This window comes from Pelodiscus sinensis, chromosome 13 (assembly GCF_052426305.1).
Source record: "Pelodiscus sinensis isolate ZL-2025 chromosome 13, ASM5242630v1, whole genome shotgun sequence".
In the NCBI taxonomy this organism is placed as follows: Eukaryota; Metazoa; Chordata; order Testudines; family Trionychidae; genus Pelodiscus; species Pelodiscus sinensis.
The window spans coordinates 27,375,987-27,448,075 of NC_143064.1; the positions used below are offsets into that span (position 1 = coordinate 27,375,987).

General features: G+C 45.3%; 1 protein-coding gene across 1 annotated transcript; it reads left to right on the forward strand.

Moving 5' to 3' along the window:
* Nucleotides 1–3,858: 3,858 nt before the first annotated feature.
* Nucleotides 3,859–42,038, forward strand: LOC102463958 (G protein-coupled receptor 83-like). Its single transcript, XM_089781626.1, has 7 exons — nt 3,859–4,076; nt 13,343–14,350; nt 17,142–17,267; nt 18,326–18,459; nt 24,802–25,410; nt 25,845–28,598; nt 41,236–42,038. Exons 2-5 carry the CDS (start codon nt 13,964–13,966, stop codon nt 25,394–25,396), a joined length of 1,242 nt encoding a protein of 413 aa, XP_089637752.1. The 5' UTR covers nt 3,859–4,076; nt 13,343–13,963; the 3' UTR covers nt 25,397–25,410; nt 25,845–28,598; nt 41,236–42,038.
* Nucleotides 42,039–72,089: the final 30,051 nt, after the last annotated feature.

Genomic DNA, 72,089 nt, shown 5'->3' on the forward strand with positions numbered 1-72,089 from the left:
CCCACAACACGCCGAGCCCTCAGGGGCCTTTCCGGCTCCCTGCCCTGGGTCGCTTCCTTCCCCCTTCCCCTGGTCGGCAGCGTCCCACCTGTCGGCACGAGTCGGGTGGTTGTAGCGGCAGCTCCCAAGACAGCATCGGGGTTTGCGGCAGCCGGTCTGGCGCCTGGGTTGCAGGGGGCTGGCTGGTGGCTCCGTCGTTGGGGTCGAGCGGCAGCGGCGGGTCCAGCGGGCCTGGCGACTCCCTCTCTGGCGGTCGGGTCTGCGACTCTGTAGGTTGGGCCCTAGCTCCAGCTCCGACGGTGGTCTGCCCCTTCTGAGCAGGCCTGCAGCCCTTTATACTCCCCTGGGAGTATGCCCAGTAGGGCTGTGTGGGTGGGGCCCTCTCCACCCCCTCCACCAGGTGGTTCCGCTGGCCTTGAGTGCGTGGCGGAGCCTCCCCGTCACAGGGTCAGTGGTCCCCAACCCAAAAAAGGTTTCCCATTCCTGCCATAAATAAAGAAAACATTGAAACTTTTTGTGTTGGACATAATATTTTACTTGATTTAAAATGAAGTTTGATAAACCAACATGAGAAAGTTAAAACACTTAGTCTGTTTAATAATTTAAATCACACCATTCTCCCTATCTGCATCTGGGTCAGAAAATGTAGTCAGCGTACTCAGCCTGCCTCTGCCCCCTTCTCTCTCTTCCTCCCCCCGGCACGCAGATCTGTAAATAGAAGTGAATACGTTCAATCTTGGCACGCTGCTTCTGAAAGGTTGTCGACCCCGGTGTAAGGAATTATACTAAGATTTCTTGTGCGACTTCTTGCTAGTCAGTGTGGCAAACAAAAGTTTGCTTTGTGACTGGTTTGGTGTGCTTTATAGTGAAGGACCTCCAGTCTTGCACTGTAAGTAGTGCTTTAAGCAATTCACTCTGATTTGATCCTCCCAATGATGCCCCCAGAAACTTATTATATTATAGTTCCTCAGAAGGTTGCATGGCAGGATGGACAAGATGGTCTGTAGTGCCTTGCCTGGAATCAAATTCTTGTCTGTCAGCACTTTAATGGCACCTTTCCATATTTTGGCTATTTGTGTGGGAGAGGGATGGGGATACTTACCTTTCAATTTCCTTTGTGATACCAGAAAGCCTTGGGGATCAGATTTGCAGAGAAATCAAGAGAATCACATAGTACTAAATAAGAAAGGAAAGGCAATACGATTGTCAGCCATAAATTTATGCCCTTGTAAAAAAATAATGAACTGGGCTATAATCTAGAACATTGACATTTAACAAAACATCAAGGTAAGATAAATGCACAGAGTAGGCAGGAAAACATGAAATGCAATACTGTTTTCAAATTGCCTCTTGAAATCCTTATCGAGACCATATTTTATTCAGATACCAGAATCAGTTAACAGAACCCGCAGAAACAAGAAAAAATTTCCTAAGAATAATCAGCCACTAAAAAATAAAAATACTCACTAAAAATATTAAACCAAACTGTTTAGGCCAAATTTGGCAGGTTTTTCGCCTATTGCGTTTCCAAGATTTCTATATAACACAAATACTTCACACCAACCATCACAAAACACACTATGCTAACAGCCCACTCAATCTGACCTTGAAGTGTGTTGCCTAAATCTTTGCTGCTGGCAATTTTCAACACAATGTTTATAATTCAGACTCTTAGCTGGGTAACTAAATTTTTCACATCTCTGAATTTTCTTGCTTTAGTTCTCAATCCAAATACTAGTGAAGTCAATGGAAAGATTCGCACCCCTGAGTTCTCCGGGCTTTGAATGAGGCTCTTAGAGAATTTCTTTTCAAATAAGAACACAGCTGCCTATATTTCAGATTAGCTGGGCTTGGAGAACTGTGACTTTTAAATTGATCTGCGAGATGGATCAAGCCTTTGTCATGAGGATGAGGGGGTATCTGATCTGGCACCTCTTGTCAGAAGAGCACCAAGGTATTACTTGCTTCATCATGTGGCTTCATTGACTTTTGTAGTGATTAAAACTCTTGTTTAAAATGAGCACTCAATTCTTGTTCCTCTGCTACTTAGTACTCCACAATCCCCCACACACAATAAATTCAAATTCTAAAAAGGAATTACCGTCTTGTATTTGTTACCAGGTGCATCTAATTTGCCATTTTCTAGTGGCATAACACAGAGCATGTAGATAGTATCCTGCATTGGCAAATTGCTGCACAAGTCTTAAAGGAACACTTGGATCATTACTCTAGTGAAATTGCTAGTGAAGACAAAGCCTGTACTGTAAATTCTTTGGCACGTGACTGTGTCTTTATTTGTCTATAAAGCACTATGCTGACATCTGGCACTGAAACAAAACAAAACAAACAAAAGAATAATTAAACTACTGTGGTGGTTTAAGTTAAATACATAAATTGTATTATTCAACTAAACAGCAAAGATACCAGTCATATGAGGGTATGTGTGTCTAGGCAGGGTCTAAGTACACAAGTAATATAATGGTACCAGCAAAAATTAATAAAGTCAGCATTAAAATCATCTCTCCCCTGTGTATATCACAAGTACAGTGAGTTTCATTTTGGATTTGCTTATTATCTCTGTTTAAACACTGCAGAACATCTCATGGTGGCTTGTCTTCCAATCCACTTCCCTGTGGTTGGAGGGGGTGCTATCACTAGTCTGAAAGCCATAGTGTAAGGCAATCCAACTAGCAGTCTCTTCCTTCTGCCCTGATTCTGGCACCCCCCCCCCCCCAGAATGGGGGTATAATGGGGTTGCCTGGCTGTGTTCTCTTCTTCTCCATGCCCAGCACCAGACAAATTGGAATGGAGCCATTCACTTTAGGGGAGTTGGAGGTGGGGAGGGGAAGCAGGGCCCCCTAACTGTCTGTTCTCTCAAGGGTGTGATTGTATGATGAATTTTGCAAACTAATAATCATGACTCACTCTTAGGCAGCTCATGGAACTCATAGACCTCAAAGCACTTTACCAAGGAACACAAGTAGAACCATAGAATCCCAGGGCTGGAAGAGACCTCAGGAGATCATCAAGTCCAACTCCCTACCCAAAGAAGGACCAACTCCAACTAAATCATCTCAGCCAGGGCTTTGTCAAGCTAGGACTTAAAAACCTCTAGAGATGGAGGTTCCACAATCTCTCTAGGGAACCCATTCCAGTGCTTCATCACCCTCCTGGTGAAATAGTTTTTCCTACTATCCAACCTAGACCTTCTCCGCTGTAACTTGAGACCATTGCTCCTTGTTCTGCCAGCCCTCACTACTGAGAACAGCCTCTCTCCATCCTCTCTGGAACCTCCCTTCAGGAAGCAGAAGGCTGCTATCAAATCCCCCCTCACTCTTCTCTTCTGCAGACTAAATAAGCCCAAATCCCTCAGCCTCGCCTCCTAGGTCATGTGCGCCAGCCTTCTGATCATTTTGGTTGCCCTCCGCTGGACCCTCTCCAGTGCATCCACACCCTTTCTGTAGTGGGGAGAGGAGGGGGCCAGAACTGGACACAGTACTCCAGACGTGGCCTCACCAGTGCTGAATAAAGGGGAATAATCACTTCTCTGGATCTGCTGGCAAAGCTCCTCCGAATGCAACCTAATGCGCCATGAATTTAAGTATTAAGTATTAATACAGAGGAGGAAACTGAGGCACGGAGCATCAAAGTGACTCACCCCCCTGAATCCCTGCTGCCTCCCACCTTCGCACTCCGCTGCCCCTCTCCCTCGCTCTCTCTGCGTGGGCAGTGCAGCCGCGGAGCGCAAGCCCCCTTCGCTCTGCTCTTCCACCCCGCGGGCCGGACCAGCCCGGGGCTTTGTGAATGAGAGCAGCCCCCCTCCCCTCTTGCTAGTTGTCTGCTGCCTCTGATTGGCCGGGCAGCGTGCTGCACGTGGCGCCGGGCGGCAGGCACCTTGCGGGAGTGCAACAGGCTGGTCCCTCCAGCCGGCTGCTGCGGGAGAGCGGGGCGAGGAGGGCAGAGGGGGATCCGCTTGCAAACGAGCAGGGCCAGCGGAGAGCCGCCCCTCCTGGCCAGGCGGCTGGTTGCTGAAGGAGTTGCTGGCTGGCTGCGAGACCTCTCTCCGTAGCAAGCAGGTGGGTAAAGACGCGAAGTTCTCAGGCAAGGGGAGACCGCTATTTGGCCGGCTGCAGGGGCCGCTCTGTGAACTTAGCTTCTCCTGGAGACAGTCGGCATTTTTATCGTACACTCGTAAAGATGTCCAGAGTGTGTGCGATCGCCGAGGGATTTGTGCCTGGCTCGCTGTTGCACTAGTTACACCGGCTTGTTGGCCTGCATTTTACTTGTAACGCTGTGTGCGCGAGAGGGAGTGTGACCGGACTGCAAAATATCCAGCGTTTTGTGTGCCACAGAGTGTCTGTCTCACTAGATGGCAATTCACTCCCAGGGAAGTATTTTTTATTCTCTCTGAAGAGACTTGATGAGTGGAAAGCGTTTTATATCACTGGTCGCTCAGATCCGGTTACAGTGTGAAGCTGGAATAATACTTCATTGCAGATCCCTCAATAAATTCCTAAATGGAAATAGGCATCCAGGAAAGATTGCTTTGATTGCTCGCTGATTTCTCTTTCTATTTTTTAAGTTAAATTGACACTTCTATGACAACACTTAAAGAAATTGCCTTTTAAAGCTGACATAGTAATTCTTGGAAATTTCTGTTCAAAACTAAGCACATGTGAGTGGAGGGCAGAATGAGAAATAAATTAGAGGCAGGGTAATTTGGTTTCCATCTTAATTGGATTTTGCCTGTAATCTGTGCCTCATTTGTACTTTTAATATCTGATTTTTTTAAAATAGCTTATTTGCTTTTATCCTGGGCTAACAAAGCTGTGGAAGAACAGCTTCAGTAAAACTGATAATGTTCAGCAGGAGATTTAACTGGCACGATGATTGTGATAGTGAAGATGTTTGTTAAATAGAAAAGATGTTTTTAAACAGCTAGACCTATGTTCAAAAGACATGGTGATGCTTCATTAGAGAAAATGTAGGTCAGCTGAAGTCCACTTCTGTTTTCGTCCAGATAATATATAAATCTATAGAAGTGTGAGCTAATATACAAAAAGCTGCCTGCCAAGCAAGCTCCCTTCAGATACAAAACCAGAATGTTTTAGATATGACAGAAGCACAATCTAGGTTTAGTTTAAACACACAAATAGATATTTCCATCCCAGATCCGGTCTGTAGTACATTTGAGCCAATCTCCTGTCTTCGTCAGTGACCAGAATAAAATGTTTCAAAGGAGGCTGAAAGAAACTCTAATGGCCTGTTAGGGGGGATTTTCCAGCCCATCTAAGTGACTTAAGCATCCAAGTGCTATTGGCTCTCAATGGGGCTCGTGGCATAATCACCTAGACCTTTTAAAACATCCATTCTTCTGGAAAAGTCATGTCAAACATGTAGCCTGTAGGCTGCATACGGCCCAATCAATTTTTTTTTGCAGCCTGCGACTACATCTTTATAAATTATCTGTGTGTGGCACACCTGGATACATTGTTTACTGGGGTGGCCAACCCGTGGCTCTCTTTGATTAAAGAAATGCGGCTCCTGTGCCACATGCCCAGACTGCTCATGGCCGGCCACTCTGTGCACACGCTCCAGCGCCTGGAAGGAGAATTGAGTGGCAGCGGTGGCTCTGGGACCCAGGCATTAGGTTAGAGCGGGGGGGAACTGGGGGTGCCTGGCTGTGGGAGAAGGGAGGGGGATTGGGTTGGAGGGGCCTGGGAGTGCCTGGATCTGGGGGAGCAAAGGGGGATTGGGCTAGAACGGGAGTGTGGGGGTTGTCTGCCTCTGGGGGAGAGGAAGGAGATTGGGTTAGAATGGGAGTAGGGAGGTGCCTGGCTCTGGGGGAGGGGAGGGCATTGGGTTAGAGCCGGGGGGGGGGGGGGGCGCTGAAGAACCTTAAACTCAAAGTCTTCATGGATGCAAATAACAACAATTTTACACATCAAATTATTGTATTACCTTCAAACGAGACCTGAAAAAATATTATAAAATATACCTAAAACATAATCTATAATAATAAATAATTATGACTTTCTGATAGAAGTACATTTTCTTTGGTGGCCGTGAAAGCTATCAGTTTTAATTTGCACAGCCCACAGTAGGCTTCAGGTTTGACATGCCTGTTCTAGAATAACCCTCCCTTGGGAGAAGTTTCCTCCTAACCTCCATTACTTTCAGGAGGGCTGCAAACACATGACCTGCAGACCAGATTTGGCCCACATAGTGTCTGTAGAAGTCATGTGGGCCACAGACACTCTCCAGAAATTCAACTTTTATGTAAAAAAAAAAAAGCAATAACTTTTTATCTTATGGTTGCAAATAAAACCTTCCAAAAGTGAAACCAGTGTAAACTGATAGCGGTGACACTTGAGTCTGCAGAGAGCCTGATAAGTAAAGCTCTGAAACATCTATCAAGCCCAGAAATGATACTTCAGTATCAGCATTAACCATTCCATTGCAGATCATTCTAGAAGAGGCGGGAGAGAGGAGGACTAAAAGAAATGCAAAGGAAGGAGTAATAGAGACTTTCAAAGATGAGAAGAGGGAGAGAGAGAGAAAGAAAGATTGAAGGATGGGGAAGGAAGGAGAGATAGTGGTGTCCTGAAAGGGGAGACAAAAAACAGGACTATGTAGCACTTTAAAGACTAACAAGATGGTTTATTAGGTGATGAGCTTTCGAGGGCCAGACCCACTTCCTCAGATCAAATAGTGGAAGAAAATTGTCACAACCATATATACCAAAGGATACAATTAAAAAAATGAACACATATGAAAAGGACAAATCAAATTTCAGAACAGGATGGGGAGGGGAGGTAAATGTCTGTGAGCTAATGATATTAGAGGTGATAATTGGGGAAGCTATCTTTGTAATGGGTCTTTATTCAAACTTAGGTGTAACGTGTCAAATTTAAGCATGAATGACAGTTCAGAGGATTCTCTTTCAAGTGTAGTCTTAAAAGGCCTTTGAAGCAGGATGATCACCTCTAATATCATTAGCTCACAGACATTTACCTCCCACCCTCCACCCCCCTTCTGTTCTGAAATTTGATTTGTCCTTTTCATATGTGTTCATTGTGGTATATATGGGTGTGACAATTTTCTTCCACTATTTGATCTGACGAAGTGGGTCTGGCCCACGAAATCTCACCACCTAATAAACCATCTTGTTAGTCTTTAAAGTGCTACATAGTCCTGATTTTTGTTTCAGCTACACCAGACTAACACGGCTACATTTCTATCACTGAAAGGGGAGCAGAGTGTTGCAGAATATAACAAGGAACTGACTACATTGACGTTACTGCTGGACTCATATCCTTTCCACACGCTCTTTTTACAATCTGTACTAAATGTAAATCTGAACACTCATCCATATAGATACCCAGTCCTTTTAGAATCCTGCTAAGTTCTTGGCCTCAAGGATATCTTGTTACACAAGTTTCGTGGGCTAATTATGTCTTTTGTAGAAAAAGGTTCTGCTTTTCTCAGCTTGACATCTACTGCCTTTCAGTTTCATTGAATGGGCTCTTACACCATGCAAAAGCACACCACCACCACATTCAAAGGCTAACCACACCCCCAGTATTATTTCAGTGTTCAGAAAATAGTCATATTTGGTGGACTTTTTTTTGCCATATTACAACAGCTAAAAGCTCTTGGCCATTTCCTATAGCCTGTCATTCTCTTGTGAACAATTTAGTGGGCAGGAAAGTGCGTTCAATGAACTGTTTTCAGGATTCATGCTTCCCTCAGTCTCTTGGATACTTCCTTGCAAGACCTGCTTTTGTAGTCATTGCTTTTTAGAGACCATCCTTAACACTGTCCCAAGAGATTTTCTAGAAACTCAGACAGACACTAAGGAAAGGGGGGGGCGGGAGGCTGATTCAGGAACAAGCTGCTGGTGGGTAAGTCTCCTCCACATTCCCTCTTAATCCCTAGGTGTTTCAGACATGCAGACAAAGCCACACCCTCATTTCAGTCAGCATTGTCCAATTTTGTCAGAACCAAACAGAGCTCCACTACATGCACATCTTCAGTGACAGAGGGGTGAAGCAGTTGTGCATCAGCCACAAGCAAAACCCTCCCCATCAGACACAACACTATCCCAACCCCTGATTCTGAAAGTTATACAAAGGGAAAGCTCTGGCTGAAACTAAGCACAGTTCCCACCACCTAGGTCCAAGATAGCCTGTATTTTGGTTCACCCAACGGAGCTGCTGCCTATAAAAGATGAAGTCCTGGGATAATGTACATGATTCACTGAAGCAATGTCTTAATGCTGCACCATGACACTCAAAGAGACTCATTTTAACTAGCCCGAAAGTAGTAGGCTTTCAGGAGCTAGGACATGACCATGAAAAATTAATACTATTCCCTTGTATTGCCTTGTAGCCTTCCTTTCTTCCCATTTTGACTTCCTGTCTCCAGCCTGTTCTCTCACATGCTAGAGCGGTGGAGGGCGATAATTTTTGACAGTAGGCCACTCCAAGATTTTGGAAAGTGATCAAGGGCTGCATTCTTCCATGATATTAATGGAGGAACTGCGGGGTCTGGGACAGAGGTTAGGTGTAGAAGGGAGCCTAGGGTAAGAGAGGGAATTTGAGTGATGAGTCACTTGTGACCTGGGGCAATGGACTGTGGTGCAGAAGGTTGGATTGTGACCTAGGGCAGGGAATTGGGGTAGAGGAGGAGGTGCAGGGGTTTGGGTTGTGAGTTAGGGCAGGCGAGGACTGTGATCTGAGGCAGGGGATTAGGATGCCAGATCTGGGAGGGGGTATGGGTGCAGAGGGGGACAGAGGATTTGGGTATGTGGAGTAAGGGGGCAGGAGTGGGGGGCAGAAGGTTGATGAAGGGCGGGGCTAGGATGCTAGAGGCAGGGTCTGGGCAGGAGACTTACCCACCAGCAGCTTGTTCCTGAATCAGCCTCCCTCCCTGCCCTGCCCCTGCATAGGCTTTAGCCATGTGCTCTGTGAATAACTAGGAGCCCCTTGTCCTTCATGGCTGCCTGTTATTGAAACAGGCAGCTCCAAATAGACAGTTTCTGGCCAGAAGCTAGACAATGAAATTGTGCTGTGGGTGGGAGTAGCTCCTAAAGCTTTCCCTCTTCCCCTCTGGGCTCAGTTTTTAAAGTAAAACCACCCCGCAACTGTGTTTCTAAGCTGTGCGCAGATGGTGTGAGGCAAGCAGAGAGCCTGCTTGGGGCTCCCCGCAGCATCCATGGGCTGGATCTGGTGGCTTGGTGCACGGACAGTATTTTATCCAGGCCTGTGCTAGAGATTCTTCCTCTTCTCATTAGTCATGCACCCTCTTGCTCTTCCTCCATATCCCTTCTAACTTACTCCTTACATCAGTCCTTTCATTCATCCATAAGCCTCACAACCACCTGCCCTCTGCTGTTATCCTGTGTCTTGTCTACTAGAAGGCATGTGTATTTTCAGAGCAGGGAATACCTGCTACTAGAATCCCAGTGCTGCATGGAGTTTGGTAGGTTTCACAGTCTGGGTGATTCCCTTGGAAAACAAGCCCCAGGTGTGGGTGATTCCCTATTAGTGGTTCCTCCTCTCAGCTAGCCTGGGGATGAGCTCTGGCCAGGTATTGAACCCTTCACTGGAGCTGTTTCTCCCAGCATTCTCTTGCCCTGTGGATGCTGGACATCTCTCACTCTAGGAACCAGTCTCCTCTTCAGGACTCCAGCAAGGCTACCATAAAATAGCCCCATGAGGGGGACATGTAAAAAAGTCTTTCCAGGACAAGCCATTCTAGGCAATCCACTGTCCCTTGCCTGGTTGGTGCCACATCCCCAGTGGTTGGCAGGAGAACCCATGCTCATCCTTTCTTCCAAGTTACAGGTCAGGGACCGTGTGGTCAGCAACCAAGGCCTGCACTCCTATTTCTTGCTGCAATTCTCCTAAGCCTTCACCTACCTTCCTGGCTAACTCCCTCCATTCAGAAAGTGACTATCTCCCAGCAGCCCCTTTTGACAGCTGACTGGCTTTATAGAAGACATGCCTGTTCCTGTCCAGCTGAGCCTGCTTCCAATTAGCTCCCTGGCTCATTCTTTAGATGAAGCCTGTGGAATTAATTGGCTTCCTTGCAACTTTAACCCCTTCCAGGCTGTGTGGGGTCTCCACTCCATCACAGTAGACATAGGATCAGCCCCTGTAGAGCTCCTGGCATCATTTGGGTCCATAGTTGTAGCACTCTAAGTAAATAAATGGTGCAATCACAGTGATTTCTATTACTGATAGCAAAAGCTTATTGGATAGTTGACACATTAGTCGATTAGTCACCTCCCTCCCTTGCTGCAAGGGGGGAAGAGGAGCAGGTACTGCGGGGAGTGGGATTAAAAGCCAGTTCCCCCCAGCTCCAGCTCCTTGGGACGGAAAAGGGGTGCAGTGGTGGTGCTTCCCCTTTGAAATGTACAAGAGCCCCAGCAGGGGATCTTGTGCATTTCAAAGACTGAAATGCTATGGAGCTTCTGCTTTGAAATGTACAAGAGTCCTAGTGGGGGCTATTGTACACTTCAAAGATTGAAACGCCATGTGGATCCCAGAGCCAGCAGAGACTCAGAGTCAGCTTGGTTTCCATGCAGGCACTTCCACTTTGAAATGTACAAGAGCCTCCATTGGTGTCCCTTGCCTCTGTTTGTCAGGGGCTGGAGAAGGATGGCAGGAGACAAATCGCTTGATCATTGTCTTTGGTCCACCCCCTCTGGGGCACCTGGTGTTGGCCACTGTCGGCAGACAGGCTACTGGGCTAGATGGATCTTTGGTCTGACCCCGTATGGCCATTCTTATGTTCTAACCACCCATGGAGTCTGGAGTCAATGGGGGACTCCCCAATGTCCTCGGGCGCCATGTGGCATTCCAACCTTGAAATTTACAAAAGCCCCCATTGGGGCTCTCGTACATTTCAAAGCAGAAGCTCCGCATGGAGCCTGGGGTCAGTAGGGGACTCCCTGCTGGCCCCAGGCTCCACGCAGCATTTCTATCTTTGAAATGCACAAGAGCCCCCGCTGGGGCTCTTGTACATTTCACAGGCAGAACGCGCACCAGTCCTTATCGACTAATCGAATAGTTGATGGAAATCCCATTAACTATTCAATTAGTTAATTAATTGACATTTAACATCCTTAGTGTATACAGTGAGCAAGAAATATCCTCTGGGAACAAACAGCTGTATCCCCCAGAACTGGCTGACAGCTGTAGAAATACAAGATGGTGGATTTGGTCAGTTTGGTGAAAGGGTCAGAAACACAGGGCAAGAAATTCCCCTCCTTCAACCCCACTATGGGCAACATTTATTGGAAACAACCAAAGGAACGCAAAGCTTTAGAATTCTTGCTTTCCACAAGCTTTTATTGACTGCATTTGAGATTTACAGTCGCTCTGTGTTCGCACATTTCTCCTTAACATTTATCACAGAGGTCAGTTGGTGGTGAAATATGCCAGATAGGCAGGCCTGCCTCAGACTGAGTGCTTATTTATCCTCCAAGCAGATACAGTGCAGTGTAAACTTCCCGCATGAACTGCTCTTACACGGTGCCTGAAGATGGAGCTAAAGTGACCACCTCAAAGGGAGAATTACCTATATGCAACCCACATACCTAGTGTGGGTCACTGTCCCATGTAGTGGCACTTTGACCACTTACAGCAAGCAATAAGAACAAGGGCGCTCTACAGCGTAAGCTGGGAGCCAACTGGCTTTATAACTCAAGCTGTAGAGGTCTCAGGTTCAAATCCACCTGGTGGCAGTTACAAGCTCTCAGGTGTGTGGTTACATACTTCCCTTAGCTGAGCAAGCACATCCTGAGCTCCAGAGAACCAGTTGAGATCCCAGATGAGTCCCTGTTTGTAGCCACCACTGGCCAGATTTGAACCTGAAACCTTTGTATAGCAGCCGCTAAAAGCCAGCTGCCTCTCAATTTAGGCTGCAGAACTCCCTTGTTCTTATCACTGTAGAGCTGTAAGTGCCACTACATGGGACAGTGAACCACACTAAGATTATGTCTATACTGCTTCCTTTTTGTGCAAAAACCCCCTCTTGCACAAGAGCCATTCTTCCTCATTTTTTCAAAAGCCTCTTGCGCAAAAATGGCCCAAATTAATTATGCAAATGAAGTGTGGCAATATGCTAATCCACACTTCATTTGCATAGGCTTTTGCTCAAGAAGGAAGCAGTATAGATGTAGCCTAAATATGCAGGTTACATATAGACACTAGCCATTTCATTTCACTAACCCACCATCCATTGTACCAGCATGTCTAATACGGTATACAGTACTGTGCCTGGGGAAGTGGACCATCAGTGAGTGTACAAATTATTCACTCTACTGCCTCTTACTAGACTGTCTGGAAAATATAGGGTTATAAGAAGTGTGTGAGTAGAGGCGAGTTCCATGTCATAAGTTACTTTTTTCTTAACTATTTGCTTCCTCCCCTGAACTCTGTGTACTATTCAAAACCTACTGAGAATATTTTCCCACTTACAAACATTTGAGCCACTTCAAACAGCTGCCACTTAAAAAAAAAAAAAAAATCCACACTCAGTGTGCCGATGAAGTGTTCCTTCTTTGCAGGTTACCCTGGCACAGTACTGGCAATAGATGGGTGATGTGTGAAGTACACAATCTTGTTCTTTGTACCATTAGAAAGCCAGAAACCTCTTTTGCCCAATGATTTACAGCTTAGTGTTTGAAGCATGTGAAGTACACAGTCCTTCAATGTGTGCTATTCAAATGTACTGAAAGCTATTTTGGGGAAATTTCAAAGTTTTCCAGAAGAATTGGTTATAATTTCCTTTCCTCTTAGGTCTCTTGATTTGCACTTACACTAGTGAAAGAGATCAAGTTTCACAGGCAGAGGGATATTCAAAATAACATTGATGCAACTTTTACTTTTAAGAAGTCAGTAACACTTTACAATTACTTGCTTTCTAATGTGTAGATATATAGCACATGAATAATTCATGGTAGTGAGACATTGTTAAGTAACTCCTGCCAACAACGGTCTTTATGCCCTGGCTCCACCCCTGTTAGTCAGCAGCATACAAAAAATTGTATAGCTTTCTGCTAATTGCAATCAATTGCCAGGAATATCGGGTAATATCGGGTTATACCTCTTAGAGGGGAGCTCAAAGATTTTAAGAGTTAAGATTTTGAGTATAGAGGAATGTTAAAGCCCTTCTACATTTATATAATTGTTTATTTGTATGTGATATCGGTTGGTCTTTAGCTGAAAAAATAATTTACCATAAAAAATGAAAGAGTGGAAGCAGAATGCACAGCTATTGTGTGGAAGAGAAAATTGCAAAATAGCTTATAACATTCTGATATAATTCACAGGTTTTGAATACTCTCTCCGGACAATTATCATGGTTAGCTGAAGAGAACAGCTATTTATGCACTTAAAGACAGTACTTGAAATGGCTGTGAATTTCATTTCAACAGAGAAGAGTAGGGTGGCTGGAAATAAAGAAATGAGGATGAACACAAAAGTGCCTCAGAAGAGAAGGGTGGAAGAACCATAAGTGCAGTTCAGAACAAGAAGAGAAGCTGAAGCAGGAGTAGGACAGTGCCAAATATGATCCAAGATTAGCATTACCCCCAGAATTTGTTATTGGTTTGCTTTATGTAGTTGGGGATTCCCCCCCCCTCCACCCTCCCCCACTGTCTTAGTGGCAAATACAATTTTTACCACGCAAAAGAGAATCTGCAGTCCCTCACAGTTCCCTTCCTCTCTGCATGTGAGAGTTAAACAAGACACTGCTGCATTTCTGACTGCACTGGAGAATTTATTGTGCTCTGTAGCCTCTCCCTAACTTTATATTTTCAAGGATGGCTTTTGCTAATGTTGACTGCATCCTCTCAGCCTCAGCATCTCCAAAGTCAAACAATCACTAACCATATTCCTGGAGCTGCAACTTACACGGTGTCTGTTCTTAGCTTAACTCATTGGAAACCACAATGACTCGCCCCCTGCAGTCGCTTCCCTATTTTCCCCAGGTCACAGGAGTTCTGGAGGAGTTTGACCATAGCTCTTCCTTGGCCAAGTTCATGTCAATCTACCAAGCAGCCAACAGGACAGCCTTCAACTGGACAGACAGCAGGATTGTTGAGTGGGAGAAGTTTGCTGAGTTGGCCAAGTATGAACCAGAATCTCAGAAACCCACAGTGAAAGCTCTTCTAATTGTGGCATACTCAGTTATTATCATCATGTCCCTCTTTGGCAACATGCTGGTCTGCCACGTGGTGATCAAGAACAAGAGGATGCACTCGGCCACCAGCCTCTTCATCATCAATCTGGCAGTGTCTGATATTATGATCACCCTGCTCAACACTCCTTTCACTCTGGTAAGTGCCACATGCTGTGCCACTGTGCCTCCCAAAAATGGAGCTAGGCATGGGCATGGCCATCTAGACCAGTGCTCCATTTGGTACCTGCACTCTGTGAATGCATCTGGGGCTGAGATTTGGACTGAGCACAGTCATGGCTGATAGACAGCAGCTCTGCCAAGTAAATAAACAGGTCTCTCTTGCCTCACACCTGCTTGGTCTTTCCAAATCCAAAATGAATGCCAATAACATCAACTTCTATTGCCATTGAACCACTAGAATGCGCTAGGGCTTCCATGAGACAGAAAGTACTTCCACTGGAGTTATTTTGGATGTAGACACAAGTGAGGTGCTATGATTTACAGGCTCAACCCGTTAGAAGGCTCTAAGGTAGGCGTGACGCTCCTAGAAGTTGCTCTTTGGCAAAATGACTGGAATTCCAATCTTAACCTTTAAAAACTATTACCTGGGGCTGTGTCTAGACTGCACCTATCTGTCGACAGAGAGATGTAGATTAGGCACGTCGAAATTGCTAATGAGCAGGGATTTAAATATCCCATGCTTCATTAGCATAAACATGGCCACCACTTTTTTTCAAACTTTTTCGAAAAAAATAGCAGTCTAGACACGGATCTGTCGAAAATAAACCCTTTTTCTACAGATCCCGTATTCCTCAAAAATGAGGTTTACAGGATCTGTCAAAAAAGGGGGGAGGGATAGCTCTGTGGTTTGAGCATTGGCCTGCTAAACCCAGGGTTATGATTTCAATCCTTGCAGAGGCCATGTAGGGATTTGGGGCAGAAATTTGTCAGGGATGATACTTGGTCCTACTGTGAAGGCAGAGGACTGAACTCAATGACCTTTCAAGGTCCCTTCCAGTTCTGGGAGATAGGCAATCTCCTTTTTAAAAAAATCTGCATCTAGACTGTCTTTTTTTTTTTTTTTCAAAAAAGCTTCGTTTAGAAAAAAAGCAGTGGCCATGTTTATGCTAATGTTGCATGGGATATTTAAATCCCTGCTTCATTAGCAATTTCGACATGCCTAATCTACATCTCTCTGTCAACAGAGAGGTGTAGTCTAGATGTATCCAAGGAGTTTCAGTTTCTGAAGTTGACCATAGGTTTTCTTGGGCTTCAAATGAAACCTGCCCCAAGTGATGGAAGGCACCGAAAAGTCATGTATGTTCTTGAACTCTCCTCAAGCAGTCTTAAGCAGGGTTTGCTGAAAGGTACACACTGGGTGTGCACCAAAAATTTCAGGCCCTCCTCCCCCTTGGCAGAGCCATGCAACTACAACCCCAGCTGCTCGTGGGGGTGGGGCTGTGCAGTGGGTGGCTGCCCTGCCCAAGGAACAGCTGAGCAGCCACCACGCAGCCCATGTGGTGGCTGCAGGACCTGGAGCCTGGGCCTCGGTACTAAAAATAGCATGGGACCCTGCATTGACCCTGTCCCTGACCCCATTTGCCATGCAATCCCATCCCCAGCGTGGGAGCAGCTGAGGCTGCGGCTGCATGGTAGCTACTGGGGCTGGGACCACAATCACTGTGGCCTTGGTCTGACTCCCAGCACACACAACGTGCATGTGCCAGGACTTGCGCCGGGGCCGTGGTGCTATTTGTAGTACTGCAGTCCTGGCTCCAGCAGCTGCCACACTGGGGGTGGGGCCGCATGGCAAACGGGGTCGAGGACAGGGTCAAGGCCCCATTGGAGGGTGGGGGACAGCTGCTCTAGCTGGTGCTGGAGCCAAGAACATGTTGGGAGGTGGATGCTTCCTCTGTCGCTAGGGATTGGGGGCAGGGCTAGTGGGTGGCTACTGCCTCGTGGGATTTTTTTTTTTTTTTTGCCTGACTTGGGGTGGTTTATTGACCTGGCCTCTGGCCAGAAAGACCTAAGCAGCAGAGAGGCAGGGGGAATGCAGTGATTATGTAGTCTCTGGAGGAGGCTGCAGGCCAGGCAGGGTGTTCCAACCCACTGGTCCATATCAGTGCCATCAATATTCCAGTGTATATTGGGCCTGGACTCTCAGACATCTTCCCCAGGCAGCACCCCCACAGCTCTGGCCAGGGGCTATCCTCTCCCTCCCCGCCATGTGGAAAACCAAAGAACTATTCCACACTGCAGCACAACCCCTCCCCCCACAAATACCCAGGACATTTGGTTCCAGGCAGCCAGTCAGGCTGGAGCATAAGTCACCAGGAGTGGCCAAGAAGCACCTTTGCCACAGCCCATTGCATTAGACTGGACAGGGATTCTCCCAGGGCTCTGGCTGCAGCCTCCCGGAAGAGACACAGGCCCAGTGCTGATGAGATGCTTGTTCCCAGGGTCTATCCCAAAGCCTGTCCAAGCCCCCTGCGGCCCAGCTGCAGGGTGGGAAGTGGCAGTAATGGAATCTAAGGGAGGTGGAGCTGCTGCTGGGCTCTTCTTGCTACTCGCATGAGAGCCTGCTCAGTGTTTGCTGGGGGCGGCTGAAGGCAGGGGGGAGCGGTGGGAGGGGAGGAGGAGATGGGAGCTAGCTGTGTGACAGGGCAGAAGATGAGGCAGGAGCTAATGCATCTGCACAGTAAGTGAGGCTTTCTTCCATAACAATTTAAATACATATTTTGTTAGTAACTGGTGGGTGCCATGGCAGTGCACATCCGAACAAGCTCATGTGACCTCATTATTGGTACACAAGACAAAACTCACTCGGTTCACAGATGGAAAATCTTAGTGGGACCACTGGTCCCAGGAGCGCCTCTGTTTGTTTGACTCTGCTGCATGAACCACTTTGTCCTGCTGATGGTTTTAATGGTTTGTTACATTCCCTGCAGGTTCGGTTTGTGAACAGCACGTGGGTCTTTGGAAAGGCCATGTGTCATATCAGCCGCTTTGTGCAGTACTGCTCTCTTCACGTCTCCACGCTCACCCTGACAGCCATAGCCCTGGACCGACATCAGGTACCGAATCCCCAGATGAGGGCAAAATTCTTTGGGCACAGATGCTAAGCAAAGGGGAGTCCAGAACTTCAGTAAGGTGGGAGTGTCACAAGATAGCACTGAGAGGGCAAGTGAGAGCTAAGAGTAGAGATTATACAGCATCTGCCTGTGTTACTCTCACCTATAACCATTGGCATCAGCTTGTCACTTTTATGAGCACTATATTCAGTGCAAAATGTAGAGAGAAAATAGAAACATGCCAATAATGTCCCTTCCCTGTAGAAAACTTTCATTGATCTCAGACAATTAGGGATCTGCCAATCCTGGAAATTCTTCACAAGTAATATAAAAAAGTGAAGAGCTCAGTATGCTTGGTGTGAAAATTCAAATTACCAAAGACAGGTGTGCTCTGTTGCCTCAATTATAATGTGAAGCATTTCTTAATCTGATTTATTTAGAATAAACATCCTTTTGAGGTGGAATTAATCTTATTGACTTGTCACTGCTCAGTCATGGTCTAAGGTATGACTGATTCTCAAGACTAACCAGAGAAAATTGACTTGGCGGTGTCTTTTGCTACCAGTGGTAGATTGGTATGTTCCCATGTACTCTAGATTGCTCTGATTAGTTAGGCATCTCTCTGAGTATTCAGTATGGAGCTGACAGAATTGCTGGGCCCTTGGGCAAGATGGGTGAGGGAGCAACTCCATTCTCCCAAAAGAGGCGGGTGAGAAGGGGCAGCCTGTCCACAACACCACCTACAGTGTGCTGCACTGGACTTTCTCCTCGCCCCCACGCCAGCCCTGAGAACCCACCCAGAGTGCGCTACACCGTGCTCTGGCGATCATTTAAGGGCCGCTGCTGCTCCTGTAGTAATAGCAGTTGGGAGCCCCGAACCCTTCTGAATTGCTAAGCCCCAGGGCAACTGCCCCCTTTTCCCCTCATGCACTCCCATTGACGGGCCTGGTATTCAGTGATGTTCTTAAAATCACTGAAACATGTTAAGAAAAATAGCAGCAACCACGAAGGGACTTTGCTTTCCTGGTGAGGTTGACAGTCACTGTGAGTCTCTCTTGCAGGTCATTCTGAACCCACTAAAGCAAAGGATGTCACTAACAAGAGGAGCACTTAGCATTTCTGTTATCTGGCTGATGGCAGCCTGCTTCTCCCTGCCCCACGCCATCTATCAGAAGCTTTTCCAGTACAACTACCGGTAAGTCGCTTCTTTGACCCCATGGCTCTTTACACTGTTGTTCAGAAGAATCGCTTCTCCCACTACTCTGTTCAGGTGGGAAGCGGCAGCTGATACGAAGCAGGATAGACACTGTCCAGTTGACAATGCACAGGGAGTTTCACATCCACAGAACGGCCAAGATTCTCAAAGGTTTTAAGGCACCTCACTATCATTGTTTTTAATGGCTGTCAGGGCCTTGAGGATGTGGGCCACTGCGATTACCCAAAATGGAGTTTCGCCAAGACAGCTGGCCCATTGTAAAACTTAGGGCCTTTGGAACTTTAGTGAACACCGCTGTTCAAGGCCTTAGTTTTCTGGAATAGCTGAAACACTTACAGCTATTGTGTGGTTTCTGTCAGTCCCAGATTCACTGCCAAAGGGCCATTTTAGCTACAGTGCAGCTGGTTTCCCCGTTTACTTTTTTGTTCCTAAGCAGACCCCCCAACAAGCTGTATTCTTGTGAGGATGACACATGCACATGTAACCACCAGCAGGTGGATTTTAACCTGGGACCTCTGAAGCAGAGTATAGAAGCTGCTACCCTCTGAGCTAAAAGCCAGCTGCCTCCCAGCCCATGCTGTAGAGGTCTCTTGGTCTTATGTGTTGCTGTGGTCTAGGTGCCACTGCATGGTAACCACACTAGGTGTGTGGGTTACACTCATCCAGAGGTGTTGGGACTAGGGGTGTGGGAGGTGCGGCAGCACCCCCAGGCTTGAAGAGGGTTATATCCAGGGTTTACAGTTTGGATCAGTGGCTCTCAGCACTCCCCACTGTACAGATTGTTCTAGCAGCTCTGTGCACACATGCCTGGTACTTACGTAGATAATGTCTAAGCCAGGCTTAGAGTGATGTAGGGCCCCTGCATTAAAGAATAAAGCCTTCTCCTGCTGATCGCCGGGAGAGCAAACCTCAGCAGGCAGAGCCCCAGGGGCTGACTCACTCAATGAGCGAGACTTCAGTGTCTGTGGTTTCACTTGTTAGATAAATAGGCACCTCCGACAAGCACTTCACCCTGACATGCAATATCAAGTGGCGATGCTTTTTAGAGGTCTGGTGATGCTGCAGGAAAACAAAACCTTGCTTGTGAATGCCACTTTGTCTGGGTGATTTCACTGTGAAGAAGAGGAGATGAGTGCTGTTTGCTGGGCAAATGTGAAAGAGATCAAGTGACACTTCACACCCAGAAGAAGAGGAAGAAATCCAAGCTGGAATCTGGCATAACAAAATCCATAAATGTTTCCCTCCTCACTCCTTCGGGGGGAGATTCCAAAGACATTTTGCATCTTATTTCAAGATAAGATATCTAGTCTACCATGTGGAAGCCCAGACCTAGCAGTTGTCTCTTCCTAGTTAAGCCCTAAACTACTTCTCCTGTTATGTGAGATTACTACTCCATGGGCACTGGGGCAAGATTAAGAAGCAAAGATCAGTCCAGCAAAAGGCATGTAAATCCAACGCAGAGTGACACCTGCAATTTAGGCAACACAGAGGGGCAGAAGCTATTGAGGACTTAGTGCAAAATTGTGGCTTTAGGATCCCAACATCAAAGCATTGTATCACGGACAAAATGCAGGACAATGTAGCACTTTAAAGACTAACAAGATGTTTATTAGATGATGAGCTTTGGTGGGCCAGACCCACTTCCTCAGATCAAATAGTGGAAGAAAATAGTCACAACCATATATTTTCTTCCACTATTTGTCTGAGGAAGTGGGTCTGGCGAAAGCTCATCATCTAATAAACCATCTTGTTAGTCTTTAAAGTGCTACATTGTCCTGCATTTTGCTTCAGCTACCCCAGAATAACACGGCTACATTTCTATCACTATCATGGAACAGGATGTGGTGATGGACCTAAGGACTGTTGTGCTCGGGGGCAAAGTCAAGATCATAGGTGATACCTTTGACCCAGGGATTTTCAAACTCTGTGTTGTGGTTTATAAGGGCAAGTGGCTAGCTGGGCAGAAGGTGCTTTGTTACTTACGCCTCCGCAGGTATAGCTCCTGTTGGCTGTGGATTGCTGTTCCCAACCAATGGGAGCTGCAATCACCCGTACTGCAGAGCACAAGTAAACAAAGCATCTTGTGACCAGCTAGCCACTTGCTCTTATAAGCCATGACCCAGAGTTTGAGGCAATGGAACTATCTAGCCTGGGAAAACCCCAGTCAGATCCACTCAAGAGAGACAACACTAGCAGGGGAATCCAAGTGCAGTTGCCCTAAACAGTGACAGTTTTTTCTGGCCTTAAATTTGCTGACTCTCTTGAATTCTGCTTTTTCTAAGTCCTAAAAATCCAAAATCCTTGTAGTCACCCATCTGGTATGATACTCCCCTATGGACTGCAGTCATCCCACATTCACAGCAGTCAGTTCTTGAGGGTCTTTTATTAATGGCATAATAATCAGTGCAGGGGGTTGACAACAGGATATTAAAGATATTAATCAAGCTGTGGAGAATACAGTCATCTGACAGTGATTAAGAAGTCTTCAATGACTGCAGATGGAGGTAGGAAGAGATAGGCAGAGAGAGGCAAAGCAGGAGGGGAGAGAGACAGAAAAAATGGGTCTAAAACACCCGAGGAATAAATGAGTACATCATCATCTCCCTTAATAGTTCATCAATTCCAGTTCCATGTACTTATTGGTCTATGGAAACTCAGCCCTTCCTGGTTGAGGAGGGGGGCACTGAGAAATTGTTTGACTTATATTAATAGAAAGTTGCTTATCAGATAGGGTTAGATTAACAGGTAACACCTGTGAGCTTGGAGAGGAGTGGGGAGTTATTAGGGTGGAACCCACAGTGTGGGTTATTACAGATTCCTAGCTTCTGTTTTTCCATTTTTGGGGGAGGGGAGTAGTCTGAAAAATGAATGGGAGGGTTTTGTAGTGATTCATACTATGGTCTGATGGGGCATTGTCCTTGTGACTCTTGTAAGATATCCTGCATGGAACTCTCTTTTCTTTGCAGTTACTTGCTTTAAGCCAGCCTTCGATACCTTGTTTATAAAATATGGGCCCACCGAGTTTCTCTTTGCCTTATTGCAGGGATTGTGAAGACACACCTCATGCCATGACAAACAAAATTGCCCATTTCTCAGCAATGGCTTCCAAGAGAAGATTTTGGTTTCATTAATAGTTCTTGTTTAGAATAATGCAACATTCAGAAAAAGCAGCCCTCACAAAGCACGTCTTTCACTTAGCTCCGCAGAGTAGACCAGAGGTATCCTGAAATAGCTATCCCTGCATCTTAACAGCATGCCCATTATTTTGAAATATAACGGGATCTCTATTCTGACGTCCCTGTAAACCTTGTTCTACGAGGAGTAAGGGCCATTTTGGAATAGCGGGTTATTTTGAAATTTTGTGCTGTGTAGATAGCGCCAAATTACGAAATAAGCTACACAATTTGCTACACAACCTTAATGGGCATGTGGACCTCAATACAAAAGAGAGCACATGCTAGGATGACAGAAAGGCCCCATAGGAGTCAAGAACTCGATTTAGTCTAAAACTTTTCTAAAATGCTGCTCAACTTGGTCAGGATGAGAATCTAACAGAATCAGACATCCAACATCTTCCACTTCATGTGAACACTAGCATGAGCATGCTGGATCTTCCTTCCCTTTGTATTACAATGAAACACACTAATGGCTAAAGCCCTTCAAATCTGCGGGTATTTGCTTTATATCCATGCGTATCCGCATTCATAGATATGGATGCAGATACCTGCAGCTCATTTTTGTGGATATGGATGTGGATGCAGGTACAAAGTTTGCAGCTAGAACCTTGCAAATTTGTGGATATCTGCTTTATATCTGCAGATATCCACAGAAGTGGATATCCATAGCTCATTGTGGGTATGGATGTGGATGCAGATACAAATGTTGTATCTAGAATCTTGCAAAATTGCAGATAGTCACATTATATCAACGGGTATCTGCATCTGCGGATGCAGATATCTATGGATCATTTTTGCAGGTGCAGATGCGAATACAAATTTTGTATCCATGCAAGCCTCTATTAATAGCCATCTGCTGGGATGGTCTGCCTCCACTAGTAGCCAGTGCTGGATGCTTCAGAGGAAAGTTTAAACATCCCAGAGCGCTATACTATGTGGTGACTAAGGATGTTAAATTTAGATTAATCAACTAATCGAATAGTCAATGCAATTTGCATCAACTATTTGATTAGTCAATAAGGGCTCCTCCATCTTTGAAATGCAGCAGGAGTCCTACCGGCTCTTGCTACATTTCAAAGGCGGAAGCGCCACAGGGAGCATGGGGCTGGCTCCGTGCTCCTTGCCGGCTCTTGTACATTTCAAAAGCAAAGCGTGAGGAGGGTGCACAGGGCCAGCGGAGGATTCAAGCAGTTCCCCTCTGGCCCCACGCTCCCTGCTTTTGAAGAGTACAAGAGTCCCAGGGCTCTTGTATATTTCAAAAGCCGGGAGCTCAGGGCCAGTGGGGGACTGCTGGAGTCCCCCACTCATCCCCTGCTCCCGCGGTGCCCTGCTCTTGCTACATTTCAAAGGCAGAAGCAAAGCCAGTTCCCTGCTGTGCCCCTGCCCACCACCCCATGGAGACAATGCTTTGGGGAACCAGCTTTTAAGTTGGCTCCCCCCAGCACCGGCTCCTGCTCTGAGGCACCAAGGAGTACGGGGAGCGACTAGTCGAGTCACTAGTCGACTATCCGATTAAACATATGCTTATTGGATAGTCTACTAGTCGCTTACATCCCTAATGGTGACATCAGCTAGTAACAGGTTACACCATTAGCATGTTTATCTTAGCTAGTGTAACAGCAGATAATATTCATACTAATTTAGGGTATGTCTACACTACCCCGCTAGTTCGAACTAGCGGGGGTAATGTAGTCATCCGCACTTGCAAATGAAGCCTGGGATTTGAATTTCCTGGGCTTCATTTGCATGAAGCCAGCTGGCGCCATTTTTAAATGCCGGCTAGTTCGGACTCCGTGCTGCGCGACTACACATGGCACGGACTAGCTAGTTCGGATTAGGCTTCCTAATCCGAACTAGCTGTACACCTCGTTCCATGAGGCGTACAGCTAGTTCAGATTAGAAGCCTAATCTGAACTAGCTAGTTTGTGCCATGTATAGTCGCGCGGCACGGAGTCCAAACTAGCCGGCATTTAAAAATGGTGCAGGCCGGCTTCATTTGCAAGTGCAGATGACTACATTACCCCCGCTAGTTCGAACTAGCGGGGTAGTGTAGACATACCCTTACATATGTGGACTTGTATCTAAATTAAGCAGCATGTGCCAAATTAATTCTAGGTGTTGTCCCAATAGCCTCTATGCATCAGTTACTTCTTTTATAATATGGTAGTAATGATGTGTCCCCAGCTTCGCTAAGCACCTTGAAAGTGATTAGAAAAGAGGCACACAGACACGTAAGATATGAATAGACAGAAGTACAATACCAGGATAATTATATTCATTTAATACAGAGTGGTGATGAGCATTTGATTAACATCAGCAATCTGTTTGGAAATTGTTGGCTGGAAAGCCTTAGAGAAGTAGCATTTTGTTACTTTTTTGCAGCTCTTCCTAAACGTACCATCATCAAAATTGCACAGCACTCCCCTCACACATACACACCTGCACACACACACACACACTGTTGCCACACTTCTGCATACTGCATATCCAGTTTCAAAATCTGTGCTGCATGGTTAGCCACCCCACTTCCCCATCTCTTAATTATCATCTGGCATTTTATAGCACTTGTCTGTCAAGCATCTTTCACTTACAAAATCCAAGGGGCTCAAACAAGACTCAAGTGGCACAAACACCCAAACAACTGAGAGGGATATGGGGAAGGGAGACGTATCACAAACACAAAGCTGGGGTAATAAGGAATGCGCACAGCCATCTTGCCGTCAGTGTTACAGTATCTAGTTACAGGGAGCCACATCCGTAATTTGTGTTTTTCTAGTAGGGGAAGGAGGGTTGGAAGTGGGGCAACATGAAAGACGGAGGTGGGGAGGTACTTCTTCACCTTTGAAGGAAATTAGTGACTATGAACGAGGTTCTGCCTCCTTCCATCTGGTAGTGCTTCACTAGGGGGGTAGTCACATTGATTACAATCAGGCTGTTTGTATACTGAGGTATGGTTCAGTGTATGCAATGATAGCAGATTGAACCCTATGTGGCGATGTTACACATACTCTGTGATGTCCACAAGTGCAGTGTTCAGGCCTTTTATATTGTGGTCTGAAAGTCCAACAGTGGTTTGAGAATTGTAGAGACTTGCTTGGAGGTTTTTGTGGCCACATACTGTATAAATACTTCTTTGTTTTGAAAGGGAAGCTACTGTCCGAAGTCTGTGTCTTCCTGATTTTCCTGAGCCTGCAGAGCTGGTGTGGAAATACTTAGACCTTTCCACCTTCCTCCTCCTCTACCTCTTGCCTCTTCTAATCATCACCATCACATACACGCGCCTCGCCAAGAAGCTGTGGCTGCGCAATGCCATTGGGGACATCACTACGCAGCAGTACATCACCCACCACAAGAACAAGAAGAAGAGCATCAAGATGCTGATGTTGGTTGTGGTGGTCTTTGCTGTCTGCTGGTTTCCACTCAACTGTTATGTGGTGCTCATCTCCAGCCTTGGCATTAAGACCAAGAACTCCCTCTATTTCGTTCTGCACTGGTTTGCCATGAGCAGCACTTGTTACAACCCCTTCATCTACTGCTGGCTGAATGAGAGCTTCCGCTCAGAGCTCAAGTCCTTACTCAGTGTGTGCCAGAAGGTGCCACAAACACAGGACAACGTGTTGCCAGCTGTGATCATGGCCTATCGAGAGGCATGGATCGAGCAAGCCAGGTACAAGCAGAGGCCTTTCTCACAGAGCATTCGCTCTACCACAAATGTACAGACAGTCAACACGGATTTGTGAGGTGGAGAATCAAGGTGAGTTCAAGAGGTCTGGTGGCAAAGAGCTTTATTTCTGATGCATCATTCAAGTCAACCACTTGGGTAGTGGAGCTAAGTATGCCAGGAAGCAAAAGATCATGGATATCGATGATCTAGGAGCATAACATAAAAAGGGATATGTGATGGGGTTTGCCAGGCCTTCACTGCCACCTCCTTTAGGTATCACTGGCCTGACACCCCATATCTAGATAAGTCATTCATGCTCAGGTACTAATAAGACTTAATTTTCCAGCAGCTTATAGGGCTGGGCAATAGCCAATGAGGAGCTGTTAGGAGGGTGTATGGGTGAAATGGGTACAAGAGAGGAGTTCCTTAGACTAAATATGCCCAGGTTTTTTTCAGTTTTTCCTCTTCCATCATTTTTGTTGCTGTCCTCTAGACTCTCTTCCATTTGTTCTTATCTTTCCTAGAATGGTACACTCAGAACTGGACACAGTACTCCAAATGAGACCTCATCAAGGCTGAGTAGAGCAAGACAATTACCTCCTGTACAACACTGCTGATAACATAGTGTGATATCAGCCTTCTTTGCAACTAGGTCACATTGACTCATTGGGTTAATGGATTCTTCCTAAAGGGGAGAGGGGAATGAGGCCCCACCTCCTCCTCTTCCTCCAAGGCCTTGCCCCACATGCAAGCCAGAAGCCAGAGCCAGAACAGAGAGCCCAGGCTCCTCCATCTGCTGGGGCAAGGTGGCCCGAGAGCCGCTCCTAGCCCATATCTGCAGCTCCCCTCAGATGCACATGTGGCTTTTACCCCACTCGGGCTTCTGACCTTGCCTGAGGGTGGGGTATTGGGGGCTGAAGAGCCACATTCATGCCATAGTTAGAGCCATGTAGGCAACTGTGGGGAGCTGTTGACCCTTCATCTGTCCCAGCCCAGGGGGCAAGGACATAGGCCAGGTGGGTGGAGAGGCCTGGCTTAGCTCCAGCTTCATTGAGGGGGTGGGGTGTCAAGGCCTCAAGAATAAGAGGAGTGGCAGGGGACTCGCCTGTGACAAAAAGTGGGAGATCGTGGCCCCTCCCCCCACTCCGACACCCCTCCCTCAAGCTTATCCATCAGCCAATTGATGATAATACTAAACAACTTTGGTGCCAGCGCACAGCCTTGCAAAACGCCTGTGGAAATTGGAATCTATGCATGACCTCGCTATGTCACTGTCCTGACAAAAGAACATTATATGCTGGGGTTTTTTGTGTCTGATGATCCCTATGCACCTTGAAAGCTACCAGAAATATGCATATTACAGGGATAAGTTCACCCACAATTGAGGTCCCGCCACCTCTGTGAAGGAACATGGCAGTTGCTTAACATCTAAGAACACCACAGCCAACAAGTTATACCGGAAAGTAAGGAAGGATCTATTTGAAATGAAGAGAAAATTAGGTGACTTGAGCTAGAACTTCACCAGGATACCAATGCAACAGTGAATTGAAGACAGGAGTAGATATCAAGGATCCCTAAGCAGCTCTGGCACTAACTTGCTGTGTGGCTTTGGGCATTACCTCTAATAAGGTTCCACCGGTGTACCCGAAGAGGACAGTTTACCCCAGCAATGAGTATTTACTTCAAAAGTTTGTTGATGATGTCAAATGGAATCCAAGCCATGTAGGAAATTGGGCAGATGCTGGGATTTTCACTCCAACTCTTGTGGAAAGTGCACAGGTCATTTAATAACTGCAAATAGCTAAATGGAATCCTGCAGCCAGTTCTCAGAGTCAACGCTTTAAGAAAGAGGTTGAAATGATAGAAAGAAGAAAGTGCAGAGAAGATCCACACAAATAATTTGACGTTAGGAAAAAATGCTCTTCTGCATGATTCGTGGCATTAAATCACTTTGGCTAACAAAAAAAGGAACAAGCAATGAGCTGATGAATGTATTAGCACCTGCAGGGGAAGAAACAGATATTAAAGGTTCTTTAATCTAGTGGGGGAAGGCATAATAAGGCCAATAGCTAGAAGTTAAAGCTAGCCCCACTCAAATATTAATAGAGAGGGTGATTAACCATTGGAACAAACTGCAAGAGAAGTGCAGATTCTCCATCTCTTGAAATCTTTGCATCAAGGCTGGCTGCCTTTAGGGGGCTATGCCTCTGTCAAACTCCAGTTATTGGTCTCAATAATGGATGAAATTCTATGGTCTGTGTCATACAGGCAGTCAGACTAGAGACTCTCATGGTCCCTTCTGGCCTTCACATCTCTCAATCCAGCTCGCTCTTCCAGCACATTGGGCTTTGCATATGTAGCAAGAGTAAAAGCAGACAGAACGGATTTTGGCAGCACTAGCACATATAATGTAGAACACACACAGTGAGCAGGTCCATGCACCATGGGTCATAGTTGCATGGCAACTACTCAGATTAGCTCTACACTTTAACATTAGGTCCTATTTTATTTGTCATTGTTTGGGAATTTTTTTTTTATAACAACATTAATTGAAGGAATGAATTTACAATGGCACTAAGAGGGAGGCCAGGAATATTTTCTCAGGACTGGAGCATTTATTAACTCAGGCCCGCCGACAACTGGGGGGGACAACTGCGCCAGGGCTCAGCAATTCAAAAGGGGCCTGGGGCTCCTGGACACCACTGCCGCTACTCTAAATCACGCTGGAGCCCCAGGCAGCATGAGGGCAATCTGCAATGGAGTAAGTGTGGCATGCTCCAGGCAGCATTGAGGCTGCCTAGGGAAAGCTAGTCTCAGCACCATCCTTTTGGTCCAAGGCCCTGCCCCGCTCCCCTGGCCACTCAGGCACCTGGCGAGTCTTTCAGCCCCACGGTATTAACGTAACAGTTACATTGCTCTGTAGCAGTGGTTCTCAAAGTGAGGTCCATGGACCACTAATGGTCCACAGACATGGGGTTTGCCCTCCTCCCCCACAGCAAGGAGCCTGCGCTGGCAACCCAGCCCTGCAGCCGCCTACGAGGTGCTAGCTTCCCACTGTGGGGGAAGGACGGGCATGAGCTTTGCAGGCCAACTCCAGCTTGTGGGGGGAAGAAGTGGCTCCACACGCTGCAGCTCCTCCTCCCCCCGGCTGGGGGAAGGGCAGCACAGGAAACAGTTCATCATCTGGAGGCTTGCCCCCCTGCTCCGATTGACTGGAATCACCACCAGTGGAAGCCGCAAGGGGCCGTGCCTGGGAGCAGTGGGAGACGTGGAACCAGGTAAGCACTCTCCATACCCCTCCCTTCAGACCCCATACCTTCATCCCCTCCCCCCAGATCTCCCTTCAACCTGCTCCTGCTCCCAGCCTCGCACCCAGACTTCACATCCTCACCCCCTTCTCCACCTATTTGTCATCATGGGTGGCTGGCTGGTGGTCCGCAGACGGATCTGCATTGAACGGAGTCGGCTGCCAGCCAAAAAGTTTGAGAACCAGTGCTCTAGCATTACTAAGTATTGCAGAACAGTCTCAGTTAAGCAATTGAGTCTACAGGAGCACAGCAACAGAGAGGATTTTTTTTCCTTAGAAAGATTAATATGACTAGGTTGAAGCACCTCCATTAGGTAGAGGGAGCTGCCAGAGAGGAACGGAGAGGGAGAGACAAAGTGAGAGTCAGAAAAGGAGAAAATGAACATTCAAAAAGAAGGGGGAAAGGTGCTTTCCTGATGCCTATAGGCAGCGTGGTTCAGCAGAGGGGTCAGTTATTGCACTACAATTTTCATTGTTCCCTGTAAGCTGAGTGCTTGGGCAGTCACCCAGGAAGCATTCAGGTGCTGCCCAGCTGATGTACCAGCTGTGAGTGCTCTGGTACATGTGTTTCTACTGGTGGTGCACATATGCACATGCCTTGGTGCACATAATCAATTTTATTCTGCACATGGATGGAAAAAATTAGAGGGAACATTGTTTAGGAGACTTGGATTTTATTTCCAGTTCTGCCAGTTGGCCTCAGGCAAGGGACTGCCTCTCTTTATGACTTCGTCTGTTTAGACTGCAGGATCTTTGGGCAGGGTCTGTCCCTTGCTATTTATTTATACAGTGCCTTTGTCCATAGTACCAGATCTCAACTGGAACTTGTAGGCACTACCATGGTGTATCTAAGTAACAATAATAAATACAGACATTTTTCTCAGCGTAGGCAGGTTCTCAGGATATTTTTTTATTTGGTGTTGCATTACAAATACTTACTGTTCAATGCAGATGAACCCTGCCCCAGATAATAACACTCTGTTCCAAGTCCCAGGGCTTAGAGGAATACATTGTTCTCTGAGTGAGGTGCATTTCTTATGTGAAGTCTCTGAAATAAAAATTATCCCCAAAAATAGTGAGACACCTCAAAACTACTTTAAGGACTCATTTAGCATACAACAAAACAGAAAGATAGCCTGCATGAAACTAAATGTCTCTCACAGGAAACTTAGGCTGGTACGTACCAATTCATGTTTGTTAACTAATGGGAACAGATTTTGGAAATTTTTATCCAAGGAGGGATGCAGAGAAGTTTCTTTGGCAAACATCCTATTTTACTAGTATCAATAAGCTCATAACGGGGGAATTATATTGTAATTGGCCAAAAAGTCCAAATCAATCTGAACCACAGCTTCCTGCATGGACATAGCTTTCACCAATACTCTTGTAGCCACAGAGGAACAGCTATAGCATAGTCCAGTGAATAGACAGGGTACAGCCCTGGATGTCAGATTAGCTGAGTTTTAATCCCAGCTCTGCCATTGCCCCGATTCTTGACTTTGGCAAGTCACAACTTTTCTGTGCCTTATTTTTCACATCTGTAAAACGGACATAATTATATTTAGCCATCTCAGAGATCCATTTGGAGCTCTACACTTGCAGAGAACTGAGGATCAGCAGCATCAAATAGCATTCTTCCTAATATCACCACAGGGTACTTAACACTGACATTTATTTATATTATCTGTATGCGGGCAGCATCTACAAGGTGCTGCAAAGTGTTCAGACATCTACAAAAGCAGTCTCTGCCCTGAAGAGCTTCACTCAAGTATTCCATTTTTTTAAAGCAATCACAATTAAAACAGTCACAAGTAATGGCAAATGATATTTCATTTACTTTATTTCATGTACTTCCTTTGCTTTCTGCTGAGGGCTCATCACTGTACAGTGAATAGCACTGAAGCACCCATTTGTATATATTATTAAAGTAATATTATTCTGCTTGGATGGGTAGGAGGGCTGGTTGTCATCATTTTGAGGAAACAGAATAGTTTGCTCTTTAACATGCTAACAGGTCTGTTCAGCTGAGTCTGGTGAGTTCAAAGAAGAATATTCTGCATTGTTTGCTTACTAAAGATTAACTTTTAGAAGAAATACAAATGTAAATGAGACTTTATAGCCAGGTATTGCCCATGGGCCTCTCTCAGTCATGAAAGGAGCTGATTTGGAACCGGAATAGGATAGACAGCCACCCCCAGCAATAAACCATGGAGCGAACAACCTTTGATAAACAGGCTTTAAATGTTTAGTAGATCAGAGTTGACCTTACTGCTTGAAAATATATGGTGGTGAGTCCCATGTCCCATGAGTATCTCACAAATATTTTTAAAGACAATTCTTTTGGAAGGAGGAGCTTCTCCCTCTAAATTGGGGAGGAGTGGGGGACAGAATTACGTATATTGGTAGAGGAGAGGTACAGTGCTAAACAAAGAGAGATAGGAGACATAGATTATGTGGAGTAGGGTCAATATTCTGATACTCCAATTTTGATTTTTATCCATTTAACTTCTAACCATCGAATAAAAATGTTATCTTAAATCCTAGCTCCGAAATCACATGCTGCAAAACCTGTTGTTTGAACCCACTAGCTTGGAGCCTTCAGATGTCATATATCGTTTCACCAGTTTGACAATATAATCAGCAAAAGGAATTGCTCTAGTGACAGATAAGCGATGGTGATGCATGGTTTAAAAGTGCACATTGAGAAAGTAGATAAGGATTCTTCAGATAATGGAGTGGAATAGTAGAGCCAGAACTAGAAAACTGATTTGCTCCCTTAAGACGCATTTGACCTAAAGCTTTTCTAAGGCCACCAAATTAGGCAAATGCCCTCTACTATCCAGGGAATCCCTTTCCAGTATCTGACCCCATATCAGGGTCCTCTGGTTGGGAATGTATTTTATCACACAGCCTTGAGGCTGTTTAATTCAGCTGATAGCGACAGATCTCAGCATCTGTCTCTTGTGCAATGTTCTTTAAATGGCAGTTCATCTTTGTTCTCCCTCAGAGTAAGTCTGCATGCTGAAGACTCTTAATAATCAGCCTAAAAGATTGTATCAGTGAAGTGCCCAAGTTTCAAATGTAATCTGCTAAATTATAAATCCCGAATGAGAGTTTCATTAGGGAGATATATAAGAAAAGAAGAGCATGAGACAGAGAGAGAGTGATGCCGAAATATGTGTTTATATTAGCAAAGAGGGTTTTTGTTTTAAACTCCCAGAAGAAATGTTCCCAAGATGATCTAACTGCCTGGCCATGTACAGAATCTGTCACCACGAACTGAGCACTTCACTGATCATAAAGCAAAGTTATAGATGAAAACAAAATGAAAGAATATTTTCCTCAACATGTCAGCAGGCACAGAAGCAAGGGAGGGGCTTTTGCCCTATGCTGAAGCATTAACATTAGAAGGAACAGCTGTAATTTCTCTCAAGTGTGACCTGAAAGAACTCCCTTGTAAGACAAGGTCTAAGATTCCTGGATCCCACAGACAAAAGCTTCAGAGGAGTAGCTGAGTTAGTCTGTAACAGAAAAAACTTAAAAACAGCAAATAGTCTGGTAGCACATTAAAGACTAACAAAGCATGTAGATGGTATCATGAGCTTTCATGGGCACAACCCACTCCTACAGACAATGTTACTTGTACTAGGGATGTTAAATAAGAGTTAATTGAATAGTTGAGTAACCTCATAAATTCTTATCAGTTAGTCAACTATTCTATAGTCCCTGGGATCAGGGCCGGCAGCCGCTGTATCAGAGGCAGCAGTGCAGGGTATCAGGTGGGAGCTGGTCCACGAAGGGATCCCGTTTAAAAACCAGCTCCCCTTGTGGACTGGCTGCTTGTTGCCTGGTGCTGCTGCCTCTGATAAAGAAGCAGCAGTGTAGGGTGGCAGCAGCTCCTGTCTAACGTGGGTCTGAGCTCCCAGATCCAGCACAAGCCAATCCTGCTATCACCACAGATAGTCAGATGACTACCACATGAAAACATTCACATAATCCTGAACATTTTGCTGATTTTTAGCACAGGTTTATTCCACTGAAAATCTATACCTGAGGAACATGTTCATTATTTGTGATTCTTCATTGTCATGCTTCAAAATTTCTGTCTTCTGCAATGGCACAGAAATAAGGGCATGTGACTTAGAATAAAGACTAAACTTGGCAAACATTTCACAAACAACCAAAAGTCAATGGGAGTGGAGATTTTAACTAGCATGTTGGCTTTTGAAAATCTCCCCAAAGGCAATTACTATATAACTACTAAATATGTTCAGATGCCCTTTAAAATAACCCACCAAGAACACAGTCACCTCAAGTGAGTTACCATGGCATCTGAGCACCTTGTTGTAACCTTTGTAATTTCTTCCCCATCCCTCTCTACAGTTTATCATCTCCACTGAGTGTATTATGTCTAATATGAGATCTAGGTCCTTTGGAGCAGAGACCAGCTCTTTCTATATATTCTGTAAAAATTTATATTGTGCTTTGGGATACTATGAAATAACCATAACAACCACACAATAGAACTGTGCATCTGACTAGTTGTGATTCTTAAAAGAACATATGAGTCTTCTTTGCTGGCAGTAGGGTGTTGGCCCCAGTCCTCTGATGAATTTAAAATTCCCATGATTATGTTGTACCTGCCATAAAATCCTTCATGCAGTTTAAACTACAAAAGTTATTCTTCACTACTCTTGCCTGAGGCTGTTTGGCAATATTGCTGGCATAGATATTGCTGGCATAGAAAGGCTGCTGTGGTCCAACCCAGAAACATCTTCATCTCAGTAAGTAATCTTTATACAGAGCCAATAAAATGATTTGAGATCCATCCAGCTGATAAGATGCTATGGGAGTGCTCGTTAATCCATTATCCCTGTCAGCTACATGGGTATTAAAAGACATTTGATGCCTCTTCTAAATTTATTTTCTTGGCCCCTTTTTAATATTCGTTATATTTTTTAATTGCTTTATGTTGACTTTTGAAGGAATAACATACCTCTCCTTGTGTGGGTGGGTTGTCTATTTCATTTCCCTCTGGATTGCCAGCTGCCTGCCATTACACAGGGCTACCTCTTCTCCCTGGATCTGTCGCCAAGAGCTTCTTTCATTTCTGAGATTGCTTCCCTAGACATGCATATGTTAATCACTACTCTGTTAAATCATGATAATTACTTTGCTGTCTGTGACAGTGATTACTAGTGCCTGAATGAGACTGAGGCTTTCCCCATTGCCACAAGTTTCTGTGTCACTTGAAAATGTCCCTATTAATATAGAAAGAAAGAAAAAAGACGACACTGAGAGCAGCAATTCTCTCCCCTTTAGGTTAATGATAGAACGTGTGATATCAAAGGGGACGCTTTCTGGTTTGATGGGCAAGTCAGTGGCAAGATACTGTTGCTATATGAAACTCAACTGCATGCACTAGACAGGTTATAACAATTTATTTCTCTTTTGTATTGGTCTAAAGTTCTGAAAAATACAAGGAATTTCAGGGAGTTTTGTGTAATTCTGATCTTTTCACACTCTATAGAATTACATATACTGGTAGAAGAGCTGTACAGTGCTAATCAAAGAGGGATAGGAATTTACTTAAAACACATGCCTAACATTTAAGCATATGACTTCAGGGGGTCCAATCAATCATGTAGCTTAAGTATCTTGCCGAACTGGGCCGTAAGCAACTTTGTATCCAAAAGCAAGATGCCCCACTGTTTGACCTGAAAGTGAATCTCTAAGGCATGGATTATCTTTCGCTGTGTTTGTCCAGCACTTAGAAGAACAGGGCTCCAAACTGGCTACATATAAAAGTTTCAGAATAAAAATAATAATCTCCCTTTACTCTTGGTGGTAGTCTGGATATTTTCTTTCAGGTTTCCAGACACTAGAGATGGGATGCAGTGGCAGAACCCTCTGGCTCAGCGATTCCAAGACCAGAAGGGACCATTAAGATGATGTAACCTAGTTTTGTGTATAACACAGGCCAGAGAACTTCCCCCCCAAATAATTTCTAAAGCAGATCTTACAGGAAAACATTCAAGTTTGATTTTAAAATTGTCAGTGATAGAGAATCCATCATGACCCTTGCTAAGTTGTTCCAATGGTTAAGGACCTTCATTGTTAAAAGGCTGCTGTTTATTTCCACTCTGAGTTTGTTTAGCTTAAATTTCCATCCATTGGATCATATTATACCTTTCTCTGCTAGACTGATGAGACTATTATTCATTATGCGCAAAATGCTTCGGGTGCTTTTGCGCAAAAACTTGCCAGCTGTCTACACTGGCCACTTGAATTTGTGCAAGAGCACTGACTTTGTAATGTACAAAATCAGTGCTTCTTGCGCAAATACTTTCATGCTCCCGCTCGGGAAAAAGCCCTCTTGCGCAAGAATACTTGCGCAAGAGGGGCCAGTGTAAACAGGGAAGAACTGTTTTGCGCAAAAAAGCCCCGATGGCTAAAATGGCGATCAGGGCTTTCTTGCGCAAAATCGCGTCTACACTGGCCATGGATGCTTTTGTGCAAAAGCACTTTTTGTGCAAAAGCATCCGTGCCAATCTAGATGCTCTTTTGCGGAAATACTTTTAACGGAAAAACTTTTCCGTTAAAAGTATTTCCACAAAATCATGCCAGTCAAGACATAGCCTATTTGTTCCCCTTGTAGGTACACCTAGACTAAGAAAGACTTGTTTGTTAAACTAAATGGATTGAGCTCTCTAAGTCTGTCGTGGTAAAGCTAGGTTTCTAATCCATCAATCATTCCCATGGCTCTTCTCTAAACCATCTCCAATTTGGTAATATCTTTCTTGCACCAGCATGGGATACTTTCTATGATCATGGTTGCTATTCATTTAGGGAGGGTCTACACAGCACCCTTACTTTGAAATAAGTGACACAATTTGTGCTATGCAAACTGTGTAGCTTATTTTGATCTTATTTCAAAACAAAGCACTATTCCAAAATGTCTCTTATCCCTCGTGCAATAAGATTTACAGGGACTCATAATAGTGAGCACATTATATTTTGATATAACAGGCTTGCTCTTAAGACGCAGGATAGTTATTTTGGGATACCAAAGGTATCCCGAAATAGCTCCGCAGTGAAGATGTAGCCTTAGAGCTGGGTGCCCTGTTTTGGCCAAGTACAACTGACCGTCATGGCCAAGGGACAGAACTTCTTTCTAGATCACCAGTGGACAAGAGGTTGCCAGCAGGCCAGATTTGGCTCACTAAGCCATCGGATCCGGCCTGTGTCTGCCTCGCCGGAACCCTTAAGCAGAGCACAGCTCACAGTTTAAAAAGCCATTTGTTCTCCATTCCAGACCACTGGAGAGGGAGAAGGGAGACTTCTCATGCTATTCCTGTCCCCCAGCAAAATCTCTTAACTCCCATTGGCCAGTCTCTCAGTTTCTGGCCAATAGGGGCTGAGAATTTTTGCTGGGAGCTGGAGCAGTGTAGGAAGCCTTCTTCCTCCCTCCTTGTCCCCCTCTCCCTCCCTCTCATGACCGAAGCAGAGCCATGTGGAGCAGTGAGCAGCCTGCAGCAGACAGTCTGCCTCAGGTTACTGCTGGTAAGCACCACCCAGCCAGATCCTGCCTCTGGCACCCTAGCCCCTCCATTCCCCAAACCTCTGTCCCCTCTTCTACCCATAGCCCCTCAGATCTGGCACCCCAATCTCCTGCCCAGATCACAATCACAATCGCCTACCCGAGGTCACAACTGCCTCCTTCACACGAACTCCCTCCCAGACTCCATTCTCCCTCCTAAACCCCAATCCCTTACCCCAAGCTCCCTTATGCACCCAACCTCCATCCCAGACCCTGGAATTCCTCCATTAATATCCTGGAAGAGTGCAGTCCTCAACCACTTTCCAAAATCTTGGAGTGGCCCCCCATCAAAAATTATTGCTCACCCCTGTTTGAGATGATTCACTGCAGTAGGGCATAGATGTTCAAGAAAGCAAGCAGCTCTGTATCATGGTGATTATCAGGCTTTTGAACTGCAGTTCTGTGGTGGTGGGGAGAGGCGTTCAGGGAGTTCTGTGTAATTCTGACCTTTTCATGCTCAGTAGATATAATTCTGAGTTCTGTACTTTTGACATTACTCAATGATAAATCATTGAGGCAAGCAGGTGATTTGTTGAATTAGTCATTGGCAAGCAAACCCCAGAGTCCCCCTCCTATGCCTCAGTCTCACTAGAAGGCAAAGCCTGTCACATGCAAAGCTTAGTGAACTGTGTCTGTTCCAGAGCAAAATTTTGAGCATATGCTGACATGAGTCAATATGTGAGGATTCAGGAGAGAGGTGTCTAATGACCAATTAACAACATGGATTGATTAACACTAGCTCAAGCCAAATAAATCTAATGGTCTTCAGCATAATTACTGATGAAATAGATAATGGGGAATGTGCTGCAGAGGATATTTGAAAATAGATAACAAAGAAGCAGGAAAATTGCCAGCAAGATAAAGATAGCCCACCATGAATTAGAAATAAAGGAGAAACAATATAGACATTAATTGTAGCTGTTTCAATGTGAAACAGTACCAAAGTCCACTAACGTCAGCAAAAAGATTGTCATGGATTTCAGTGGGCTTTGATTCAAGTCCCAAGTGGAGCAAATATCACAGGGGTCACTAGAGGTAACCACACTGAATTTTTCATTAATGACCTCGAAGAAGGTGTAAATGTAACAATAATTAGATTTGCTCCCACTATGATCAGAAGAAGCAAATAGACAAGCAGCTCAGAAGCAAACTGAAGAGAGATTGAAACTGTGATTTTTACCCTTTGCAAACACATAAATAGGTCTCCCCCCTGCAGCAGAGCGTGAAAAGCTTTGCTCTCAAGGCAGGACAACTTGTTCTGCAGCTCAGTGTCTGACAGGTAACATGTTTGCTTCCCTCACATCATATATTTAACACCACATGTAATTTCTTAAGGTAAACTACCTTTTTCAACTCCCTACGCTTTGGATGAAACCTCAGTTGGAAACCTCTGCAGGACACAAAGGCAGGTTTATTAAACCAAATGTAATTTATTTCAGACACTGTTTAAAGAAGCTAAGCTTCAAGGGATGGTCTGCTAGCTTTCAAGGCTCAGATATAGCAGGAAGCCAGATAAGTGGAACCCATTCAAAGCCTGTTCCTGCACTCACTGCTATGGAATATGGTTCCAACTTTCTGAAAAATGTATCATTATCTTCTCTCTGAATTTGTTCCATTGAAAACCTTCTGTCCTTTTCATTCTTCCCTCACATTCCCTGCCTGAATCTGCTGCACATCATTCCAGGCCTTAGTATTCTCCTTTTCCTTTTGACATCAGGTTTTTTATTTATTTATTTTTTTGCCAGTGGTTTGCTTATTGATCCTGTATTTTGCCTTTCGGCCCACAGCTGCAACAGAGGATGTAGCATAGTCTTGACTTTCTGATTGTTGCCTAATCCTCCAACTAGTGTGTGAAGGGTTTAGATACAGCCTGCAGGGGTGGGGAGGGAGATCTCTTGGCCCCACTCCTGAAAACTTGCATAGCTGCAGGTCAGAACATTGAATCCAAGTTGTTTATGAAGCTGTGTTTTATTACAATTCAGGAGATGTTGTTTGTGTTCTTTAGCATCTATTCCCCAAAGAGGGTTCATGGCCTTCCAGCTCACTGAGCTACTAACATAAACTTTAAAAAAAAAAAAAAAAAGCCTCTAGAAAACATGATCTCTCTATGACGATACAGGGATGGATGATGGACTAACTGCTGTATCTGGGCCCAGTCCTGTTTTCCATGAAGGCTGGGGAGAAGACAGAGTTCAGCATTCCTCTCTCAGCTGACCAGTACCTTGTCAAGGTCCTTCTCAAGACTCTCTGTTCCCAGCTAGCTAAAGGATGGCTGGACAGCCCTGCAGCAGAACACTGTGAATTCTCATGAGCATACCAGGGCCACTCTGATCTTAGGTTACAGTGCTCCTGCTCAGTGCTGAGCTATTCAAACTGTAACAAGTGGAGCTTTTTGGAAACCTGTAAGCAGAGGTGAAAGTAAGGGGGTGCGCCTGATGCGCTGCTCCAGCAAGAGCCGGCCTGGGGCACACACTCTCAAAGAGCCCACTAGGGGCGCACTCTGTAAACAGCCAGCTGTGGCACAGCTTGCAGTGCGCTCTCCCAGCCCGGCTCCTGCTGCTGCAGGTTGGTGCTGGCAGACACACACAGCCAGGGGAGGCAGCGCTGCAGGAAGGTTAAAGGGGCCGGCTGGGGGCATGCTGTAGTGAATCCATTCATTGGGCAGCATATGTGCCATCCTTCGCATACGTTGCTGCCGGGGGGCCCTGGGAAGAAGCCAGGGAGTCTCTCACATTGCTGCTGATTTCCCTGCTGCAGCAGTTCCCCCACACGACAGCCCCCAGCTCCCTGGTAGTCAAGTGAGGTTACATTGCCCCAGATCCCCCCCTCACTTTCCCGCACCTCCCCTTAACACTCTCCCCGCCCCCCGCCTTGAGCACCCTTCCACACCCAACCCTCTGCCCAGAGCCCCCAACCCCTTCCCTGAGTCTCCTATACTCCCACCCCTCTACCTTAAGCCCCTCACACCCAGTTCTGAGCCTCTATACTCCCATCCCCTGCCCTGCATATACACACACACACACACACACACACACTCTGCCCTGACTCCAGTGCCTCCCACACACACCCAGTCCTCTGCCCTAATCCTTCCCACACCCACACATCTCCAATCAGAATGAAACTGCTTATATATCAGACAATCAGAGTTATTGCTTTAATTACATCTATTTTACATTCACAATACTGTACGTTAAAAATTCTCTTCAGTTGTCAGTGTTTACTACTTGGGGGTGGGTTATGATAGGGCAGTACCTTATGAAATTAAAATTACTTTCACCCCTGCCTATAAGCGAATTCAGTTCACTTTCAGTAATAACTCCTCCCACACCCCAGCTCTGCTTGCAGCAGACAGCAGCACTATTCACTAGGACACTTCAGAGAGTTTGGTCATCAGCCTAGCCCCAGTGGACACCTTTCCCCATAACAAACCCACCACAGATTGTCATGATTACCAGCCTGCGCTTAGCTGTGTCAGGGGATATTTTATGACTAAGAAACATGGGCAAAGCTATATGGAACCTGAGGATTGTACTAGAACTCAAATGCAGTGAGATTTACAGACAGTACTGTTGATGGCTGACCAGGGGCCAGGACTGGAATAACAAGGGATCCAAAAATGGCATCTAAATCATGCTGTTTGTCACAATAGAAATGCCATAGACTAAATTTAATTAAGTAGAACTGAGGCTTAATGGGAGGACTGAGTGTGGGATATTTGCATAGCATCTGTCTGTCTAAAGCTTGGATAGCATCTGTGCCTGGCTCAAATCATTGCTGTTAGTCCCTTTGTTAAATTGGGACAAGCCTATCTCACTAGCCATTGCACTTTCTTATAGAGAAATGAAGACTCATTTAGTACATGTAAACATTATTTGTCCTAAATATTTGCAGTGTGCTTTCCCAGTAGCCAAACCTGGCCTCTGCTTCCCATTTCAGCTGACCCAAACTGCTTGCACTACATGGTGGCATCATGAAACACAGAACTGACCCTTGTGTGTAGTTTTCCGATATTATACATACACATAAATAAGTTCCTCTTGTTGAACCCTATAGGAAATGTAGGTCTGGCTTTGTGATAGGGGAGCCTGTCTCTTTAAGAAACTGTTATTTTCTTTTAAAGACTGTTTGATCTCTGGCTACGTCTAGACTACAAAGGTAAGTTGAAAGAGGCTTTTCCGAAATTTGGTGCATCTACACGGTGCCAAATTTCAGAAAACATGCTCTTTTGACACATCCCTTCTTCCTCGTAGAATGAGGTTTACAGGGATGGTGAAAGAGCATATCCGCTTTTTCGAAAATGTTTTCAAAAAAGCAGACATGTTCCTTGGAAGCGGCATTACTTTTCCGGGATATCTCCGATATCCCGGAAAAGTGCTACAGTCTAGACATAGCTTCTATGACAGGCTTCATTTGGTCTCTTTAGTAGATAGGAGCAGAGGAATTTTCATATGACATTGGGTCAGTGGTCCACTTACTCAGGTTTTCTGTGGCCAGTACAAGGTGCTTCAGGGGAAGTTTCATAAAACCCTGTAACAGACAATTATGGAATAACCTGCCCATAAAGGCAGTTTTGTCTTAACTGCTGTAAGTTAGTGATTTGTTTATGGCCTGAAACATGAAGGTTTGTATCTCTTCTCAATTTTATATACTTTCTAGTGCATCTCTGGAAGAGCTTGTTATATGTACAAAATGTGTCCTCCTGTAAACCTCTGAGCTTCAGTGATAGCTGTGTACACAACATGACAGCTATTCGAATTTACAGCAACAACTTACAGCTTCATTGGAGAGATGGCTGGGAGAAAGGAATATATACCCTTCAGGTCTTTGGCCTCCACCTCTTGGAGAATTTCAGTAACTAACCAGTAGCCCAAATATTTGTCAACTCACATGTTTGTATTGTTTTTGAATCCTATGTATATGGTCTTTTTTGTTGTGAAAAGGGCAAAGAAGCAGGGAACCCCAAATATTTGACACTAATAATTGCTACTTTTACTTTCTGCTCACCCAGGATGAATGAATTTTGCATCTCTGGTGGGAAGTATCATGTCAAGCACCACCTAATGGACGTGCAGGAGAGAACAAAGAGCAAAATTAAATATTTTATCATGATGAGGAGAGGAAGGAAGAGAGTCTAAAAAGATACACCATTTGGGAGGAGAAATAGATGGAAGAAAAAGAGCAAGGGATTTCCTTCAAAAGTTCTCCTCACTTCCTCCTCTGATTTTTTGGCACCTTTTCACAAATCACAATTAAACTATTTAGAACTTTCTAAAAGTGTTTGATAGGAGCCGTACAGGAAGCAGATGTTTCTCCCTTTTCTTACTTTTAACCTTCATATTTCCAGTAAGGGTCTTGTGCTTGTCTGAGTTATTGATCTATCCAGATGTGAAGAGGTTGTTTTTTGTTGTTTTGTTTTTCTTCAAATAAATCAGTGGTGGAGATGAAAACATTAGGATACCATCTGTTCTACAGAGACTGTAATTCCTCCAGGAAGATGGACTTTACTGCATCTCCCTGACATCATGACTATGTGCTGCTTCCTAATTACCTCTTGGTCACTGGTGCATAATGGCATGGGGCTTCTGGCACAGAAAAACCCAGCTGATACTCAGTGTTCCTGGAAATATCTGGGTCTTTTAGTTAATAACTAAACTATGTTCCTTGTTGGTCAAATTGTGCACAGAAAACAGGCTTAAGAGTAAATAGAAAGTTTGTATGTGTTATGTAAAATGAATAAAAAGATGTCACATCCCTATGTCTGTCTATGAATGTTATAAGTTACTGAAGGAAGAAAAAAAACACGTGTAGGATCATCCATTTCACTTCCCAGGGGCAAGTCCAGATTGTCCCATACAGGATTTTTCTAGCAAAATTATGGCTTATTATGGGTAATTACAAAGGAATAAATTCATACCCAGTATATACCATTAAAGAGTCAACATCTGCCACACAATTTCCCTGCCTTTTGCCCTGAACCTCCACCCATATCTTGGCTCCTGCATCCCCACCCCCTGCCCTAAGCCCCCCACAGCTCCCAACTCCCTGCCTGACTCCTACACCACCACAAACCTCCTTCCCTAACTCCTGCACACACCCAGCTCTCCCACACACCCCAACTCCCTGCCCTGAGCCCCTGAACTGCCTCTCACACTGGAATTTCTTATGGCACTGTCCTATCACAATCCCCCATGAGGGAGAAGGGTCAGGGAGTTTTTGTGGGGTTTGCAATGGGACAGTACCTGTATGAAATTTAAGTTACTTTCACTCTTGTTGCTTGCACTTCCCCCTGCTTCTGTAGGTTTTCTCAGAGCTGCTGGAGAAACCCATAGACGTTCTTAGCTAGCCCCTGGAACTGAGGAGGGAAATTCAGTGATCAGCTTGGCCCCTCAGTACACCCCTTTGAGGGGACAGCACTTCCTTCAGCCACCAAGGCTTCCATCAGCGCTTTTGGATGATGGGGTGAGGAGAAAAAGCAATCTTTCTGATTATGCCAATCGTAAACAAATCTGCTCATCATTAGGTGCCCGCTTTGCATCCAGGCATGGAACCACAGCTCTCCTGCTGGGCTAACGTCCCCCATCGATGGTTGCTCCCGCACCATAGAACTTTCTCTGTCTGGTAAGTCAGCCTCTAGCTGGGTCACCACTTTTATTCCACCTTTACTCCACCCTGTGGGGGCCCAGCTTCTCACTCACTGAAAGTCCAAAGAGGTCTTTAAACAGAAAGACGTCCTTCTGTCTTGGCTGAGGCTCTTGCTCAGCCTGGCCCCCTTGCTGGGCTTGGGAACCTTCTCTGGGTGTGTGTACATCCCCTTCTTTGGGGCCAGCAGTGCAATCTAGTCCTACCCTGACATTGGTAGCAACCTAGGCCCCTCCATGAAACAGCTGAGTCTACTCCCTTTCTTTTGCTGCAGTTTTCCCTGGGCACATCCTTCCTCTCTCCTGAAGTTCCCCTCTAGGCTTTCCTTGCTGCTCTGAATGTCCTACCTCATTCTTCTTCCAGTCCCTACCTAGAAATGCTCCAAGTTCGAAGACTCTGGAGAGCCTCTTCCTATGCAAAAAAAAAACCCAAGGTGGGAACACCAAGGAGACATCTCTGTGCCACGGATTGGGTCCAGGGATAGAAGCTGTCAGCCAGGCTATGAACCAAGGATCCCATTCTCCCCCAAGAGACCCATGTGCCCTGAGGAATAAATGGCTCCTGCCTCTATGAAGGAGTGAACCCTTCCATCCCAGCCTCTTTGAGACCCAGCACCGCTTGGTTTGACAGAACGAGGTGACCTGTCCTCACTACTCCTTGAGGCGGTAGAAGGCTGTGATAGATCCTGAGGCCCAGAAGACAGCTGGGAAGGAGGCTCCTTTTCATTTCACACACTGAAACCCCCATAGAAGGGCTAAGGGGAGAAGAAAGGGAGGGAAGGGAAGCTTGGAGACTTAGGCTCCTCTCTAGTCACCTCCCATGTCAGTCTGATTCCTTTTAGGTGAGCTCCTGCCTCCTCCCTTCCATGCCCCTGACAGCTCTTCTGCCTCCAACCCCCCCCCCCCCCACAGCTCAACTTTTCAGAGTCTCCCCTCTGCCCCCATCGCCATCCAAGAGCTCTAGCAAGGAGCAGGAGAGATTTTGCCATCAGCAGTGGCAGATATAGGGTAGGGCGAGCAGCGCGGCTGCCCCGGACCCCGTGCTGCAATAGGCCCCACGCCGAGCTGCCGCACGGGGCCCAAACAGCCGCTTGTGCCGCTTGCTCCTGTGCAGCGGCCCAGCTGAGTGGCACAGAACTCAGCAGAGTGCCACGGTGGGAGGAGAAGGGTGTGACAGAGGCTCCAGGTCCCACCCCCAGCCATGTACGTCACTGCCCCGCCCACCTTTGCTTCCCGCCGTTGGGCTCAGCTGAGTTCTGCGCCACTCAGCCAGGCTGCCGCGAGGGAGCAAGTGGCACAAACGGCTGTTTGGGCTCCACAAGTGAGAGGCAGGAGGGGGAGGAGAAGAGAAAGAGAGTGAGAGGCAGGAGTGGGAGGAGACTTAAATACAAATGAAAAATTTTAATTATTAATGCAGAATTTTGTTTAAGAATAACTTACAATATAATTAAAATAAAAATTATCCAACTAAATTAAGTTTCTATCAAATTTACCCAATTCACATTTAATATTAAAATAGCTTTCAATTTGCCCATTTGACGCCTTTTTTCTATTTTTTCTCCAAAGGCCCCGTGAAATTCTCTGGACCCCACAAAACTCTCATCCGCCCCTGGCCATCAGGGAAGTGGGGCGGGGAAGAGTGAAACTTTGCCTTAAGTCACCCTATGGACTAATGGTGAAGCTGCTGGATGGCTGCCTTAAGGAATGGGACAGATCAGATGCCCCTCCTGGCTGAACCTTCCTGTTCTCTGTAAAGCAGGCCCAGCCCTGCCAGCAGTATGACAAGCTTCCCCACTCATGTGCCTTAGCCTGCTTGGCCAGTCGCCAACCCTGATCAGTTCTTGGGTTCCCAGGCTGCCAGCGATGGTGGCTTGGTTGACAGGGACACTTGGCTGCTATGACCTGGGTGTGGCCCTGGATATGTCTACACTACACTATCCTTCCAGAAAAAGCTACGCAAATTGCAAACCGCAATTTGCGAAGCTTTTTCTGCTTCTTTTTTCGAAAGAGGCTTTGCTGATATTTGGCCCAGTGTAGATGGGCCAAATGTCAGAAAAAAACCCTTTTTCAGAACATCCCTTCTTCCTCGTAAAACGAGGTTTACAGGGATGCCAAAAAAGCACATCTACTCTTCCTGGCAACTGAGCTCCAGCTCCAACTAAGCTATACTCCTGGCTGCCAGCTCCCTGCCCATGGTTCCAGATGGGCTCTAGCTTCCAAACAGGGCTGTTGAGCCCCTTTCCCAGTCACCAGCCACCTGCCTGGTGGTCTGGGGGCAGACATCTGTGGTCTTGCTGCACTGGTTTTTCCCCCTGAGTGCTCCAACCCCAGTGATGCCAGACTACAGAAGTTGCTGGAGCAGAGAGGTTCAACCTATAGTACTTTTCCAGTACTAAAGTTCCATATGTTAACTAATAATGTAGCACTTTGTGTTTAGCATTTTTCTATTATGTATGCATAATTTTCCCCTCAATATAAAAGTCACTAATGAATTATCACTCTGCAAATGCATCAAACTGTTTTGACAGTATGAGGGAGAGACATACAAGAGACTAGACTGCTAAGTGACATTACACATGAGTATCTGGCACATTTCCAGAAAGGAATTGATCATTCATTTCCTAAATGAACACAAATGACTGGCTCAGGGAAGGAGGGCTAAAATGGTAAAATAATAAATATTTCATCCAGTCCAAAGCATAGACGACCCATCATCACACTGCTCATTGGTGGCTAGCATCTTCGTTTAAATTACATGGCTTGTTAGCAGAGCTATGCTGGTAGCTATATTACCTTGGGCTGAGCCTTTGTCACTTTGTAAAGCATTAGAGGTGGCTAAAAATAACAATAAAAAACTATGGATGAGAGACCAAAACCTTAAATACAGCAGGAAATGGTGTTTACTATTCTCTTCAAGTCAGCAGTGAAACAGTGTCCCAGCACATTATTAACGGGTGATGTGAAGCTGCAGGTCCTGACTACAGATTAATTGATATGAAGGCTAGAAAGGAACTTTAGGATATCTAGTCTGTCTGACTTCCTGCATAGCAAAGGTCATAGAAATTCATCCATTATTGACACCAATGACTTGAGTTTGACTGACGCATAGCTCTGGAAACGCATCCAGCCTTGCTGTGAAGATTTCAAGACATGAAGAATCTCCACTTCCCTTGGCAGTTTGTTCCAATGGTTAATCACCCTCTCCATTAATATTTGTACCTTATTTCTAATATGAGTGAGGCTGGCTTTAACTTCTAGCCATTGGCCTTATATTGCCTTTCTTCATTAGATTAAAAAACCTTTTAATAACTGGTATGTTTCTTCCCCTAAGCTAAAGGTACTAATACACAAATCATCTTCTCACGTGTTCTTTTTGTTAAGCTAATAGAACTGAACTCCTTACATCTCATAGAAAAGTATTTTTCATACCCTCAAATAATTTAAAGGTTCTCTGCCCTTTATTTCTCTAATATATCACATCCTTTTTTGGAATACCAGAATTGGTTGCAGTATTCCAGTTAATTGTTTGAATTTATTAAGCTACCTATGCACTTTCCACAAGAATTGGTATGAAAATTCCAGCCTCTGCCCAAATTCTTACATGGGCAATTTTATTCCACCTTGCTGAATGTTCCCTGTAATTTCTTCCTCTTTTAACTTGTCATGTGGTTGAATGCTGGCAAACTGTTGTGGTGTTTCCCCCCAGTGGGTGGACAGTGTCCCCTCTAATTTTTTCCATCTACGTGTGGAATTAATTTTCTTATGTGCATTAAGGCATGTATAAATATGTCACGTGACGTGGGGAAGGCCTGCTTCAGTGGTCAAGGTTTCCACATGGTAGGGAGGGAGGTGCGGGGTCTGTTCTGGCAGCTGGGGGAGGGAATGGGATCTGCTGCATGGTAGTGGGGGGTATGTGCTCCAGTGGCCAGGAACAGGACATGCCACATAACTGGGGCAGGGAGCGGGGTCTGCTCCAGTGGCCAAGAACATGTGTGTGTTAATAAATGGGTGCCACGGTGACATGCATCCAAACCAGTGCACATGATCTCAATACTGGTGCACAAGCCAAAACTCACTCCACTCATGGCTGGAAAAATGTTAGCAGGAACACTGGCTGGGACTAGGGTTAGGATGGGTCTTTCTGTTCTTTGTTCAGAGATTCAGTTCATGGTAAAGATCCTCCAGAAATGAGAAACAGGTTTGAAGACAAAAATAGAGAGATTTCCAAGTCCCTGTATGTATCCTTGGCCATGTGGAGGGAATCCCATTGTTCTTGCTATGCAAAAGTACATCCCAGGATGGAGTTTGGAGTCATATGAGCAAGTCACCTTACATGCATGACTGAGTTCTTTGCAGGTGGAAGGAATGGCCCACATTGAAGATTTTCAAGAAAGTCAATTACACATAGTTGGGTGCCTCTCGTGCTTCATTGTCTGTTGAATGTTTCTTAATGGGCCAATCTGTTATGCTTATAAGAAGCACACAGGATCTTTTTGAGGGGGAAAGGCAATACACTACCTTTATTGAAAATACAACATGAACAGCAGTATATGCATTCTCTCTCTTTCTCTCTCACACACAAACACATACATTCTGCAGATAGTGTTATAGTTACCAGTCTGTCTTAGCTTGAATCAGTCTAATGGACAGTTAAATTGAGCATGAGCGAGGAGCTAGGCTCTGTTGCTCATGATCAGACTCTGCAGGACCGAATCCAGAGAGCCATGGCAAAACTCCCAATCTTTATACTTGTAAATTGACATTTGATATCTGGATTTTGCAATGTCATGCTGCAATCATTGTTCCTTAAATGATGTTAATCTTGGGGTTTCCCCAGCATTATCTTTTGATCTTTACTATCAGGCTTCCCATAGTTATCTTTTGTTTGTCCTCTCACCTTCTGGACTGCCTGTCTCTTGCCAAGGTTCATCAATTCGTCTCCAAGTTTCTCACTTCTTCTTGACCACCTGAACATTTGTGATGGCTTCCACACTTATCCTTAACTATTCTCACATCCTTCACTCACACCAGCCAATGTTACAGAGAATTTCAGTCAGGATTACAATGGAATACATAGTTACTAAAGAAATAACAAAAAAGCTTTACACAACTTAATCTGTAATGCAGACAAGAAGCAAGACCTCATGAATAACACTGTAATAAAGCCATATCCCAAGATAAAGAAATGACCTTCCTGCTAATTATGAAGGGTGGCTGTCAAGGTGAGACAAAAGCATATAGAACTTATAAGCAAATCATTTTATGGGAGTTATTACCACCATTATATTTATATTCTTATGCCAACATTAAAATACAACATTTTGGCTACAAATCAACCTGAATAACCTTTCCCAGACTTGATGGCTAGCTATTCTGTGGGTGTTTTACCCCAGGAGATAACATTTGAAATACAGACACACACACACACACACATCCAATGCTCATATCTTCAAGTACAAAAAGGCTACATGCACACAAATAATGTAACTATAACCCATGAACTCTAAGCATTGTATAGACATCTCACTTGGCATATTTTGTAAAAGATTTGTTACAAACATATAACAGCAGCTGCAATGTTTTGCATGTTCATATTACAATGCAATAATGTCACAATTACCCCTAGTGAATGTTGGGCTTATTGTATATTCAAGCGCTCCAAAAGGCATATAAGAGAGCATGAACTTCTATTGTTATTCTGGACATCTGCAGTTTATGATTCTGATTCAGGATTTTGACCTTTTGTATGCAAGTTAATATATCAAAGTGCCTTCTAGAACTTAATTCCTCTGGGTACGTCTACACTACAGCACTAATTCGAACTAACTTAGTTCGAATTAGTTAATTCGAACTAAGCTAATTTGAACTAACGTGTCTAGAACTAAAAATTAGTTCGAATTAGCATTTTGCTAATTCGAACTAGCATGTCCACATTAAGTGGACCCTGAACCCGGGGTTAAGGATGGCCGGAAGCAGTGCCGGCAGGGCATCAGAGGAGGACTCAGAGCGTGGAGATGCTGTCTCAGGCTAGCCGGAGTCTGCGCTTAAAGGGTCCCGACCCCCACTCCGGACAGACAGTTCTCAGGGGTGCCTCGCTTGCAAAGCAGTCCTGGCTTGGAGTGCCCGGAGTGCCCACACTGGGCACATCACAGCACTCGGCCATCAGACCGGCTGCACTTGCCGCAGGCTGCCATCTGGGGAGAGGGGGCAATTGGGGGGCTGCAGGTGAGCTTCCACCCCCAGAAGCCCATAGAACCAGCCCAGTCCTCCCCATCGGGGGATCGTACCCCATTCCTCCCTCACCTCCTTCCACTTACCCTTCCCTAGCCCCTTTTCTTGATGTACAAAATAAAGGACAATTGTGTTCAAAAACGGAATCTGTCTTTATTGAACAAAACTGGGGGAGACTGGGGAAAGGAGGTGGGAGAGGGGAAGAGAGAGGCTGGGAGAGGGGAGGGCAACTACAATGATATGGGGTTGGGAACAGGTCCCATATGAAGAGAGGCTAAAGAGACTGGGACTTTTCAGCTTAGAAAAGAGGAGACGGAGGGGGGACAGGGTAGAGGTCTCTAAAAGCAGGAGTTGGGTGGAGAGGGTGCATACAGAAAAGTTCTTCATTAGTTCCCATAAAGAAGGACTAGAGGACACCAAAGGAAAGGAATGGGTAGCAGGCTTCAAACTAGTAACAGAAAGTTGTTCTTCACAAAGCAAAGAGTCAACCTGTGGAACTCCTTGCTGCAGGAGGCTGTGAAGGCTAGAATTAGAACAGAGTTTAAAGGGACGTGAGATCAAGTCATGGAGGTTGGGTCCATGGAGTGGTATTAGCCAGGGGATAGGAGTGGTGTCCCTGCCCAAGGTTTGTGGAAGGCTGGAGAGGGATGGCATGAGACAAATGGCTTGGTCACTGTCTTCGGTTCATCCCCTCCAAGGTCCCTAGGGTTGGCCGCTGTCGGCAGACAGGCTACTGGGCTAGATTGACCTTTGGTCTGACCCAGGACGGCCATTGTAAGCTCAGGGCTCAGGGTCAGAGGTCTCAGTGGACCCCCTTGATTTTCATGCAAACCTGCTCCTGGGTGGCCAGGCTGGCAGCTCTCCTGCCCTAGACAGCCACTTTCCTGTGCCTAGTGCGGAGATCGTGGACAAAGTCCACGATGTCCGCACTAGCCCAGGCGGGTGCCCGCCTCTTGCGGTCCCGGGCAAGCTCCCGGGAGCCGCCAGACTGATCCCGGGAAGAGGGGGAGGGCTGGGGGGCATCGGGTGGGTGGCTCGAGCCGTGCCAGGTGCAGGGTCTGCAGGCTGGGTGCTGGCAGGCTTGCACCTGGCATGGGCACCGTAGCCAGCCCTTGCCCCTTTAAGGGGTCCGGGGCCGGGAGGGGGGCAGAAGTGTTTCCCTGGTGTTGGCCAGAGTGGCCACCAGGGAAACCTGGGGAGGGCTAGCCTCCCACTAGTTCGAATTAAGGGGCTACACACCCCTTAATTCGAACTAGCCAGTTCGAACTAGGCTTAATCCTCGTAAAATGAGGATTACCTAGTTCGAACTAAGCGCTCCGCTAGTTCGAATTAAGTTTGAACTAGCGGAGCGCTAGTGTAGCGCCTATGAAAGTTAGTTCGAACTAACGTCCGTTAGTTCGAACTAACTCTGTAGTGTAGACATACCCTCTGAAATGCTCTCAAGAAATAATCTAATTCCAACCTATTTTTCCAGATTTGCTTTAACAGTGCATCCTGTCTTTTCTGTATCTGTATTTCAGTTGGTAAGATCTTTGAGGGAGAGACTATCTTCATTTTGTATATTGTATTACACAAAACCATCATTAACGCTTTAGTAAAGAATAATGGTAAATAATGCAGCCTCTCTGAGCAAAGGCAGCAATAGTCATTGTTCAGTATAAATGCTATTGATGTCCAAAATTTCTCCAAATCAGGCTGTAACTGTGCCGCTCAATCAATTTGCTATTTATTTAAAGAAAAGTGCCTAGAGGTAAAGTTCACTATGTTAGGCAGGATTTTGGTGTCATGGCCCCCACTCGCTAGAATAAATATCTGTCATGTTGAAACAGGCAAGAAAGAAAGAAAGAAAGAAAGAAAGAAAGAAAGAAAGAAAGAAAGAAAGAAAGAAAGAAAGAAAGAAAGAAAGAAAGAAAGAAAGAAAGAAAGAAAAACCTTTATTATAGAGAAGTCTTGTCAGTGTAAAATAAATGGAAATTGTAATTGTTTCAGTTCTGTTGTCTGCTCTCTTAGGGTACATCTAGACTTCAAGCTTCTTTTGAAAGAAGCTTTTTCAGAAGAGATCTTCTGAAAAAACTTGTTCGAAAAGAGAGCATCCACACTGCCAAAGCGCATCAAAAAAGTGATCTGCTTTTTCTAAAGATAGCGTACGCACTGAATGGACGTTATCTTGCTTTTAAGCTGTGATTACTATGGACAGAGTGGCCTTCATAGCACTTGTGCTTTTTCCTCTTTCCTCTTCTTTCGAAAGAACTCCTTCTTCCCTGTCTACTTGCGTCTTTTTCTGAAAAAGGCGTTCTTCCTTGTAGAATGAGGTTTACGTATGTCAAAAGAACACAATAGCAGTGTGGATGTAAGTGAAGTTTTTTCAGAAAAACAGCCTTTTTTTGACAAAACCTTGCAGTTTAGGCACACCCTTGGATGGAGTATCTCCATTTATATTGCTTGTGCTGTACTGAAAGATGCTGGAGTAACAAACAAAATTGCTTCTTTCTTGGATAGCTAATGAAAACAAGGTACATAGATCGGGGGCAATTTCAAGTTAAAAAAAAAGAAAATTGATTCATATTTCCTAAAAAATATATATATAAATGTCAGGTGGCTGTAGAGACAGTTATAAACATCCAGATTAAAAAAAATTCTCACAGAACGGATCCTCTTATCATGCAAATAGTCTTAGCTACAGAAGAATAAGGAAAAAGAAATAAAGGTGGAAGAATAGAACATCTATGTCTGTGAGCCTCTAAAAGACACTATGTCTAGACTACACTGATCTATCAGAAAAGGGTACGCAAATTGCTGATAGTTTTGTCAGAAGAGGCTTTTCCAAAATTTGGCCCATCTGCACGAAAAGCCTCCTCTTTTGGAAGAGCCCTTCTTCCTCATGGGAGGAGGAAGACCAAGCTTCTAAAAGAGTGAGTCTGCTCTTCTGCAAAAAGAAAAGCAGAAGAGTAGATGCCTTCCCTGGATATGGCGAAGTGTAGACATAGCCTGGGAATGAAACTTCACAGAACTGCTTTATCCCTTTCATTATTTATATCACAGCTAAAACCTTGATATCCTAGTGAGATCTGAGCCCCATTATGCTGGGCTATGCACAAAGACTCAATCTGAAACAATCCCTGCACTGAGGAGTTCACAATCTGGACACAATGGAGAAAGGAAGGATTATTCCGCCCATTTTACAGATGGGGCACACAAGAGCTCTGAATTAAGTTCTTATATGTGTCAGACTATCACCCCACAAATAAGCTGCTCTAACAGTTGATTACAATGTGCTCCATTTCCCCCTACATATTAATTGAACATGCATTATATTTAATGGGAAACACTGGCATTCTCCAGAGACCTATGCTGTACCCTCTAGCTTTCAGCATTTAATGCAACAAATGTTATTCTCATACTTCAGGGGCACAGCACAATGATGAATACAATTAATAATGACCATGAATATTTAGCAATGCACTCTGATTTCTTAGTTTTCAACTGAAGCAGGTTTATAATAAATATTCAAATTGTTTGTCTCAGGGCATTAGAATCCCCCAGACATCACTATGTTCCTCATCCATCAAACCCTGGCATGAGAAATTTACATTGTTTAGTAAGTGTTGCTTTTGTGAATATGGAAGATTATAGGTTTAATATTAGCATTTTTTGTGGCTGCAGCTGAAATGATAAGGCTCTGTGGATATTACCTATTCCCAACATTTATGTAGGGAACAAACAGGGAGGCGTAAAGCTCAGTGTCAGGCACCTTCTCTGTTAACATTGGGATTTAAAATGTATTGTTGGCCTGATTGTGATCTCACTTACATGGTGCCATTCTTCATTTTACATATTGGGAAACCGAGGCACAGAGAAGCAATGTAACTTGCCCAAGGCTACCCAGCAAGTCAGTGGCAAAACTAGGATTAGAATTCGGGGTCTTCCAATGTCAATTTAAATGGAGAGTCTCCCAACAACCCTAAATGTGTGTGGGGAGAGGAGAGACAGCTAGAATCTGAACTATGAAGAATTTAATATTTGGCCTCTGTCTAAAGACTCAGACAGACCAAAATCCCAGATCTGAATACCCATATGTTGAGGGGATGAGGAACATGAAACAAATCCAGACCAAATTTCCCTGTAATCCAGTGGTTCCCAATCTGTGGTCCATGGACCCCTGGTGGTCCGCGATGGTACTGTAAGGCATTTGCAGAAAGTTTAAAAGTAAGCATCAGGCCCACCACGGGACTGGGACTTTCCGACAGGAAATTCTCACCCAAGGCTTGCCATTTGCAACCATCCATCTTCCCACCACCAGCTGCGCTGCTGTTTATGCTCCAGCCCCATCCCCTTCCATGTCCCACAGTGGGCCCAACCCTTCTTTTTCTTTTCCTTTTCTTTTTTTTTTCTCCCCCAGCGTTCCGTGCCCGGTCAAGGGCAGTGTGCCAGGGCAGGAGCTGCCTTTGGCCATGAGAGCCGCCTCACCATATCCTCCGTGAATGGGCAGGGGATGGAAGGGACAGGAGCTGAGGAAGCAGCATGTGCCAAGGGATGTGCTGGCCACCCCTTCTTGCTGCTCCCCTTACCCAGGACTGGGAGCTGACAGGCTTCAAACCTGCAGACACTCCATGTAGATAAAAAGTCCCAGAGTGCCAGTGGTTTGCCCTGCTGGGCTGGGAAGTGACCCTGGGAAGTTCTGCGGACTCTGCTGTACTCTGCTGGGACATTTGTTTGCTTGCAGGGACAAAGCATCTCAGTTCGCTGTGAACAGTGAACAGCAGCCAATGGGAGCTGAGAAACTCCATGCCCTGCAGTCTGCTCAGCCCGCGCTGAGGCTGACAAGTTGCGACTGTCCTCTGGAGTCAGCTTATAAATGGGTCAGTCACTTTTTACCATTTTTTCTCTTTTTTGAAACAATTATGTTACGGGAATATATCATCCCGCTCTAACAGTTCAAAAGCTGTTAGGGTGGCGGAAAGGATTTAGTTGGGCTGCTATCAAAAATGGATCAGTGGATCTAACAACATTTTATTCAATAAAAATATATGGCACTTCAAAGTTGTTACATTTCAAAGTGGATGCCCTGTATTATCTCTCAATACTGCTATATTTGTTTAGATAACATGAACTACCGTACATTTCAAATGGTTATCAAGTAATGGAATGTTTGAAAACAGCTATATTGTTGGGGGGGGCATAAAATTTTAAAAGATTAAAGAGGGGTCTGTATGCTCTAATAGGTTGGGAACTACTGTTCTAATCTTTTCCATCCATGTGCAGAATAAAACTTTTTACATGCACCAAGGCATGTGTGAATGTGCACCATCAGTAGAAACAAAACCTACCTGTGGACACTCTGCTGATCATCTGGACAGCATTGGAATCTCTAATGCTTGCTCTAATTTCTTCCCCTGAACCTAAAGCAACAGCATGGATATAAGCCTAATTAAAGCACCTTGCTCTGCCTCAGAAAATGTGCTTGTGACTACTGCCCCTCTGGCAATGCTTAGAGCACAATATCGGTCAGGTGAGACTGCCCCAACAAGCAATGTCTCTCTTTTAGAAAAACAGAGGCTGTCAGATGGTGTCCTTTCCTTCCTTCAGGTGCCCAAGCTGGCCTTTGTATTTCCATGAAGGCTACTGAACACTCTGCTTTTTTGCCTAAATAAAGCATCACACACACAAACATGACACCATTTTATGAAGGGAATGGAAAGAGTCTTCTGAGTGGGTGGAAGCAAGGGAAGGGAGGGATCGTTATTGATGGAAGGCAATTGAAGTGGCTTGGAGGCTTTGAAGATAGGAATTTTGGAATCATATGTATATTGCTAATTGCTCCATGAGAAAGGGAAATAGGCATTTTGAAGGTGTTTCCCTACTTGCAGAGACACAGAACAGTATATCAAATGACTTCTACAAATCAAAGTAAGAAAGAGAAAACTGAAAATGACTTCAGTGATCCTAAAGCTAAGACCTGTGTGAAGCCCATAAAAGCTAAATCATTCTGATTTAGACTTAATCCATAATTTACACCAGCTGGCTACACCTTCAGGACATTTTGAAAGTCTATGGGTGTGTCTAGACTACTGAGTTTTGTCGACAAAAGTGGACTTTTGTCAACAAAACTATACCAGCGTCTACACTACTGCTGAGTTCTGTTGACATAACGTCAACAGAACTCAGCAGTTTTGTCGACGCTGGTATACCTCATTTTACGAGGCATAACACCTTCTGTCGACAGAATTCTGTCGACAGAAGGTGTTATTGCCTGTGGGGTTGCATCTAGACTACAGGGTTCTGTCGACAAAGCAGCATGCTTTGTCGACAGAACTCAATGTGTCTGGATGCTCTTTGTCGACAGAAGTTTTGTCGACAAAACCCGGTAGTCTAGACGTACCCCCAGTTTTAACATGATTCTATTGTTGTCTTGAACCAGCTTCTCTGAAGACTGATCTTGATCTACAGTAGCAGGGAAATCCCCCTTGGTCATGAAGATCCCAGGGGAGACCATGTTTATTTCAGTATGTATTTCCTGTATATGTTGTAGTGACCTCAGCTACAGATCATCAATGATTATAGAACCCCTGGCCTTTAGCTCCAACACCCAGATGAGATTGAGGCTTGTTGTTGTAATCACACACTCATTGCTTTTGTGTCCTAATAGGATAATCTCGTATATAATGACAATACTATGAATGGATACAATTTTCAAGCAGGGCTGCTGACAGGCTAGGGGGGAAATAGGGCAGCTCCAGTGATTTAAAAGGCCTTGGCCTCCTGGCCACTATCACCACGGCTACCTCAGCAGTGGCCTGAACCTTGGGCCATTTACATCACTGCTGGGCATGGGCATCTGTTGACTTAGGCAAGGAAAGATTCTGCCTTCCCAGACTGCTGGCCTGGCCCTGCCCACAGTCTGCTCCTAGAATGCCTACTATAGACATTCTGGGGGGCGGAGTGTTGCTACACCTGAGTGCCTGCCCTCCCCTGTGCTCCTGGCTGGGGAGGCTGGAACCACACAACCACCTTTCCTCCCCTAGGGCTTTGGGAGCTGCACTGCACGCACGCTCCCCTCACCTTTCTACCCCTCCCCGGTACTCTGATACTCAGCATGCTCCCCTCCCCTTCACAGTGCTCCGGGAGTTATGCTGCACATATGCTCCCCTCATCTCTCTGCCCCTCCCTGGTGCTCTGGGGAGGTTGGGGAGCACTTGGCATGCTGCCCCACTTCTCTGCCCCTTCCCAGTGTTCCTGGGGGGCTGGGGCATGCTTAGTGCACTGCCCCATCTCCTCCCATGGGGAGGGCATGCTCTGCACCCTGCCCCGCATCCGCCCCTCTTCATGGGAAGAGGGCCTCATCAGAGGGTGTGGGGCTGGGGGCCTGCCTCCTCCAGCTGCACCAACAGCCCATGCTGCTGGAATCCCTGTTGGCACACATCCTATGTCCCTGGCAGTGCTGAAGGGCTGACTGGAGGAAGCTAGCCCCCAGCCACACCTCTTCCACCAAAGGCTACACCCGCTCTAGGGGGCCTGGAGCCAGCTCTCCCAAAAGCCAAGTGATGTCTCTCATCAGCCCTGTTTTCAAGAATACCTAAGATCAGGATCCTCAAAGGGACATGGATGCTGCAACATTCAGCATTGCAATGCCCAACTTTTAGGTACCTAGAAATGACTGGAACAATAATGGGACCACAAGCCTAGGCTCTCTAGAAAATGAATAGGGTGAGGCTGGCACTTTAGAATGAGATCCACAAAAGACAGTACATTAGACATATGGCCATATAAGGTAGCCAATGGGAGATGCTGAGTAGAAGAGTATGTCCTAATCCCTACCCTTCTCACATAGGTTCCTAAGACTCAGGTAGGTACTTATTGCTTCTAGTGATGGTAGGGAAACTGAGGCAGTCCATGGTATTTCGCTAAGAACCCCTATTCAAGCCTAAATTTGAGACAGGCCTGGGAACAGAGCACAGGCAGTTAACATGACCTTGGTCACCGTGGCAACCACATTCCAAGAGGGCCTAACTCCAATAAGACACTAGCTGGTACCAAAACAAACTTTATGAAAATTGTTCTCACTGCCTTCCTTTAATTCTAGATAATAAGCCTGAGACCCAAGGACTACGCCAACATGAGGCGGTATCATCTCACAATAGAAGCATCATAATTTCAACAGACAAAGTTGCCATTAAAATGCTTGTTTTGTTTATGTTGGCTTATTTAGCTTGTTAGGAATAACTACCTGTATTATTGATAAAGTGTTTAATTAGCGATGGGTGGAGATGCTATGCAATCTTCGTAGTTGATTGGCTTACGTTCTCATTCTGTCTTGCTGCCCGACCCTATCAAATTGCTTCTCCTCCACCCATCTGCCGCCTATATAATCTATTGTAATGTTTGGATTAAGCAGTGTTCACCAGGTTAGCCCCTGGGTGTCACTTCACCAGCACTGAGTGTGTAATAAATCCTCTGACTTGTTTTCACCTGCATCCAGACTGTCCAGAATTATTCCCTACATGATGCATAGGCGGGACTCTTTTTCTTGAATATGTCTGCTTACATACCTAAGTCATTTTTTTTCTAGAAAGAGTTAGGTGTCTACCTCACTCCACATAAAATGACTGAAAGAGACCTTTTTCTTTAGCTCAGTGGTTCGGGTACTCACCCTGGGGCCCAGAGACCTCAATCCAATTCTCCTTTCTGAGGCGAGAGGATTTGAACTGGGTACAGAGTGATTCCTATGCTTCTTCTGGCCCAATTAATATATAATTAAAGTGGAAAAGCTTCAACAATTGTATGTTTGCAATTTATTGTTCCTTCTTAAGTAGAGTACTTTGCATTTGTCCTTTTTGAATTCCATCCTATTTACTTCAGACCATTGCTTCAATTTGTCAAGATAATTTTGAATTTTAATCCTATCCTCCAAAGCACTTGCAACCCCGCCCATCTTAGTATCATATGCAAACTTTATAAGTTTATCTTTAACTTTATCTGAATAATTTATGAAGATATTGAACTGAATCAGATTCAGGACTAGTCTCTGTGGGATCCCATCGGATATGCCCTTCCACCTTAACTGTGGACCACTGATAACTACTCTCTGGGATTGGTTATCCAACCAGTTATGCACCCACCTAATAGTTGCTCCATCTAGGTTGTAGTTCCCTGATTTGTTTATGAGGTCATGTGAGACTGTATCAAAACCCCTGCTAAAGTCAAGATATGCTATATCTGCTTCCTCCCTATCTGCCAGGCTTGTTACCCTGACAAAGAAAGCTATCAGGTTGTCTTGACATGGTTTGTTCTTGACACGTCCATACTGACTGTTACTTATCACCTTATTATCTTCTAGGTGTTTTCAAATTGCTTTATTGTTTGCTTCATTCCCTTTCCGGATACTGATGTTAAGCTACTTGTCTATAATTCCCCGGGTTGCTCTTATTTCCTTGTTATAGATGAGCACTATATTTGCCCTTTTCCAGTCCTCTAGAATCTCTCAATGTATCACCCGGACAAGGGTGAGAGAACTTTATTTTCTTTTGCTGGGTGTTGTATGGTGCAGGCAGGAACTGGGAAAAGTCCCTGTAGTAAACAGGGCCAACTGCTTTATTAATGCTTCTCTTCTCTGGCCTTTTCCTCTTTCTTTGCCTTGACTTTCTCTTTTTGCATTTAGAGTGGGCCTTGTTTTCTCTCTTGAACTCTAGGTTTTGTCTTACTTTCCTTCTCTTTGGACTGGCCCTTTTCCTTCACCTTGTATTTGCCATATATTGTTTTGTCTGTCTTTGGCTTTCCACATTCTTTACTACAGAATTTCCCTGACATATTAGTCCAGACACTGGAGTTTCTTGATCACTGTGACAAAAGAAGCCATTTTTCTTCTGTATTATAATGTTCTTCATAAGTTTTGTCCATTACAGCACTTTAGTTCTCATTTCTGCCATGGACTACATGAAGCCCTTGTATGTATACAAAGTATATTCCTCCTAATTTCTTCAAAAGTTGTCTTCAATCTCCCTGTGACTGAAGGTATGTCTATATAGCAGCTTTATAGTGGAATAACTGAAATTATTCTGAAATAATATAATGCTTGTCTACACTACAAGTTTTTATTTCCAAATAATGTTGAGCAAGAGCACTTCTTACTCCAACTCCTGTAACTCTCATTTTATGAGGAGTAAGGGAAGTCAAAGGAAGAGTGTTTTTCCTTTGACTTCCTGCTGTGTAGATAGTGCCAAAAGCCAAATTAAGCTATTTCAACTTAAGCTACGCAATTGACGTAGCTGAAGTTGTGTAGCTTAATTAGACTTTAGCCTTGCTGTATAGACATACCCTGAGAGTAACAAGCCAGGAGGTCCATCTGTCAGGGATGGTGTAGGTGGAGCTTGGTCCTGCCTTGAGGGCGGGGGGCTGGACTCGATGACCTCTTGAGGTCCCTTCCAGTCCTATTATTCTATGATTCTATGATTCCTCTGCTGGGGGTTTGGTGGCTCTTTAACACCCTGCCCCAAAGAGAGCAGTAGAAGTAATGTCCTCCAAACTGTCTAGAGCAGTTGTAAGAAAGCAGCCAATGAGAGAGAGGCTGAAGGGAGCATCCAATCAAAGTTTGTCAGGCCCAACTAAAAGGAGATGCAGGGGCTAAGCAGAGTCTGTTGCCACCTGGAGAGAGAGGAGTAAGGATGGTGCTCTTGGCTGGCTGAAAGAGCTGCAGCATAAGGACAGAGCATTGCTGATTAGGACCAATAGATGATTGCTGGGGCTTAAGCCAGAAGAACCTTGAGGCAAGGGTGAAGCTGAAGGGGCTGCATGGAAAGTGGCCCAGGGAACACTAGCAGCGACAAATAATTAAAAGAACACAGCAGGTAGCTACTAATTGTAGGATTCTCTGGTCTGAGAATCAACATAGTAGGTGGGCCTAGATCTGTCCATCAGCCTCTTGGGAAGTAGCTTAAGTCCAGAGTAAAGATGTATCCCAAGGAAGGATCTGAAGACCCATGAAGAGGGTCAGCATTTGTAGGACTTTTGATACCACCCCAGAAGAGAACTGACCTGTGAAGAGTAACTCATCTGGAAAGCTGGGGTCAGCAAAGCTTCTATGGGCTAGGAGTATCCAGGCAGGAAGTCTTAGGGCATTGCTCCATACCAAAGGACTAATGAGAGAGAACCCAGAAGGGGCTGAGAGGCAGTTCAAAGCAGGGTATTGTGGTAGGCCCTGTTGGTCTGAGGCTATGTCTACACTACAGGCTTCTTGTACAACAAGCTTTCTGCAGAAGAGATCTTCTGCAAAAACTTCTTGCGCAAGAGTGCATCCATATTGCAAAAGCGCGTTGAAAAGTGATGCACTTTTGCAAAAAAGAGTGTCCAGACTGCATGGACACTCATTTGAAAGGAAACTCTGATTGCTATTTACAGAATGGCCAACAGGGCATGGGGGCTTTTTTCTATTGCCTCTTTTTGCACAAAAAAACCCTGTTCCCCATCCCCACACACCTTTTTGTGCAAGAGCTCTTGCACAAAAAGGAGTTATTCCATGAAGAAGAGGAATACCTACACCAGAAAAACCCCTCTGTTCTTTCGATTTACTTGAGCAAAAACTCACTTGAGCTGTGGATGCTCCGCAAAAACTCTGTAGTGTAGACCTAGCCTGAGTGAGCAAAGAGCCAAGGGATAAGGTTGCAGATACAGACAGGGGCTCTGTTGGGTCATATGTCCCAGAAGGGGTCTGTTGTCTATCACTGGACACCTAGGGTATGTCTAGATTACATGCCTCTGCCAACAGAGGCATGTAAAATAGGCTACCCGACATAGTCAGTGAAGTCGGGATTTAAATATCCCTGGCTTCATTAAAATTAAAATGGCCACCATGCTATGCCGGCTCAGCTGATTGTGGCACAGTGCGTAAGTCAAGATGTGGATCGGTCGACAGGGGAAGCCTTTGTCGACCGCTCCCTTATGCATCGTGGAACGAGGTTTACAGGAGCGGTTAACAAAGGCTTCCCTTGTTGACCGATCCACGTCTTGACTCACGTGCTGTGCCGACGATCAGTTGAGCCAGCACAGCGAGGTGGCCATTTTTATTTTAATGAAGCCAGGGATATTTAAATCCCGGCTTCATTGACTATGCCAGGTAGCCTTTTTTACATGCCTCTGTTAGCAGAGGCATGTAATCTAGACATACCCTTACAGACTGTGTGTGACTTGGCTGGAGAGCTGAGTCACAGAAGGTTCACCTGAAAAGTTAACTGCAAGCAGAGGTCATCACAAGCAATGCAGAGAGTGCAGGTGTAGACACGGGCTGACTGGTGAGAGACCCATCATACTCCCCATTGAGTTGGGTTCTTTTAAAAAGTAAAGTGGAACCAAACCCTTTGCTTGAAGACTCCAGCTGGTGTCCAGTGAATGAACTAATGCTACTTTCACCTCCCCAAGTTCTATTGCCTTCTAGTTATTGGGTATCTCACATTTTCAGTTTAAGACACTAATAAGCAACAAGTACAATCCTCCACAAGCTACTCCCCACTTAGTCAGGAGACAGGAGATGAAAAGGAAAGGAGATCCCCTCCTCAGCAAGTGGCAGATGCCTCCTGATGAAGGAGCTTCCCCTTTGCTGTATTCACTGCTCACTGTAGTAAGCTTCACAGACGTGTAGCAGAAGGGCGACCTTGGTACTGAGGTAAAGCTGATCCTCCTGACTTGCAATTTATCACTTCTGAAAAATCCAGTCCTAGATCACTCAAGCTGGATACCCAGAACTTCTTTAAATGTTGACCTTGGCCTCTCTGTGCTTTTGTCTCCATATAGTGATGAATTCCTCCCCATTTCATAGGGACTTTTAAAGCTACTTTAAAGTGTATAAACTTCCTCCGTTTGAAAGTGCCGTATCGCTGGAAAGTAGTGTTTTATGAGTTTATACTTCTGTACTCAATATTCGAACCTGAAAGAAAGTGTTTTCTCCCCACAGCCACTCTGCTTTTAGGGAATCAGGCTATCTGGGTTCTCTGAGCTGCTCTTTGAATTCGGGCTTCAAATATACTTCTCTCTGTGCCTCAGGTTCCCCTGGTGCAGAATGAGGCTAATGAACTTTGCAAAGTGCTATGAGTGCTGTGGATAAAAAAGTGCTCTAGGAAAGCAGTGGTAATTGTTGATTTTGAAGATACAAACGCTGTCACACAAACAGCCTGGGCTATTTAGTGCTAAAGCACTTGTGTTCTCCTCCAAATCAGAAATTGTCCGGAAAATGCATTTCATGAAGGAAGCAAACCTTGAACTATAGTGTTGTGTAGGACACCATGGCAACCTCAGCACTTTGCTTAGCCTCACTGACAGACACTAGATATTTCATATTACAGAGAGATGCAGGCCCACCCACAGCAACTCTGGGCCTGAGGGAAGAAATCAATCACCCTGACCCCCTCCCTCTGCTGGTGCCACAAAGCCTCTTCCCCCACCCAAGGAGCCCTGGCCTGGCCTGGCCTAGCACCATCACCCACCCGCTCAGATGAGCCCTAAGACAGCCACACTGTACCTCTCCTCCCTTCCCCAGTCCCAAACTACTTGCTCCGGAGAAAGTTACAGCAGCGTTTCTTGATTCGGACACTGCTGATATGCCCCATGCAGGTTCCAGGTCCCAGTAATTCATCCCCAGAACCTGCATGGGGCATATCAAAAGTGTCTTTGAATCAAGAGATGCTTTTCAGCAGAGCTACTCAGCAGCAGCCTTTACCATCCCTCCCCCGCCCACACACACACACATTGGCAGGGTCCCAAAGTCAGACAAATGTCATTTCCTAGTGTTTGTTTTTGTTCCCACCACAACAGACACATTAAACCTAAGGAGGGAGTTTTTTAAACACAATGGTCTCCATGTTAGAGATCTCCCAGTCTGTGAACTCCTCTTTGAACAGCTCAGATGGTCTGTGAGTCACAGCCTTGTTGCTATGGCCAGTTGTGACGGTTTGAATGGTGACAGCACTCTTAGGGTTGGTCTCTGTTTGGTAAAGCACCCACATTTGGATGGCCATGACCAATCAGAGCTGCCTGTTTTTCTCAGATGCCAAACTCACAACATGTCTTTAGATTTGGGAACAGGACACAAAAGAAGAACGTTCATTCAAGACTGAAAAACTAAAGGGAACTGCTAAAACCTGGCTCTGCCACTGTACCTGGATCTGGACAGACGGGCATATGTTCTGATGTTCCATTTTGATGGGCCATCCTCAGGAGTGAAAGTAACTTAAATTTCTTACAGGTATTGTTGTATTGCACCCCCACACGCGCGCGCACACACACACACACACACACACACACACACACACACAGAGGGCAGGGTTCAGGGGGAGGGGGAAGGGCAGCAGAGTGATATGACAGCAGTTGTAAGACATTTAATTTTGGGGTGAAGTGCAGGGGGTTTGGTGCAGGGGGTTAGAGTTGTGGGGGGTGAAGGAGTCAGGGTTAGGGGCGTGGGAGGAGGGGCTCAGGACAGAGAGTTGGGCATGTAGGAGGAAGTACAGGGGAGCAAGGGCATCCTTTAGGAAGGACAGGGGGGCTGAAGCCCCACATGAAAGCATTAAAGCAAGAGGAAGACCAAGGACAGGGTAGGCCCACTGCTCAGTGAGGAGGGAGAAGCAGTAACAGGAAACTTGGAAATGGCGGAGATGCTCAATGACTTCTTTGTTTCGGTCTTCACCAAGAAGTCTGGAGGTGTGCCTAACGTAGTGAATACAAGCAGAGAGAGGGTAAGTTTAGAAGATAGGATACACAAAGAACAAGTTAAAAATCACTTAGGAAAGTTAGATGTCAGCAAGTCACCAGGTCCTGATGAAATGCATCCCAGGATACTCAAGGAGCTGATAGAGGAGGTATCTGAGCCTTTAGCTATGATCTTTGAAAAATCATGGCAGACAGGGGAGATTCCAGAAGACTGGAAAAGGGCAAATATTGTGCCCATCTATAAAAAGGGGAACAAGAACAACCCAGGAAACTACAGACCGGTCAGTTTAACGTCTGTCCCAGGGAAGATAATGGAGCAGGTAATTAAGGAAATCATATGCAAACACTTGGAAGGTAATAAAGTGATAGGGAATAGCCAGCATGGGTTTGTGAAGAACAAGTCATGCCAAACTAATCTGATAGCTTTCTTTGATAGGATAACGAGCCTTGTGGATAAGGGAGAAGCGGTGGATGTCATATACCTAAACTTTAGCAAGGCATTTGATACGGTCTCGCATGATATTCTTATTGATAAACGAGGCAAATATAACTTAGATAGGGCCACGATAAGGTGGGTGCATAATTGGCTGGATAACCGTAGTCAGAGAGTTGTTGTTAACGGTGCTAAATCCTGCTGGAAAGGGATAACAAGTGGAGTTCCGCAAGGGTCTGTTTTGGGACTCATACTGTTCAATATCTTCATCAATGATGTAGATATTGGGATAGAGAGTACGCTTGTTAAGTTTGCAGATGATACCAAACTGGGTGGGGTTGCAACTTCTTTGGAGGATAGGGACATAATTCAAAATGACCTTAGCAAGTTAGAGAAATGGTCAGAGGTAAACAGGATGAGGTTTAATAAAGAGAAATGCAAAGTGCTCCACTTAGGAAGGAACAATCAGTTCCATACATACAAGATGGGAAGCGACTGTCTAGGAAGGAGCATGGCGGAAAGGGATCTAGGGGTCATAGTGGACAACAAGTTGAATATGAGTCAACAGTGTGATGCTGTTGCAAAAAAAGCAAATATGATTCTAGGTTGTAGCAACAGGTGTGTTATAAGCAAAACTCGTGAAGTCATTCTGCCGCTCTACTCTGCACTAGTTAGGCCTCAGCTGGAGTACTGTGTCCAGTTCTGGGCGCCACATTTCAAGAAAGATGTGGAGAAATTGGAAAGGGTACAGAGAAGAGCGACAAGAATGATTAAAGGTTTAGAGAACATGACCTATGAAGCCAGGCTTCATGAACTGGGCTTGTTTAGTTTGGAAAAAAGAAGATTAAGGGGGGACATGATAGCGGTTTTCAAATATCTAAAAGGGTGTCACAAGGAGGAAGGAGAAAATTTGTTCCTCTTGGCTACTGAGGGCAGGACAAGGAGTAATGGGCTTAAAGTGCAGCAGGGGAGGTTTAGATTGGACATTAGGAAAAAATTCCTAACTGTCAGGGTGGTCAAATATTGGAATAAATTGCCAAGGGAGGTGGTGGAATCTCCCTCTCTGGAGATATTTAAGAACAGGTTAGTTAGACATCTGTCAGGGATAGTGTAGATGGAGCTTGGTCCTGCCTTGAGGGTGGGGGGCTGGACTCGATGACCTCTCGAGGTCCCTTCCAGTCCTATTATTCTATGATTCTATGATGATTCCCACCAGTATTTCTGGTTGCTTACTCTTTCCTTTCCATCACTGTCAGGGAGCAAGAGGACAGCGTCCAGTGTGGGTGTGACGGACCGGGCCGTGTCTGGGTACGGCTGAGGGTGCCCGCTCAGGGCGAATTGCTCAAATCCGGGGCTCCTTACAGCCCCCAGACTGGTGACCTCTCCAAACAGGCCACAAACCAGTCCCACAGAGCGCTTCAGCAGCCTGCCTGAAGCCTCACGAGCAAAACCCCTCCGACACCCCAGCAATATCCATGCCCCAGATGGCCCCAGGCCTCATAAACAGGTGGGGGGTCCTAGCACCCAATCCCACCTACCCCGAACAAGTTCTGTCCGGTTCCAAGAAACCAGCCACAGATCCCTGGTCAATTTACCCTCTGGATCTTACCCACAAATCACGCTGGGCCAATCCTTTAGAATCTAAAACTAAAGGTTTATTATCACAAGAAAGAAAAGCCTGAGAGTCAGGTTGTTAAAGAATAGTACGTTACATGCACCGAATCTCCCAGTCCTCGATGCAGGCTCTAGCAGAGATGTTACAGCTGCTGGTTTAAAAGTTCTTGTTGCACATCCTATCATCAAGATGGGTTCACAGGTCTTCCAGGCTCTTCGATCCCTGCAGTGCTGCCTCTGGGATGAAGTGCTGAGCTGAGAACAAAATGGCATCGACCACATGGCCTCTTTATACCTCCTTCCTGGCCTCTTCTAGTATGTAGCAGGTCACCTGGACAGAGGCCAATCTCTGTGTTCCCTGCTGGCTGCTCTCAGATGACAGCCCCCATTCTTTAGGTGTGTCCTCGGTCCATTAAGTGCCATTGTCCCACAGGGCCTGGCTAATCAGCCTGTCCATAGCAATGCTTAACCACATTCAGAGAAATATTCAGCTTCCACGCAGATTACAGATTCCTACCTACACACACAGACATTATACACTCACATAAATAGCATACACAGGATCAGCAAACAATAAGCTCCCATTCAATACCCCACATGGCTCCCTTTTATACCATTTTCTGGGGCCAACACCCCCACCTAGGGGTGCAGCAGTGATCCGGCTGCTTCCCTCAAATTCCAGTAACGTGACAGTGGGTCACTCACTCCTCTGTCCCCTCCCCACACTAGCCAGGAAGGAGAGGAATACAGGGATGCTATGAGCTTTCCTTTCTCTCCCCAACTGTCATGGAAGGGGAAGAGCAAGCAATAAGCAGCGTTGGTAGGAATGGAGAGGGGCCTTTAGTCTCTCTGCCCTCCCTAAAGAGTGCTTATGTGCACGAGGGGGGAACTCGGGCTGTCCTGGACCCATGTGAGGATTGCCCCCAACTGGGCCCCCTCACCTTCCTAATGATTAGCCCAGCAGTTTGCCAGAGAGTCCCAGAGGGCCTGGAAGGGAACATGCCCCTCCTCCTCCTGCAGCAGAACACCCCAAACAGCTCTTACAGGAGCCACGCACCAGGGTGCACTAGCTTTCACCTCTGGCCATCCCTCTATACCCTACCTAAGTGCTGATTTGCAACACTTTGTTCTATACCCATTCTGAGCCCACAATCAGTTCTGTGAATACTCTGGGGCTGTGTCTACATTGGCAAGATTTTGCGCAAAAGCACTTGCTTTTGCGCAAACTCTTGCCACCTGTCTACACTGGCCGTGAGTACCTGCACAAGAACACTGACGTTCTAATGTATAAAATCAGTGCTTTTTGTGCAAATACTCTGACGCTCCCACTCAGGGATAAGCCCTCTTGTGCAACTGTTCTTGCGCAAGAGGCCAGTGTAAACAGGCAATGTTAATTTCTTGCACAAGGTAGCCCGATGGCTAAAATGGCCATCGGAGCTTTCTTGCACAAGAGAGCATCTACACTGGCATGGATGCTTTTGTGCAAAAGCACATCTCTTGCGCAAAGGCACATGCCAGTGTAGACGCTCTCTTGTGCAAATACTTTAACGCAAAAACTCTTGTGTTAAAAGTATTTGCACAAAATCATGCCAGTGTAGACATAGCCTGGGATTCTGGCCTCCAACACATACCCTGTGTGAACCACAAATCATGGTTTGTTCCTGAGCAGAGGATGCCAACTGGATCAGTTTGGCACACGTGGAGAACTGCTAATGCAATATTAGATGGGGTGGATGAGTGAGTTTCTGTGGCCTGTGATGTGTGGGAGGCCAGACTAGGTTAGTTATGAGAGTCCCTTCAAGCCTTAAAGTCTGAGTCTATGACTGAGATCCACATGCTCCTTTTTATTCCTCTGCTTCAATTAGTGAAACCAAGAATTTAGAGGTAAAAAGCAAAAATCCCGCTGGAAGGGTGTACCACTTCTGTCTGAGTGCTGCAGCCAGAAACCAGAATGTGGGGCCGCTGCTTAGCAAAAACAATACTAATACTGTGATTTGAGTTTTGCAAATCTCAGTGAGGTCCCCATTGGACAGGTGCACACATCACTGGGGGGAAAACCCCACCACTGCAGCTGGGTCTAATTGTCCCCTCCTCATTAGCAAGGCCAAGTATTTAATGGTTCATGGAGATCATGTTCTTATCATTCCAGAGTTGATCATTCCAGCCCAGGCTTCAATTTATAGTGGATTGGTTCCCTTACTTTTAAGCTCTTTCTCCTCTGTGGAGTTTATCTTTAATCCCCCTATTCATTCCATTCCATGTGCACATTTAGCCTGTCAGAAAGTCTTAGGAGTAGATATTTGAGCTGGTGTCTAGCAGGATTTTAATCCTCAATGGACAATGCCTTGAATAACAGATACTTAAGCAGCTAGGGTAATATTTACAAGCAATAGTCTTGTGTCTGGAATTCTTGATCAGCAAAGAGCATGGGGATCAGGTTTTTATTATCTTGCCAATAGCTGTTACAGCAAGAAAATGTGCAAGTGTAGCCAGAGAAGAAGAGTAGTACAAGAACAAATCAGTGGAACAGTCTCAACAAAATTCAAATGCAGCTTGTGGGCAAAACCAGAGAATGGCAGCAGAAGCCCGAATAAGGGGCACAACGTGATTGCAAAAACAGAATGACCCATATCTAAATGCCAATTAGGGGGGTATATTGTGGTTCCAACGGGATGCAAATGGAGACCCACTGAACTCATTTCTCATGTGCTATTGAACAGCCAGCTTTCTCTGATTAGGTTTGAATCCAGACTCAGAAGGGTCTGTTGACTTTTACCAGTTTGTTTTCATCATTTCTCTTTGGTGGTGATAAGGTGAATGCCAGACTTGAGATCTGGTGCACAGAAGCGGAGAAAGTTGAAGGCTTTATTGACCACTCACCATAGTCTAGTATCTACTACTAGAAAGAAAGCAAGGTTTTCTTGGAGTTCTTCTTTTGAATGGAGAGAGAGGGGCTCTTCTAAAGATTTCATCTCTCAAATTGTCCTCTTCCATGCATTAGAAGAAACAGAACATCAGAGTATGAGGAGGGTTGGGGGAAAAAGGAACAGTGCCACTAAATTGTGTAATTCTTCACAAGTCCTCTGCATGCCTGAAAATGGGAGTAGCGGTAAAGAATACAAGAATCTTAAACATGCCCTAGCCTGCAAGTTAAAGCAAAGAGGTGTTTTGCCATCAGTGATTTTATTTACTACAGGTTGAACATCTATAAACTGGGGCTCACCTGGTCTGGCAACTGGACTATAGATATTACAGGACCAGAGAGTCCCAGTGGAGGGCTGGTGGCTAAGAGCCCAGTGGGCTGGCAGGGCATCAAGCTGCTAGCAGTGAGCTGCAGTGGGGCCGGGAACCCAACTGTCTGCAACTGTGCTATCCGGTGCACTGCAGCGAGGCTGCCCAGTGGGGCTGGGAGTCCAGCTCACCCCATTTGGACTGCCTGGCAGGGCCAGGAGCCCAGCATACTAGGAGCTGGGCTGCCCAGTGTGGCAGGCAAGGGGAGGGATGGAGACTAGCAGAGAAGAGAGGCCAGACACAGGAGAAGAGCTGGCCAGCAGCTGGTCTAGAGCTGGGGAGGCTGGTAGCAGGGAGCTTGATATGACCTCCCCTGGTCCAGCAAAATTCCTCATCCAGGACCTGTCAGGTCTCAAAGGTGCTGGACCAGGGAGGTCCAACCTATACATCCAAATAACTATGTTTGAAGAACACTACAGCTGTAAAAATCAAGCCCTCAAAAGTTAGGAAATGCCAGAGTTAAAGCTGCCTGTGCCACCCTAGCTCATTCCCTTTGTACCTATGCATTAGGTTACAGTCCTTCTCCAAAGCATCAAAATTACCATGTCTATGTCTCAGCTGAATGGTTGTGATTGAGAATTTTGTACTATTGGCAAACAATGTATTTTTCCTTAGCTCATTCTCAAACAGCTGAACTGCTTTAACTTTAATTTTAAAAAAACAAACAAAAAACCTAAGGCAAACAACCAGCCTGAAGAATTTCAGCAGCAGTTGGTTTAGTATGGCAAAGTAATAAGCAGCTGAGAACGGGATCTTCTAAAAGAAAGTGGTGAACACCTTAACTAAAGGCATCACTCCCTATAACAATAGCATGTAATGAAGCATCACTATGAATGCTTACAGCACACAGCCCTCCCACAGATGTTTTCCTGCTCTCTCTTTCTTTGTTTTCAGCCTGCAAGAAAATTTCACATTTACAGAGCAGGTGCTCAAATGCCAGGAGTGCTGAAGCTGGGGGATGAATGTGTGACACTCACTGTAGGCTCAAGAAACACAAAGTCCTGCTTCATGAAATCTGATTTCAGAGCTCTCGTGTCTTTGCATCAAAAACGGCTTGGTCATGCCTCATGGGTGGAACAGGAATCAGTAGCCAGGAATAGGAGCCCAGAGTGAGAGGTGGGTTACCTGGAGTGAGAGGTAGGTCTGGATCCAAGGCAGGGAACAAGCACAGAAACTTTCACAGCCATGGTCAAATGCTTTGAGCAACCACGGAACTGGTATTGCTGCTGGGCTTAATAGCTGGTCTGCTGATTCTTCCCACCAACCAGACACCCTACGGCAGGTCAGCTGTGTTCACTAAATTGCCAGGTTACTGGCTCTGCTTCCTCACTCTTTGGCGTGTTCAAGAAACATGACAATATTCCTTTTATTTCTGTTTCCTCCATGGCCTGGAGATAGCATTTCAATAGTAGTTAAGCTCATAATACACCCATCATGTTATGTATAGACATGTGACCAGGGTTCTCCTCTATGAAGACCTTCCTACTTTCCCACCATGTCAGGTTCAACCTTTTTGTCCTCATCTTCATGCTATTCATACTTCTGGATACCTGCCCTCTTGTCAGCCATCAATTTATCCTCTCCTTCCCTCTCCCCCATCTTCATGGACTGATCTTGGTTTGTGTAAAAGCAGTTAGCTGCCAATCATGCCACAACTAACAAACCTGAGCTGGTCTTTCTCAGAAAAGAAATTCTCAGCATTAGCCTTTAGATCAGTGGGGGTGGAAGATAGTTCATGACCATGAAAGTCTCTCAGAATCTCTGCATATCAGGAGAATGCCCCATGTTCCCATTAACTTCATATGAGATTGAGGGTGTTCTGAATTTCTGAAAAATCAAGTCTGTTATTCCTTTCAATTCAGGCATTTGTTTGTTTGTTAGCCACTAATGCCTTTTGGACCACTTCACCAGAGTGTGTGACAAATTAGTGCAGGGTGTGTGACAAATTAGTACAGCGGCACATTGGTTACCATAGAAAATGTCATCCGGGGAGCTATAATTGAATCCAGTGCTAGCCATATTGTATCATTTGCTTATCCCTATTAATACAATGGTTGCTACACCACAAATGGGCAAGCTAATCACTAAAAGCTATATTACCCATAAGAAGATGGGGATAATAATTTTGATGGATAGTGGTAATGGCCAGCATTTGCTTATCTCTTTGGAGAAAGGTTTTTATTTTTTACAAGTGTAGGTTTAGAATTAAACCTGCAATTTTTCCCCTTAAAAATGAATTTCTCCTTCCATTAAACCCAGCTGTTTTCCTGCATTTTTTCTGCTCCTTGCCATAGGTTTAGTTCTACTAGGGAACTTTTCTCTCTCATGAATATCACCTAGTTGGCATTTTCAGCAAAATTTCTTGTGTAAATATTCTTTCCTTTTGGGTTTACGAGCTGTTTCCACAACAGAGGGAACACTAGCTAACAAAGGGCATTTGTTTTCCCCTTTTCAATTTTGCAGGGAATTAAGCAAGGGGAAATAATACCCAATGCTGGGGTGAGTCAAACTTCCTTTGGATAAAAAGCTTCAGCCGAGTTAGTCTGTAACTGGAACAACTTAAAAAACAAGTGGGTTGTGCCCACCAACGTTCATGATACCAGCTACATGTTTTGTTAGTCTTTAAGGTGCTGCTAGACTATTTGTTGTTTAAGTTTTTCCTTTGGATAGTGTGACTATAAGGCCATATCCATTTTCGTGGCTTTGTAGTGCCCTGGAGAAATAAAACATCTGAAAACTCAGCCTAACCAGCTAGTTAACTCAAAGGGTGCATCTACAGTGCACCATAACTCAAAATAAGATATGCAATTTGAGCTATAGAAGTTGTGTGGCTTATTTCAAGTGCATTTCAAAATAGCTTATTTCGTCCCTTACTCCTCATAGAATGAGGTTTGTAGGGACGTCGGAATAGTGAGCACAAAATAATGGGCTTGCTGCGAAGAAATGAGATAGCTATTCAGGATACTC

Coding starts and splice junctions, on each gene's coding strand:
- LOC102463958 (XM_089781626.1), top strand. CDS start 13,964: ATGACTCGCCCCCTGCAGTCGCTTCCCTATTTTCCCCAGGTCACAGGA. Junction 14,351..17,141: donor TCAACACTCCTTTCACTCTG/GTAAGTGCCACA, acceptor CATTCCCTGCAG/GTTCGGTTTGTGAACAGCAC. Junction 18,460..24,801: donor CTTTTCCAGTACAACTACCG/GTAAGTCGCTTC, acceptor TTGTTTTGAAAG/GGAAGCTACTGTCCGAAGTC.